The 72,089-nt window shown below is 35.2% G+C and overlaps 3 protein-coding genes, 1 long non-coding RNA gene and 1 pseudogene across 4 annotated transcripts; 2 read left to right on the top strand and 3 right to left on the bottom strand.

The window, feature by feature from the left end:
- Nucleotides 1-10,159: 10,159 nt before the first annotated feature.
- Nucleotides 10,160-10,735, top strand: LOC132628967 (uncharacterized). The gene has a single exon (XM_060344720.1). It carries the CDS (start codon nt 10,160-10,162, stop codon nt 10,733-10,735), a length of 576 nt encoding a protein of 191 aa, XP_060200703.1.
- Nucleotides 10,736-22,986: 12,251 nt separating this feature from the next.
- On the top strand, nt 22,987-24,959 carry LOC132628968 (uncharacterized). The gene is made up of 4 exons (XM_060344721.1): nt 22,987-23,199; nt 23,609-23,838; nt 23,920-24,404; nt 24,502-24,959. The coding sequence occupies exons 1-4, from the start codon at nt 22,987-22,989 to the stop codon at nt 24,957-24,959; spliced, it is 1,386 nt and encodes a 461-aa protein (XP_060200704.1).
- Nucleotides 24,960-40,942: 15,983 nt separating this feature from the next.
- On the bottom strand, nt 40,943-50,612 carry LOC132627451 (sugar transport protein 5-like; annotated as a pseudogene).
- LOC132627452 (uncharacterized) lies at nt 45,641-47,790 on the bottom strand. Its single transcript, XR_009577874.1, has 2 exons — nt 47,113-47,790; nt 45,641-46,057 (listed from the first exon to the last, which is right to left on the bottom strand). It is a non-coding gene; the product is annotated as an uncharacterized LOC132627452 (long non-coding RNA).
- A 734-nt stretch (nt 50,613-51,346) lies between the features above and the next one.
- Nucleotides 51,347-56,276, bottom strand: LOC132628969 (probable leucine-rich repeat receptor-like protein kinase At1g35710). The gene is made up of 2 exons (XM_060344722.1): nt 52,016-56,276; nt 51,347-51,886 (listed from the first exon to the last, which is right to left on the bottom strand). The coding sequence occupies exons 1-2, from the start codon at nt 56,274-56,276 to the stop codon at nt 51,555-51,557; spliced, it is 4,593 nt and encodes a 1,530-aa protein (XP_060200705.1). The 3' UTR covers nt 51,347-51,554.
- Nucleotides 56,277-72,089: the final 15,813 nt, after the last annotated feature.

Consider the following 72,089-nt stretch of genomic DNA (forward strand, 5'->3'; position numbering starts at 1 on the left):
CTCATCGCTGTCAGATCTATATATTTTCATTTTACTTTATCGTTGATCGAATACCAAGACGTCGTATTAAATTAAATCACATATTCTTAGCACCGCGTACAAATTTAACTGTTATCCATTTTAGGGGTAAACAACTATATTAAAAGCATAAACTCCCTAACTTGAAAGTTAAGTTACTTAAATATCTCTATACTTAACCTAAACATAAGAGAACAAAAAAACAAAAGAAAATTAAGCCGAAAGGTTCCCCCCTATTGGCTTTGTCTTCTTTCCTTTTGTTTTAGAACCCCTACAAATAAAGAAAACTCAATACAAACACCTCTTCCTAATAGTTGTCAATAAATTAATGAAACTATGCATGTCTCTCTCAAGAGACACAAAAAAGCAAAAGTAGTTACGAAATCTACCAAGCCAAGAATATGGCAGTATGTTTAACAATGCTTTCCACTTATTCAAATCCATTTTGATTTGGTTCTTTTTTCGAACCAAATCACTTTGTCTCGATTTTTAAAATTATATCAATATTTTTTCCTTTCTGATAAAACCAATGTTATTTTTGGGGTTTGTGACTCAAATTTTGATAAGGGCCTAATAAGAATTTGTGGTTTACTGACATTGTTGATTTGCCGTGCTACTTGTTGGTTCTGTTGATATGAAATTTTATTTTTCTGTTGTTATACTTCATCTTGCTTAGTTAGACAAGGATTTGAACTCAAATCCAAGATAAAATGATTAGAAAGCTTATACAACTTAAACGAGTCTAAATAGACTAAGTTAGTAGAACATTACAACTTTCTTCTTTGTCTTTCGAACTCTATTACTACTATGGCTCATTTGTTTTCATAATCTTTCTCGACTAAGGTATGTTTTCTCCTTTAATATTTCGCTGATATTTAATTTTTAATAATTGCGCTTTTCAAGACCAAAAGTTTTTGCAAAACATAGTTCATCGTATGATGTGGCTTAATTGGTTTTTATGTTTTATTTATTACGAAATATTCTTCTGCATTAGTTTGATAATTTGTTTTTGGTTTGGTTTTATTCAATGTCATTAAGTACAAAAACGTGCAGTATTCTATCAGTACATCCAATTATTCAAAATCATGTTATTCTATTGACACATCTTATTAAGGACTACCTCGATAGTTTTACTACATATTATTTTTGTGTTCAATTCTTCTTCAATTTCGAAAAAAGATTTAAGATTGTCAGATGAAATTAAAGACTCACCGGCATTTATAGATCCAAACATTGAAATCCTACCAACATGGAAATTATAGGTAGATAGTGATCCTTTTATATTCCTTATAATTAAAAATAATATGGGTGTCCAGTTATTCCGTCAAACCTATCTTGCTAATTGTTTTTGGCTCGTATGTAAAAAGCTTATCATAATTCATAATTATCTTCTGTTTGGTCTATTGATTTGAGATTCGCCCTGCAGTGATTTAAGTTACAGTCCTCAATTTGTTATGCTATCTATTTTAACTTATTATTTTCAATTTAGTTTCTTTAAATTGTTGATGACAAATGTCATTTATTCACTCTGTATTAAAAAGAGTAAGCAAGCACATGCAATGCTTGCAAATTATATATACAACATATTATTTTAAAATTAACTTACAGCTTAATACTCCTTTTTTAAGCAGGTAGTACCAATAGGCTATTTGTTTCTTTGAATTTTGGTCTTTATTTTCCTTTCAATTATGGACTTTTATAAGTTAAAATCGGTATGTCTAAATATGCACTTTCAAAATTTGGTACACATTATTTCAGTCATTGTTTTCCATATATTGGAAAACATATATCTCATCTATTGGAAGACCTTTTCTTTGGTAGAATAATATAAGATGTTCTACGTCTTATAAGTTATAGATCTTATTAATTAAAGAACACTTTCACCTATGAGTTAGTTTTTTCTGGTGAAAGTAATTATTAGATTTAACTATCCAAAAAATGACACCAATACTTAATATCAAAAAGAATATCTGACCATTATAACATGTAATTGTTTTCCACCATGTATCGTATTGTCATATTCATTTTGTCATTTATGTTTCTTCTGTTCTCTTGCTTTCTCTTTTCTGACAAATTTTGAGAATCAATGTTGGATTGTATTTACCACAACATGTTGAATTATATCTACCATAACATGTACATTTACACGATCAGTTTCATGTTGCACTTTCAAGACATATACCAATGTCGACAACATAAGTCGTTCAAGTCTTAGCAGAGCATCGAATCAAATGAAAAGAACAGATACACCAAGAAATCGTCTATAAGAAAGTATTAGATGAGATACGCTTCGTTACATGTTTTTACCTAAAAATTCACATGTATCTAATTAAACTTTGATTTTTCATCTTCGTTGGTTCAGACGATAAATAATCATCTTAACACTGACAAATAAATCACTATCCGATGATCCATATAGATCGTCCACTAAAACTTGTTTATTCTTTCATGTATAATTATTCACTCAATATTTTGTTTTAAGAATATTGATATTATTTTAAATATATGTACTAAATGACTCGATATACACGTGCCACACACGTGTCAAAAAAACTAGTTAAGTATATAAGTATATACATGGATAATATAAAGATATCTTTATATTATATCAGTAAAGTTTAATTTGTAATAATAGGTAAATTATCATCTTACAAAATAACTAATTAATTCTTTTCAAGAAATTTATCTATAATTATTTAATAACTAACATGATTGTGTGGAGAATTTTTTACATTGTTAATAAATAAAACTTAAACTTAATTAAAATGTACAATTTTTTTTTTATATTAATATAAAGTTCTTATCTATGACTCTTCATACGCTTAGGGTTTTTTTTTTTTAATAGTTTTCCATTCGGTGTTCGGTATCCGTATTGGAGCCTGACTAATCTGTATTCACGCCGCGTAGGGCCCACTCGGGGAAAGCGCTCCCTACCAAGAATTTTTTCATACCCAGGGTTCAAACCCGATCCGCTGCACCATATCCTTTGGTAAAGAAACAAGTTATACATGAACTAGGGTATTTGTCCGCACTTCGCGCGGTTATAAGAAAACATTAAACGCATATTCTGTAATAATCAAAATCAGTGCCACTACTTGGTAAATTTCAATAAGCAGTGTAAAAGAGAGAAGTACAAATTAAATTATGATACCAAAATTGCCAATTAAGCAAAATTGCCAAATCAATTTAAATCTGCCGATAGAAGGGAGGAAAACATAAAAACAATTGATATGAAAAGGTCCAATAAACTGGCCATCTAATTACCGTAGCTTCATATTAAATACAATGAATTTTAGAGCAATAATAATGGTTCAACCAACATCATTTAGTTTAATAAAGATATATATGTGGCAAATCAGGGTGAGGAAAGTACTTCAATTATATCGCAAACATAGTTATGCATGAAAATCAAAAGTTAGAGAGATCTTTCTTTTTCTTGAGTTTCCTCTCCGATATCCGATCCCTGTATTGGGGCTCATCTAATATTTGTATTCGCGCTGCGTACGTAAGATCCATTAAAATTAAAGAGATCTTATGTTTGAACTCTCATCCTTATACGTGTATTTATTGAAGGGAGCATATGCACAAGAATAGGGGATTAGGCAGTTGAGTTTGATCCTAATCATACATTGAATAAACGAGATTACAAGGAAGAAGATGAACTTGGTTGTATACAGACAAAAGAGGAACAAGATACTGTATATCAAACTTGATATATTACGTATTGAGTATACCCAAGTTTATTGGGCCAATAAGTTACAACTCGTGAATTAGGCCTGACCAGATGATGAAAGGCACATATATTCAACAGGCAACCAAAATTCAGCCCAACACATTGGTTTCATCTCAACCATCCAAAGTTGACAATATGATATAGGTGATGTTCGGCCAAAAATGCATATATTTAGCCATTGTTGTCTCACATTTTAATATTTGTAATTATCTTTTGAGTATAAATTATATTGCTTCGTGCTTAATATTATATTTTTATTGTGTAGGAATAAAGAATTACAAAATTGAAGTCATTTGGAGCAAAAATTGGAAAAAGAAGACGTGAAGTTTTATAATTGGAAAAAGAATTGCATGGAATAAAGTGATACAAAATTGAAGAGATTTGGATTAAAATTGAATAAAATGCGGAATAAAAGAGAAAAGGAAAAAAGTGCACGTTGAAGAATGGAAGACGACTAGGGAGAAATAATGATTTACCATATGATGATGGGCCCATGAAGTAATGATTACCTGCATTAAATGAAGGTAAGGAAAAGAGAAGCAAAAGAATTGAAAAGACGTATTTGGCAGAATTGTTCAGTGACCGTGAGCAAACAGTGGACGCATCTGAATTTGTTTCGGACCAAAAAAGAATAATTCCCAATTCATTTTGAATTCAGTTATTTTATTTGGGCTTTTTTCTACACCTATAAATATTTCATAAGCCACAATTCTTAGACATCTTTGGCAGAAAACACAAGTTTGGATGCTAGGGTTCCTAAGTATATTTTCTTTCTTTTATTTGAACCTTGTTTATGGAAATTTCTTGGTAGCAATTGAGATTGAAACTCTTGTTGTGCTTATTTATTGATCGACATTATTTTTAATCAAGTAAGTTATTGCTATTTTAATTATTCTTGTTCTTCAACGTTTCTCAAGGGAGTAGCTAACTCTAGGACTCACCCATTTACTTTGTTTGAAACTCGAAAGAGGAAGAACGGGGTTGGGATAGATTAATTAACATGAATTTGGGGCGTTAACCTTCATCTAATTGAAATTGACCTAGGAATAGGCATTACCACTTGTAGCCATAGTCGGGTGTTCTTAATGCTCCTAATTGCTTTAGGGATATTCAATTAGGTAGTCTAGTTAATCTTCGGGAGAAGTTAATTTAGAGTCATTATCTGAGGCTAATTAACATAATATTACCATTATCTGTAATTCGTGAAATATATTGGATCATTACTTGAGAAGTAGTTTCCTTTATTCTATTCTTGTAGCTATTAATTAATTTACTTGTTTTCTAGATTAGATTTAATATTTTCGTATTTTGTCAAAACCATATCTAAAAACCACCATTGATGCGTTCGGCCTAGTTGTTGTTGGTGATAATTCCTAATCTGCTTAAACGCCTACATATTTTTCTCTGCGGGATTCGACCCCAACCTTGTTGGGTTACTATATTTGACAGCGTCCGCGTTATGCCATTAACAGTGTAATTTAAGCGTATCAAATTTTGGCGCCGTTGCCGGAGAACAATTGGCGTATTTTGGCTAATTTAGGAAATAAGCTAACTTGCTTTGAACCGAACCTGTGAATATTTGTATAGTTGTTTTCTGTGTTTTATTTTATTTTTTGAAAAAAAAAATGGCATCTTTCCATCAAACTTGTTTAGTAGTGATTTTTATTGTGAGCATGGCCAAATTGGTGAGTTCAAACTCATATGGAGTGCTTGCTAGGTGAGGGTAACGAAAATAAAAAAGCTTTAGAAGAATATTTGGAAACTAGTCTCCAACTTGATTTGATGACAGAAGAAGAAAATCCGCCATGGGCATTCGATCCAGATCAGAATCAATATGAACTCCCCAATGCTCAATCCGGAAAGGTAATCCCTTTGTTGAGGGTCAATCATGAAGATGAGTTTATTGGGAATGCCAAAGAAAAATATAAATTGGAGTCAATCATTGTTCTGAAAAATATAGTTGTTGTTGACTCCAATCCAGGGGAAAAAGAGGATGTCGAAATTCAAGAAGTTCACACGCCATATATCTTGCAATTTGAAAACTCAAGAAGGCAGAACGACATTCCTTACTTGAAAGCCAAGAAGTGTAAGATGAAAAATATTATGCTTGGCTTGTTCATCTACTTACCATTCCCGCCGCTCGTGGTCACAAACTTGAATCAAAGTTGGGTGCCCAATTCATAAGCTTCAAATGGTGAGAAAAGCGATTAGGGGAAGTCTGAGTACCCGAAGTTGAAAGCTGAGGAGCATGTTTGGGCTTAAGTGTGGGGTCGTCCCCACAATTAATGTTGAGGATTATACTGCTAGCTAGGCCCTAGAGGGTCCCAGGGAGTACTTCTCACCCTTGTTTTAATTATTTCTCTACTATACATGCATTGAGGACAATGTATATTTTTAAGTGTGGGGTGGAGTACTTCCGATTTTTGAGGTCAAGGATGATTATGCCATAAGATTTTTTTTCTTAGACTTATATATATAAAGAGAGAGATTTTTTTCTTTTTGTTCGTTCTCTTATTTTTCTTTTATAGCTTCTTTTTCTCTTTTAGTGGCATAGATCATCCACCCCTTGGGCTTTCTTATGCCCTCAGTTCTTTCCCGAGGGGGGTCTTTGAACTAGTTAATTTTTTTATATATATATTTTTTGGAGTAGTTTTTTTTTTTTTTTGAGGAGTAATAAAGGAGAGAGAAGAAAGACCCTTGTGACTTGTTTGATACTAGCATATTTGGGCCTGAGCTTGAGTAATACTTTCCTGTGAGTGCTTGAGTAATGAAAAAGATAGCAGACTTTCTGACACCTAGCTCATGATTGTGACTCTGTGTATAGCTTATTCTTATTTTGTAGTTTGTCATGATCCTATCTGTCCTAGATTAGAATTGTTCCATCTTGATTGAGACTTGTGCCATGTGTGGTGAGGATTTCTTGCATATATTCCATGTTTTGCATCATAGTCTAGAACTTGCCCTCGAAATAAAAAGTGTTGCTCTGCTTAGAAGATGATTATAGGCTTTCTTTGATATGTCTTGTAAATTTTAGCCTTTTCAGAAATTGTACCTCTAGTTAGCCCTTTGAACCTGTAGCCTTTCATTTGTTAGCCGTATTTTTGCCTTGATCCTTTTTGTTGAATCCCTGATTTTTGCACCCTGCTTCCTTGAGCACTGTAGCATAGACTGTGATATTAATTGATAAATCTGAAGAAAAGGGATGCTCAAGTGAAAAAATGGTTACCAATGATAGCTGCAAAATGATGAAAAGGTCCTCTTACAAAGAATGTGAAATGAAAGAATGTTAAAAAAAAATGTTGCTTGAGAAAAAAAAAATGAATCGTTCTTGATGTGATGAGAAATGGTTGTGAAATAATTGATGAAGAGAGGGTTGAAAAATAAAGTGAAAAGATGAAAATAATGGGTGATGAATTCTAAAATTGCAAAGTAAGTGCTTAGGGAAGTGTAAGTCACTATTATATAGTTTTCCTACCCATCCCCTAGCCAACATTATAGCCCGTTAAAGTCCTATTTGATTCTATTCAAGCACACTTAATTAGTAGAGATGTACATAATGGGCAAGCCTATGGTTCTTTGTGCATACATGTGAATTTCTTTTTTGAGTGCGAGAGTTGTGCTTTGATGTTAAGTCCTTAATTTACATTCGATTCTTTGATTTGAGTGTGTGGACTATTTGTTCTTGGGAAGGCACTTATTTCATAATAGATAGGTGATGTTATTAGATTTCTCTGACAGAGTAGGTGAGCGAGCTTAAATTTGATGAGTTAGAGTCCGTCTCTGAGATTAGAGACGTTTGTTGTTTGTTTGTTGATTTGTATTTCTTGCATGATGATCAGGAAGTATATATTTGATGGTTTGAGTTGCTATAGAGCCTAATTGTTGGTATCAATCAAAGTGGTGGTATTCTTAGGCTTGATTTATTAAGAGTGGTTTTAGTGCTTACTTGAGGACAAGCAAGAATTTAAGTATGGGGTGGTGATGTTCGGCCAAAAATGCATATATTTAGCCATTGTTGCCTCACATTTTAGTACTTTTAATTGCCTTTTGAGTATAAATTATATTGCTTCGTGCTTGATATTATATTTTTATTGTGTAGAAATAAAGAATTACAAAATTGAAGTCATTTGGAGCAAAAATTGGAAAAAGAAGTCGTGAAGTTTTATAATTGGAAAAAGAATTGCATGGAATAAAGTGGTACAAAATTGAAGAGATTTGGATCAAAATTGAATAAAATACGGAAGAAAAGAGAAAAGGAAAAAAGTGCATGTAGAAGAATGGAAGACGACTAAGGAGCAGTGATTTAAAAGGCGGAGGCGTAAGGCGAGGCGTTTTATGTCTGCCTCAGCGAGGCGTAAGCCCCGAGGCACGAGGCGTAAGCCTCATGGGACTTTAATTTTTAGTATTTTATAAAATGATATAATTATAATAAATACTTTTAAATTGGTTAAATAACGTAAAAAATTGAAGAAAACAATAAATAAGTGATATATATATATATATATATATATATATATATATATATATATATATATATATACACACACACACACATATACATACTCCACCCCCACAAAAAACTAATTAGAACAATCTATTATACGTACTTACAAGTATAAGTGACTGCTCGTTACTTTTTTGAGATAGTAGAAGACAAGATAAATAATTGGAAAAGAACATATATTAGGCATTCTAGCAATAAAAAAAGGTCTTGACTTTTAAATTTAATGTTTCAGTTCCTTTTTAAAATATTTGAGTAATTACATGTTGACTTTTGAAAATTTGGGCATTATACTAAGGACTTATTTAACAAATTTCGTTTTAGTTTGAAGAAGTTTTCTGGACTTACGCCCTAACAAAAAAAAACTCGCCCCAAACGCCTAGGCTTACGCCCCAACAAAAAAAAAAACTCGCCCCAAACGCCTGGGCGTACGCCCCAAATTGCTGGGCGTACGCCTTTGGGGACTTGCGCCCCGACCCATCGCCCCGAGGCATTTTTGGTACGCCCCGCCCAGGGGCTCGCCCCGAGGCTCGCCTCAAAAACGCCTTTTAAAACACTGCTAAGGAGAAATAAAGATTTACCATATGATGATGGGCCCATGAAGTAATGATTACCTGCATTAAATGAAGGTAAGGAAAAGAGAAGCAAAAGAATTGAAATTGCAAAGACGTACTTGGCAGAATTGTTCAGTGACCGTGAGCAAACAGTGGACGCATCCGAATTTATTTCTGAGCAAAAAAGAATAATTCGCAATTGGTTTTGGACTCAGTTATTTTATTTGAGCTTTTTTCTACACCTATAAATATTTCATAAGCCCCAATTCTTAGACATCTTTGGCAGAAAATACGAGTTTGAAGGCTAGGGTTCCTACGTATATTTTCTTTTTTTTATTTGAACCTTGTTTATGGGAATTTCTTGGTGACAATTGAGATTGAAACTTTTGTTGTGCTTATTTATTGATCGACACTATTTTTAATCAAGTAAGTTATTGTTATTTTAATTATTCTTGTTCTTCAACGTTTCTCAAGGGAGTAGCTAATCCTAGGACTCGCCCATTTACTTTGTTTGAAATTCGGAAGAGGACGAATGGGGTTGGGATAGAATAATTAACATGAATTTGGGGCATTACCCTCATCTAATCGAAATTGACCTAGGAATAGACATTACCACTTGTAGCCATAATCGGGAATTCTTAATACTCCTAATTGCTTTAGGGATATTCAATTAGGTAGTCTAGTTAATCTTCGGGAGAAATTAATTTAGAGTCATTATCTGAGGCTAATTAACATAATATTACCATTATCTGTAATTCGTGAAATATATTGGATCGTTACTTGAGAAGTAGTTTCCTTTATTCTATTCTTGTGGCCATTGATCAATTTACTTGTTTTCTAGATTAGATTTAATATTTTCGTATTTTATCAAAACCATATCTAAAAACCACCATTGATGCGTTCGGCTTAGTTGTTGTTGGTGATAATTCCTAATTTGCTTAAACGCCTACATATTGTTCTCTGTGGGATTCGACCCTAACCTTGTTGGGTTACTATATTTGACAACGTCCGCATTATGCCATTAAAAGGCGTAATTTGAGCGTATCAATAGGCCACACAATCAAAGAAGCTTGATCAACAAACACACTTAGACACTGATAGGAAGATTCTTTTCCAAAGTTTGTTATGGAACAACCAATAGAATTTAGACAAATATTGTATAGGTTTATTTATTATTCAACAGTGTTGTTTATATAGATAGGGCATTGGAATGAAACATCGTCAGAAAATTCTCACAAATATTGTTCTTCAATTTTGTCTTTCTACATGGTATTAGAGCAATTCTAAAAGCTCTAGATCTGTTCTTTCCTTTCTTCATTTCTCTTTTTCAATCTCCATTTTCACTTCAACCTCATGGCTGTCACATCTGAGACTTTACCAGCTGATGGAAGCTCTGCAACTGGTGGTTCTACACATTTGGATCAAACCAGTCCCTATTTTCTTCATGCTTCTGATTCACCTGGAATGACCCTTGTCTTAACACCTTTTGATAGAACTGGTTATGGTGCTTGGAGGAGGTATGTCCTCATAGCATTGTCAGCTAAAAACAAGTTGAGTTACATTGATGTTGTTTCAAGTGCTCCCTCTATAGATTCTCCTGAGTATAAGCTGTGGGCAAGGTGCAATGATATGGTCACTTCCTGGTTGCTGAATTCCCTCTCAAAAGAGATAGCAGGAAATGTCATTTACTCCAAATCTGCAAAAGACCTTTGGAAGGATCTTAAGGACATATTTGGACAACCAAATGGAGCTATGTTGTATCACCTGCAGAAACAACTTGCAGACTTAGTTCAAGGTTCATCAGATATTGCTGGTTACTATACTAAGATGAAGAAGATATGGGATGAACTGGACACTCTATACATTAAAACAACTTTTTCATGTGCTTGCAACTGTGGAGGAAAGGAAAAATTAAACAAGTCACTGTAAGATGAGAGGTTGGTACAGTTTCACATGGGTTTGAATGATGTGTATGGGCCAGGAAGAAGCAATATTCGTATGATAGCACCTCTACTCACTGTCAATCTTGCTTATTCTCTCTTGATGCAAGATGAGAAATAGAGAGACAGCTATATAAATGGTAACTTTTCTGGAAACTCTAGCTCCTTTATGGTCACACAACAATATCCCATGGGAAACAAGACATTTGCTGCTGATTCTAGGAACAAGAAAGGTAATCTTGTTTGTTCTAATTGCAAGAAGGTAGGACACACTGTAGACAAATGCTACAGGATCATAGGGTTTCCACCTGATTTTAAGTTCACTAAGAATACAAAGAATGTAAGGAGCAATGCAGCAGTCATAGGAGCAGGACAGACAAACTATGAATCAAACCAAGGTGGAAACAATGCAATCTCACAAGATCAGTTCATGCAAATGATGCAAATGTTCTAGAACATGTAGGGTGTTGGACAAGATGCTTCTTTCTCAGATGTTCAAGCTAATGTTGTTCAGTGTGCTGGTAACATATTCAGGAATCCTATAGCATATTTTTCACTCATTAACACCAATTCTTGGATTATTGATTCAAGGGCTTCTGAACACATGTCATTTGACCCCAAGTTTTTCACCACTCTTACACCTTTAAGTTCACCTTTGTTTATCAGATTACTTAATTCCTTTAGAGTTAAGGCCACACATTTAGGGATTGTGACGCTTTTTTCTGATCTTGTTTTAAAAAATGTTTTACTTGTTCCATTTTCAGGATAAATTTGACTTTTGTGCAGAAATTTTGCAAGCAATTTTCTTGCATTCTAAGTTTCTCTGGTACTCTATGTTTTCTACAGGTCCTTTCAGTGAAGACCCCTCTAGCTCTTGGTGAAGCAAGAGATGGAATCTATCTATTACAACATCTTATCAATCAATCCAAGAGTTTCTTTAAGTCTAGTGTTTCTTTTGATCAATGTATTTCTGTTTCAAGTGTTTTTCCTATTCCTGTAAGTTCTCAGCCTAATGCACATTTGTGGGACATTATGTTGGGACATATGCCTTTTACATCAATGAAAAAGTTCAGTTTCATTTCTAACTCTCATTGTCTTGATTCTACTTGTACAATCTGTCCCTTAATAAGGCAATCCAAATTGCCATTCCCAATCAGTTCCATTAAGACAAAAGGAATATTTGACCTAATACACATTGACACTTGGGAACCCTATAAGGCTGCCATTTATAATGGGTATAAATATTTTTTTACCATAGTGGATAACTTTAGTAGAGCAACCTGGACCTATCTATTGAGCACTAAAAGAAATGCTTTCACTATGCTAAAATATTTCATGGCTATGATTGAAAGACAGTTTGGGGATAAAATTAAGTGTATTAGATTTGATAATTCTTTGGAATTAGGTGGGCGAGTGACTATCTCTGAATTTTTTGCTTCTCAGGGAATTGTACATCAAACTTCTTGTGTGGCAACCCCTCAATAGAATGGGATTGTTGAGAGGAAGCACAGACACTTGCTTGAAACCTCAAGAGCTCTTTTGCATTAATCTAATCTTCCTATTTGTTATTGGGGAGAATGTGTTCTTACTGCTACATTTCTAATTAACAGGTTTCCATCTTCTGTTTTGAAAGGAAAAACACCCCATCAGATTCTATTTGGAAAACCACCTAATTATTCCTTCCTCAAATGTTTTGGATGCTTGTGTTTTTCATCCACTCCTTCACAAAACAGATTGAAATTTGAACCTAGAGCAGTAGCTTGTGTTTTCTTGAGGTATCCACCAGGTAAGAAGGGATATAAGGCGATGGACTTGAAATCCAAGAGAATATTTGTGTCTAGGGATGTTCAATTTCATGAACACTGTTTCCCCTTTTCTAACAAATCACCACTTTCAGTTGTTCACTAACCAACTACCAGCTTTCCTACATCTATTCCTCGTGATTTCACACCTAACAACCTTTCTTCACCTCCTGAACATGATCATATTCCTGATCTCCAAGCAGATATTCCAGCACCTAATCCTGATGTGATACCACAAGATAATCAACCTGAAATCATACCAGAACCTAATCCTGATGCTCTCCCTGATCCTCACAACCCAGCTCCTGCTTCCACAAGACCAGAAAGGGTTCACAAGAGGCCTGTATAATTGGATGATGTTATTTGCAATTCAGTTTACTTAACTAATTTTAGTTTTACTTGTTATGATGTTCCTTTATTACCTCCTATTTTTTCATTTACTGCATTATCTACTTCAAACCAACACTTTCTTACTTCCATCTCTTCTATTAATGAACCCTCAAGTTTTGCTCAAGAAAACTTGCACTCTGGATGGAAAAAAGCTATGGAAACTGAGGTTGAGGCATTACAGTCTAATCACACATTGGAGTTGATGGATTTGCCACCTGGTAAAAAGGCTTTACCTTACAAGTGGGTGTTTAAAGTTAAACAAAAGTCAGATAGATCTATTGAGAGGTTAAAATCAAGATTAGTGGTTAGAGGTGACATTTAAAGAGCAGGAATTGATTTCAATGAAACTTATTCTCCTGTTGTGAAAATGACAACAATCAAATGTATTCTAGCAGTTGCAGTGAAGAAAGGTTGGAGGCTTTCCCAACTTGATATAAACAATGCCTTCTTGCATGGAGATTTTATAGAAGAAGTTTACATGAGATTACCTCTTGGCATGACTCCTACTAATCCTAATCAAGTTTGCAAGCTTAAGAAATCACTCTATGGGCTAAGACAGGCCTCTGGACAATGGTATGCAAGGCTTGCATCAGCCTTGCATTTCAAAGACTATTCCTCTTCTTTAAATGACTAATCACTATTTTTTAAGCATGCATGGACTTCTATCTCTATTGTAGCTATTTATGTTGATGACATCATACTCACAGGAATGATGAACTTGAATTAACTAAGCTTAAAGATTTTCTACTGCAGAATTTCAGATTAAGGACTTGGGTGACTTACATTTTTTTCTTGGCCTTGAAATTTTTAGAGAAGATCATGGACTTATGGTCAGCCAAAGAAATTTCACACTCGAACTCCTTTCTGAATTTAATTGTGAGCACTTGAAGCCTGTGTCGTCTCCATTGGATCCTTCGTGTAAATTATCTGCAGAAGATGGTGAATTATAGGCAGATGCTATAATCTATAGGCGATTAATTAGAAAGCTAAATTATCTAACTCACACGAGACCTGGCCTTAGTTTTGCAGTTCAACATCTATCCTAATTCATGCAAAGCCCTAAATTTCCTCACTTTTTAGCTGCTTTGCGATATCTGCTACTCGATCCTGGTCAAGGACTGTTCATGAGACCAGACTCTTCACTTTCTCTTCTAGCTTTTTGTGATGCTGACTGGGTGTCGTGTATTGATTCTCGTAGATTTATCAGTGGATTCTATATCAGCCTAGGAGGATCTCCTGTTTTGTGGAAATCGAAGAAAAAAGTATATGTGTCCCTCTCCTCTGCTGAAGCAGAGTATCGATCCATGAGGAGGGTGGTGTCTGAAATAACTTGGTTGAATCGCCTCCTTGCCGATCTGTCTGTTCCACCGCCTTTACCCATACTTCTTCACTCGGACAGCCAAGCCGCCCTTCACATCGCAAGAAATCCCGTATTCCACGAACGAACTAAGCATGTCGAACTAGATTGCCATTTTGTCCGACAACAATTTCTTTCCGGTCTAATTTCCTCAATTTTGTTCCTTCGTCTTCGCAATTAGCAGATATTTTTACTAAGTCCCTTTTTGGCCCTAGCCACGATTCCATCCTTTCCAAGTTGGGGGTTTCTTCTGGACCCTCCAACTTGAAGGGGGGGTGTTGAGTTTGATCCTAATCATACAGTGAATAAACGAGATTACAAGGAAGAAGATGAAAGAGGAACATGATACTGTATATCAAACTTGATATATCATATATTGAGTATAGCCAAGTTTATTGGGCCAATAAGTTACAACTCGTGGATTGGGCCTGACCAGATGATGGAAGGCACATATATTCAAGTAAAACTTACACAAATAACTACCTTTTGACAGCTTCTAACAAGTTATAGCTACAAGTTGAAGATTTACAATTCATAGCTGCTTTTGGCTGTATTTCAGTTGTATCTCGCGTTTTTTAAATACAGTGAAATACAGTGAAATATAGCGAAATACAGCGCGGCTGTTGAATAAAAAAAGGCTATATTTATGGCAATAAAAATCTTTTTCAAATTATATGGTAATTTGTATTATTGGTTCCATGATTCACGCAAACCTCTTGAGGTTCCATCACAGCTAACGTCTCTCTATCACAATTACTCTATTCAAAAGTTTTTTGCTGGTTTTTGTTGTATTCGCTTGTATTTCACGTTTTTGAAATACACGAAAATACAAAATTTGGCAGAGTAAAAATAGGCTGTATTTATGGAACATATTCTCTTATTTCATTTTAAATGGTAAGTCAAATTAAATCAACCATGTATCACGCATAACGGCTGAAGTTCCATAACAACCCACATTTCTCTCTCCAAATTACTCCATTCCAGACTTTTAGAAATACTTCCAAATACAGAAAAATATACACTGGAATACAATCAAATATGGTTGATTGTTTAAGAAATATAAAATTGTAGTATGCGTATATACAATGGAATACAATGAAATGTATCAGAAACTATTTCGTAAATTAGAAATACATTGAAATATAGCGAAATATACTGAAACAGTGCACTGAAATATACTGAAACAGTACATTGAAATACGCTAAAAAATGACGAATATACATTTTCTCCTTCGAAATACAAAGCGAATGCAAAAAAATAAACTATAACAAAAAAAAAAAATACAACCTCAACAACCACAAACCCTACTGAACCACCACAACTCTACCTTGATACTTCTAAAAGCTACGAGTTTTTATGTGCATTGCAATGTCCTTTTTCTAACATGCTGCTTGGATAATTACTTATCACTAGCTTCACATCACATGCCAACAAAGAGGTTTCAATCAGATAGAGGAATAAAGAAAAAATTCAATCAAGAAAGGGGAATTAAAAAAAAAGAAGTATTTGGGGAATTTGATGTTTGAAGTTCCTTAAGGAGAACGCTAAGGCCACGAAGAAGCCTCTTAAGAAACTGTTCAAGTTGCTGTTGTGGAATTGAAAACTTCGGAACGCATCATTACACTAACTAGAAGCTTAAGGTTTCAGATATGAAGAACTAGAAGCTTAAGGTGTTTTTAGAGTTTGGAGATGGAGATGGTAGTAATAGTGGTGGTGGTGTTGACGGCGGCGTGGGTGGTGTAGATAGAGAAGGGATGGAGGGGTATGTGAGGGGAAGGAGAATAGAGGCTGGAGATAGAAAAAGGAAGGGAGAGAGGCGGCAATGAGGGGAAGGGAAAAGAGGAGAGAGAATGTTTTTTAGGGTTTGGAGAAGATGATAAATCTTAAATGTGTAGTAAGGGAGAATAAAGAGGTACATGTATTTCAAAAGTTACTGGACCAGTTATGAAATGTAATTTTAAAAAATAAAGCTACAAAAATTAAATAAAAAATAAGGTAGTTATTATTCATAAATAAGTCTTAGAGGTAGCTATGACAGGTAAATATTCCTATATTCAACGGGCAACCAAAATTCAGCCCAACACATTGGTTTCATCTCAACCATCCAAAGTTGACAAAATCATATAGGCAACATGATCAAATAAGCTTGATCAACAAGCACATCTAGACTGTGATAGGAAGATTCTTTTCCAAAGTTTGTTATGGGACAACCAATAGAAATTAGACAAATATTATATAGGTTTATTTATTATTCTTTTCTTTATTATTCAACAGTGTTGTATATATAGATAGGGCATTGGAATGAAACATCATCAAAAAATTCTCACAAATATTGCTCTTCAATTTTGTCTTTCTACAGGCAGAGATAGTGAACGCTGATGTGGAGGTTATACTTTTGCAATGGAAAATAAAAAAATTAAAACACATAATGCAAATTGAAGTGTAAAATATAGCATGGTACCATTAAGTCTTGCTGTGGTGTTTAGCGACTCCTGTCCGATAGAGATTGTCAGAGAGTGACAAATTAAAGCATTGTGTTTCCGAAAAAACTCTGTGCTTAAATAGTGTGGAAGTTGTAGAAAAAGTACCAAGAGCAGGATAAATTTTTACCCCTAGATACTCAATATGCAGAATAGTGAAAGGGTTTGGCAACATTAATACAGTGATTATTGCAACATTAATTTGGTGATTAGTAAGAACAAATTGTTGTCAAAGCAAATGTGCAGGGAGTACGTGATATTATGCTAAATTAAATTAGTCCACTATTGTTGCTAAACTGATGCTGTTTGGGTTTCTTATGAAAAGGTTACTGACAACTTCAATATCCATTTAATCGGAACTTTATGTGTTTTAAGTAAAGGAATTTTATTAAATAAAAATAAGTAGAATGAACGAGAAAAAGCAAAAAAAAAAAAAAAAGAAAAAAAAAAAAAAAAGAAAGAGAAAAAGATAAATAAAATCTTTGACCATAGAGAGGTGCTACATCACTCTCTTTTTACCTAGCTTTATAATAATATATATAGATTAATGTATAAATTATTTCTAGTGCCTAGAGGCCAGCATATTGGAAGGTACCATTTTTTTTAGAATGGTGAAAAGGTTACATACCCTATTATTTACTATGAGCCATACTCATGAAGTGTTTGATTCTTTGCTCTAAGAATGATGTATACAGGGTAAATTTTAAGAATATTAGTTATTTTTTAAAATTAATAAAACTGAAACGGGGATGAGGATGAGTTTCAGAAAAAATAAAAGGTAGTTTTATCTGTTGCTATTTAAATCCATATTTCATGTTATATTAGACCGGTTAATTAATTAGTGGCGCATGTGGATAAGCATGCATATAATTAGAATATGGTGGATACAACCTCTTCCTAAGTCTTATTCAAAATAATACAACAATTAGTGTATTAAATTATATCAAGATTAATTCTACAGAATTCAAAAAGACAAATCAAACTCGGAATAAAACAATACCAAACTTTATATCATGAGTATTTCATGCAGTCCATCAAACCAAATGGGTCAAATTATAAAGGTTTGAAATTCCCGGTCTCTTTCTCATGTGGGGTTGTTTCTTTACCGTCCCAACATGCTTGAAAGAAACAGTTCTCTTATGAAGTGGAATAAGATAACTTGCTACCACATAAAATATATCACTCCATGATAATTTGCTACCACATACAATATATCACTCCATGATCGTCATTGGAAAAAAAAAAATTATTGAGAAGTCTTTGTGTTCAAACTTCACAAGTGTTGCTAATCACAAACAGTAAGCTGCGCAATTAGGGTAATGATCTCCTAAAGTCATGTTTTTTTTTTTTTTTTTTAAAATATGATCACCCAACTTTTCCTATATAAGTTCAAAGTACCTAATTAATATTTGACCAACAAAATATGACATGCCAATTAATCCGTGACAAATTTTGTTAATTATTTTAGTTCTACAGTACTCCCTCCGTTCATTTTTACTTGTCCGCTATTCCTAAATTAGATTTTCATTTTTACTTGTCATTTTTCACATATCAAGATAAGATAAATTCTTTTTTTCTGTTTTACCCTTAACATTAATTACTCATTCCAAATCATTTTTCAAAACCAATACCATTATATACTAATTAATATGGGCATTATGGTAAAATATACACTTTATTTATTATTTATTAAACATCGCGAAAAGTTAAAAGTGAACAAGGAAAAGTGAACGGAGGGAGTAGATAGTCAGAAGTTTTTATCGAATTTTATGCACGCGTGTTTTCCTTTAAATGTAGTTGCCCTTTAGATAATTAGGACACTTCCCTTTGAAGATGAAAAAAAGAATATTATTATCCACGGTTCTAGAAGTTGACAATAGTTGCTTAATAGCTGTTTAGAGACTCTAAACGTAAAGAATGTAACACCATCCGTAATTTAATTACCAACTCTAATCAACTCTATCTAGTTTTCCTTTGGATTTGAACGACGCTATTACGTTGTACCTGACCTAGCTGTCATTTTTTTTTTTTTAAATTGTTTTTTATTACATAGGGAGTAGGGGAGGGAGAAAATGGGGGAGAGAATTACAACATGGGGATTCGAACCCTCACCAACAAGGTGAAAAATCACATAGCCAACCAACTGAGCTACTAGATTCATACTATTTTTTTTTTTAATTATAAGGAAATTGCAGGTAGTTCTACTCGGTAAGTGTTAACATGATAAGCAACTCGATATAACAAGTTAAATTTTACAGATAGTGTAGATATGATAGTTAGTACATATAATTTAAATCCTTTTTTATATATTTCGAAAAATCATTTTCATCTAATTCATTTTTGAGGTCAAGTAAATATAAAAGAAAAGATCTAGCAAGACAGCACACTCCAAGGACATGAACTATTTTTTTTTTTCACAATAACGTTTTTATTGAATTTGCAATCGAAACAATGGATAAATCAATTGAATTCTCAACGGCAATGAGATTTGCCGAATTTTCCCAGGGAAAACAAAAATTATTTTGAGATCTTGGAACTTGTTTGTGGGTTCAATATTACTACTCTAAGTTTGTAACTATACAATCTCTAAAAGTGATCCACAGATAGGTTAAAATTTCCTCTAATCTTTTAAAAGTAAGTCGGAAAAAAAAAATCATGTTCTAAAAAGGAAACTTTGTTTTGTTTATCGCCGAAAAAGGATACTTCGGGGGAAAATGTTAAAAATCACGCACGTTCTTCTTTCTATAAAGTTTTGAATAATATCTTAGCCTACACCATACACATGTATGGCGTGCTATAAATTGAAAAAATGTACTTATTTTAATAGACCAATTGATCGGATAAAATTTCGCATTAAATAATTATGTTAGTAATAAATTAAAGCAGCCGCTATCTCATTCTTCTTAAACTATAAACAGAGCTCTGCTTTCTGTTCTTTCCTACAAACTAAAATCTCAAAAAGGAAAAAGAAATGGCGGCTCTCACTAAATCATTATCTTATTTCAATCATCTTATCAACATTTTGTTCTTCTCATATCTTCCTCAAGCATTAAGGTTTCTAATGCTTGTGATTTTTGTTACAATCAGTTTATACGCACAGAGACAAGAAAAACACAAGTGCAGGAAAATCATAAACAAAAAAAGCAATAAGTTCGTGTACAAAAAAAGGAAATTACTTGGTTTTGCTGCTACTGAACCACTTGATTGTTCCATTTGTTTATCGGATTTTGAGCACGGAGATAAAGGGAGGAAAATTGAAAAGTGCAATCATATGTTCCATGAAAATTGTTTAGATAAATGGCTAATGCACGGCAAGGGACAAGCCACTTGTCCTCTTTGCCGGAGCGTAATTATACCGGAAAATATGGTGGAAGTTCACCGGAAAGTTAGAGATGAAGGACTTACATTTAATATATTTGAGGAAGAACTTGCTCTGGTATTGCTCTCTGGTTTGACTAGTGGATGTTCTAGTCAAAGGTGTTTCTAAATTCGGTAATATTGTTTGTAGTGTCTAGAGAGTCTCTTTAATTTTTTGAAGTTTTAAGTTCTATACACTATTAATGTAAATAATTCCATTTACTATTAAGTCTATATTATAAGCTTCCTTAAAATGTGAAATGTAAAATCTTGAAAGTAAGATATGTTTAGATATTATACAACAGCTGACATAATTAGCTATATATTACTTAAATTTTAACTATTTTCATGCCCCTTAATACTTAAGTACTGGAAATCATCTCCTAATCCATGGAAATGCCCCTCCAGAGACTAGGTCAACTGGCAACCATTCAGTCAACCCCTAAACAAAATTTGGAAGGGGCAGAGGAATTTTAATAAAGGAGAAAATGAAAGCAATAATGACAAAAAATCAAAAATTAATATTGACCACAGAAACTGATGAATATCTATACTCAGAAGTAGACAAAGAAATATGGACGGAAGACCGGAAATTAAAAGAAAAAAGGTACTGTCAAATAAAAGTTAAATTTCACCGGTGATACTTTACTGTATCTTTTAAAGTTTTACTAGTGGTAACTAATTTCAATAATTAGTATTCGATAGTAGTATCTAATTTCATGGGTGGTATCTATCTTTTATTTTAAATTTAAGTTAAGAAAAAAAAAACGAAGCGTTCTTTCAAGACCCAGTTTGTTACATGATAATTTGTCTGAACATTATGTTTTATTCAAAATCTTAACTTCGTTCCTTTGGCATTATAATTATGTTGTTGTATACAAAATTTTAATCAGTGTAGCTCTCATCCTTTCTCAATAGATTCTTTGTTCTTAAGGAAGTTCTAAGAAAAATCTCAAGGAATTGCTAGCTGCATATTTTGAAGGATTTGTTGTATCATTAAGGTTTATTGTCAAACCCAACAACAATCGTTTATAGTGAAATTAATTACAATATTAAAAATAGTATGCTATTTTCCTCAAAGCTTAAAGTAATTACCCCATTGTTTTAACAATTTAATGATATTAATTCAAGATGAAGTTCAGCCTGTAAACTATCCACTACAGTTGTTGGAGGGTGAACAAGTTGTAGTGAAGCTTCATTAGCAGTTAGCACGACTTGATTCCATTCAAAGTTGTGTCAATTTTCTGCCAAAAAATTCTGTTCCCGATAGGCGATAGATGTGTTGGATGGAAGGACTATTCAGCATTATGATCAATTGCCTGTAATCATTAAGCATATGTGAGTAAAGGTGATTATATGATTCCAGCATTTGTATGAACAGAAGTGAATCAGTTTCAATATGGATAGTTGGAAAATGATGTTGTTGAGCTATAGTCGGCCCACATAGCAGAGCATATAATTCAACAATAGAAACAGGTGCCTGAGGAATATTAACTGCAAATCCAGTACCAAATTGCCATTGTTGTCATGAAATACACCCCCTATGCCATTGTTTTTTTTTTTTTTTTTTGGTAGAAGAAACAACCCATTCCACATTTAATTTGATAACATTGGCAGCAGATGGATGGAATTTGATGCGAAAAGATTATTTAGGAACAATTACAACTTTAGAAGTTACGAGGTAGAAGCATTCCATGGCGTGGTTAAGGACACATTCGATGTCGACCAAGTTGTTTTTTTGTTCAAAGATATTTTTGTTATGAGTACACCAGATATGCCACATATAGAAAGGCATAAAGATATTGTTAGGGATAGAAGCTGTTGGTATGGGAGATGTATGATTTATAAGAAGTTCGAACCAATTGACAGGACTGTTACAGGAGGTGTTGGATGAATGTTTAAAGTTCCAGAATTGTTGGAGAGATAAACTTTTGTGCATTGAAGGAGAATATGTTGCATAGTTTCTTCATGTTGTCTTGGGCAATATTTTCAGAAAGGTGAAATAGGGATCTTTGTACGGGAGAGATATGATGTTGTTGGAAGTCTGTTCTAACACCCAGTAGATATAAAGTGTTTGCTTCGGTAGGGTGTTAATCTTCCATAGCTAAGTAGTTAGAGGGAGCTGTTATAACAAGAGTTAGAGGGAGCTGTTGTTTTTGTCAAAACTTTATATATTGATTGAACGGAAAACATGCCTTTGGGATCTAGCCCACAGATGTTTTCACGAGTAACAGTAAAAGTAGGGAAATAGCATGAAAATATATCTCACCCTTGATGTGTGGAGTGAGTTAAAAAGAAATGTGATAGAAGTACAGTTATTGTTACTTCTAGTTGATGCTAAAGACAATTGAGATAATTGTCCGTGTTCAAGAGGTCATTCAATTATACTTCAAATAGTCAGAGTAGGTTTTAACCAAGATCATTACCATTTTCAGGTATCCAACGTATTCCTAATTGACAAAATTTCCAACCCAAGAGAATATTATTCCATGTTGGAGACCCCTTCTTATGATTCTTTTATTTGTTGAGGAGGATGAAGCATCAAAAGGAGTTTGGAGAGTGAAACAAACACTAAGCAGTGTTGCCTAACAATTTTTCAAGCGTAAAGACTGGATTCTTGAACCACCACTAGCCTTATCACTAGTATAGGGAAGCTTCTCTCTCAGTGCACGTTAACTAACGTGCGCCGGCCACGGGAAAGAGAGCTCGCCTCCCATCCCTAAAGGCAATCGAAGCTCAGGAAACATCGCAAACTCATCGTGGTAGGAAAGAGAAAGTTTTCCTAGTGGTTAGTACATCTGTAGCTTCAACTAACAACGAATCTAAAGTAACAGAAACTGGAAACTCAGTGAAGATGACGCCCTTGCAACAATCGGGGAAGGAATTAGTCCATGGAGGTGCAAACCAAACTAATTCGGCTACTAAAGTAACTACGATAGCAATTGAGAAGGAACAGGTAACCCAAGCCCAGGAACAATGGAGTGCATTGAATCTAGAATCTCCCGCTAATACAGGAAACCAACATACTGCTATTGGTCAGAAATCATGGGCAGATGAGGTTGAAGAGGTAAGCAATGTATAATCAAAGGATTCTATTTGGGATAAATATGATATTTCTAAAATTGCAAATGCGGGATTCAAATTGGAGTACGTTTCCCCAACTAAACATGGTGAGATTCCGATTGTTGATATTGAATTAGAAGATTATACATTTGAAATAGCTTATTGGCGGAACGCAGTAGTTTGCTATGTTTTGGGTGCCCATCCCCCATTTACTGTAATTTAGGGAAACATCCAGAGGTTATGGGCTAAGCGTGGGATAAATAAGATTGCAATGTAAAAAAATGGTATAATACCTGTAGATTGCAATGTAAAAAAATGGTATAATACTTGTGCGATTTGATAATACAGTGGGGAAGAATGAGGTAATTCAGGGTGGGATTTATCATTTTGACAATAAACCATTCATTGTGAAGGTCTGGAATGAGGACATGGAATTCACCAGAGAAGAACTACATTTCGTTCCTATCTTGGTGAAATTTCCAGGTTTGGACTTCAAATATTGGAGTGCAACAGGATTGAGTAAAATTGGGAGTTTGGTAGGTAAACCTCTAATGGCTGATCATAATATAGAAAAGAAGATTGGATTAAACTTTGCGAGGCTCCTGATAGAAGTGGATTTGGATACTGAACTTCCTGAAGTTGTGTTATTCAGAAATGAAAGGGGTAACATAATTGAGCAAAAGGTGTTATATGACTGAAAACCAACTATATGCTCCTTTTGCAGGAAGTATGGGAATACAGATGAAGTGTGTAGGAAGAAGAACCCACCTAAGAAAGGAGAGGAGGTTCAACAGGTACCAGGAACACAACAACCTCCAGCTGAGAAGCCTGTACAAGCTCAGGAAGGGGTGATTGCTCAGGAAGTAGGGACTGTTCCACCAGCTCAGACAAAGCTGGCAGGTGCTAAGTCTGGGACAGTGCAACAAGGTGGTGTCCCTAAGTCTCACGGAGTGGTAAATGCACTAGAACAACAAATGTTACAAACAGTGAATCAAGCTCAGAAGGCCAAAGCTGCTACTGGGGTGCAACAGAAGGGGAATGTGCAGATTGGTTGGGTTACTCCAATGAAGGATGGGAAAATGAATCCTGTGTTGAGTCAGCACCTTCAAAAGAATCAGAAATCTATGGATATCCCTAGTACTAGTACGATAGGTGGAACTGAGGTGGTTAGAAACATGGGGAGTCAATCCATTCCTATTATTGGGAATGGTTAAGTTTATCATTTGGAATGTAAGGGGCCTTAATGTACCCAATAAACAAAAGGAGGTGAGACTTCTTTGCAATAATGAGAGAGTGGGCTTAGTAGGCCTGCTAGAAATAAAAATTAAAAAAGATGAGTTTGATAACATTGCATCAAGTTTGTTTGGAGGATGGAATCACATCAACAACTTGGAAGATCACTATAATGGTAGAGTATGGATTACTTGGAGACCTGATTACTTCAATTTCACTCTCATAAGTAAAACTGCTCAAGCCATTACTTGTGAAGTATTGTATGTCCCAGTGCAGTTAAAATTTGTGGTTACCTTTGTGTATGCTTTTAAGACAAAGGAAGAAAGAAAAGGATTATGGGAGTATCTAGCAGAATATGGCTCCAGTTGTCAATTACCTTGGATGATCTCAGGGGATTTCAACTTTGTATTAAGCATGGAGGACAGGTTAGGTGGTAATCCTGTGGCATGGGCTGAAGTGGTAGACTTTCAAAATTGGGTGGATGAATGTGGTCTTATTGAGCTGCCTCAACAGGGCAACAAATACACGTAGAATGACCGGAGTAGTGGGCAGAGAATTTACTCCAAGATTGATAGAGCTTTTATTAACAGTATTTGGCTAGATTTCATGCCTGCTTTTCTAGTTAAAGTGCTCCCAGAGGGGATTAGTGACCACCGGCCCCTCAAGATCAACTCAGTGGAAGAAGGAGCTAGACCAAGGAAGGTTTTTAAATATTGCAATACTTAGTCACAACATCCTTCTTTCCTGAATAAAGTTCAGCAGCTCAATTGGTAAGAGGTGTCTCCTTAGGGAGAACAAAATGGCTTGAGGTCACGGGTTCGATACCAGCCGTTGCAGCGTATATCGAATTGTCTGTGGTCCTTGATCATACAATACCTGAGTATGTCATGATTAGTCAGCAGGGCGCAGATGCCACAGTAGTCAGTCATGGGGTCAGATACCCACAGGTCCACAACATGGTCAGCGCCCAGCTGTGGGTCCTCTCATTATTCTTTTTCAACTCCATTCTTTTTTTTCTTCCACGTTGAATTTCTCAAATTGCTACTACTGAAACCGCTTATTTTAATGGAACCGTGTGGATCCATTTGGGATTTCAAGAGAGAAAAGGGTTTTGGAAATTTCCACTATAAAGAAGTGGTCATCTTCTTGTTTTCTTCTTGCTTCTCTGGTTTCCACAATATAGTCCGTCCGTTCACTTTTTCCGCTTTGCGCAGCATTTATAAAATACGGAAAAGGGCCAAATATACCATGTATTATCCAAAGAGGGCCAAATATACCCTTCGTTATACTTTAGGTCTAAATATACCTCTACCATTATACTATTGGTTCAAACATACCCCTCATCCGTTAAAATTGTCCAAGTTGGGCATTCAATCCTACGTGGCATTGCCATTTAATGAGGCGGATGCCACATGGCATGCCATCTCAGCACCCTAACCCATTTTACCCCTCCTCTTAAATTTCCTTCTCCACCACCATTGCTGACTGCCTCTCTCCGAAGTGGAATCTCCAGCCATATTTCCGATGACGGTAGATCTACCACCACATTTTTGCCGGAATGCTAATTTTTCGTTTCCAGCGACTGCTCCACGGTGTAAACAACTTAAATGAGTTTGGAAGGGGTCAATTCACAGTCGTGTCTTTGCTTGGGTTTGACGCTGGAGGAATTAGATAGAGAGAGGGAAGCGGCAGAGGTAGTGACTATGGCGGCTTCCGCCGTAGCGATAGAGTAGTTAATGCACGGATCATCCAACGATTTCTTCTTATTGCTGCTTTTTCCCATAGTCCATGCTATGTAAGGTGCCTCTCCTGTTGTTCATCCAAGCTCTTCAAATCAATTTGATCAGCTCTCACAAACCCATCACTCCCTTTTGGCCCTTCTCCATTTTGTTTTCTACTTACTGCATTCAAAATTGATGGATTTTTGGGCAGTGTATTATATTGGTAATGGACTAGATAGTGCGTATTGATTGGGTGTTTGGCATTTATTGTCTTACTACTTTTAGTCGGTAATAATGGTGACAATGGTGATGGAGGGGAAGAAAATTTTAATGGTGGAAGAATAAATAGAGGGGAGGAGTAAAATGGATTAGGGTACATGCCACCTCATCAAATGACAATGCCACCTAGGATTGAATGTCCAACTTGGACAACTTTAACGGAAGAAGGGTATATTTGAACCAATAATATAACGGTAGGGGTATATTCGGACCCAAAGTATAACGAGGGGTATATTTGGCCTTTTCCGATAGTACGACGGTATATTTGGCCCTTTTCCGTATAAAATACTATATAAAGTGCATAAAATACCTAAAAGTTTTTAAATAAATACTAGTGTTTTAGGCTTTTTATTTTATTTTAAAATAAGTGATGTAGTAGGATTTCAAGAAAAAATTGATCTTGCTCTTCGAAAATTATCCTTATATACATAATTAAATAATCAAGAATCATTAGTAATTTTATTTTCTAGGCATTTAATTAGGGGTAAACTATACAAACATTTCTAATTTCTATGAGTGAACACTTTCTTAAAGGGTATGCAGAAACTAAAAAAAAAAAAAAAAAACTCTTATGAAATGGAAAGAGTAGTGTATATTAAAACAGACAAAAAAAATTATCCTTTCTTGATAAGCTAAAAGTGACAAGTAAAATATGAAAATTTATTTTTAAAATACTGGACAAGTAAACATGAACGGAGGAAGTACTAAACTACTCCTTTATTACTCCCTCCAGTCCAAAATATTTGAGGTTTTAAGTTTGGGCACATGAATTAATGAATTCATTAACTTCAAATATTAAGAGATGTTTTGACATACCCTTAATTATGAAATTCTTTTCTTCTTAGTTGACGTAATCAATAGTGGGATAAGGGAAATATCATGGGCAAATTACGAAATAGAAACTAAATATTTTTTTGATTTTGTGAAACGTTAATTATTTTAGATCAACTTTTAAAGACTAAGACTTCGATTATTTTGGACCGGAGGGAGTAATGAACAAAATTTGAAAGCTTCTTTTGTACGGAAACGAGATAATACATCAAATATTCTTGCACCATGTAGTTTTAAGAAACAAAGGAAATAGGAACGTATAGTTTATGAGTTTTGGACAAAAAGATCAAAATATAGTCCTTAATTGTATAGGGTTGAATTATTTTGGTTCTTATTATATACCCTTTAATAAAGAATTAGTCTTTTATGTATGCATAAACTTGACACTTTTAATCCTAAACCCTAAAACTAATGGGAATTGTTAACTTTAATCGAAATATTTCACATTCATCACATGATCAGGGGTTGCATTGAGTGTTTACACCAAACTTTATAAATTTACTATAGTTAAGTGATTTAATATGATGTGAATGCATCTTAATTAACCATGATTAAGTATTAAAGTTTATGTACAAACACATGCTATGTATCTATTGGATTGGTCAAGACATCGAGTGCGAGAAAATTTTTACCCACGACCTGGATGGGGGACAAGTGTATTTGATGTATTATTCGAATGTTAATGGGTGAAGCTAATCAAGTTCTCAAGCTTGAATGTTAACTGCACTTCACTACTATTGTCAAGTTATTGCATAATACAGGAAGAGAATTAGTAGAAATATTACTGAAAGCTGTTTCAAGTTAATAGCAAAAAATTTAGTAGAACTAATAGTTTCTAATAGCTTAGGTCAACTTTAGACCAAAAAATACGGTAAATTAGTCTGATAGATATATTGAACGATTAGCAAAATGCATAATAATCTATTAAAGAGGGGACATCCATATGAGTAGTTGGGCTTGTATTATAACTTATAACTTGTATTTTTAAAATTAGGCAATTGCCTCAATTCATATTCCCAATTATAAGCAGAACTTAGAAATAAAGCTGTCAAAATGGATCGACTCAGCTCAACCTGCATGAGTTACAAATTTTACTTACTCATCCTAATATCCTGTGATTTAAGGGGCCTCCAACACTCGCAAATCCGGTCTTGAATGGCAATTAAAAGGTCATATATGTAATTAAATACACATATTATTCGATTTGTATGGAGAGAAACTATGATTTTTCCTCACTGGTCTAATTATTTCAAACGAGTTCATTCTTGTAAGTAATATGGTACCACCGGTTTTCTACGACTTTGTATTTTATAACTCTTAAATGAACATGTTAGCAATCTTGTACCTTATAATTATATACTCCTATATAATAAGAAAACAGAAAGGATTACCATGCCTGTTCACTAATTGGTTTCACACTATTATATTTGTGCTCAATAATTGATAACAAAAATATAAGGAACTTGACTTGCCTTGTCGTACAGTTTTGCTCACTTTGTGTTTCCTTTCTACTCCCTCCGTTCACTTTTACTTGTCCACTTTTAATTGTGCACGTCATTTAAGAATTAATAAATGGAATATGTTTTTTTACTATAATACACATATTAATTGGTGTATAATTGTATTGAAGCTGGGAAAAATGATTTGAAATGAGTAATAAATGCTAAGGGTAAAACAAGAAAAACAATTTTTTTTTCTTGATATGCAAAAGTGAATAAGTAAAAATAAAAAATTATTTTTAAAATATTGGACAAGTAAAAGTGAATGGAGAGAATATTTAACTAACTTTAATTGTTCAGAAAAGCCGAAAAGTTTTATGATGAATCAGGCACAATCAACAATAGTTGTGCGAGGGCATTCTCTATTTTTCACAAGTGTTTTTGTGGCCCCGCCTTGTCAGCAGTCCCTCTTCCCCTCATTTCTTCAAGAGAAAAAACATCATTTAACTCCTGAACTTGACACGAAAACTCACTTTAACAACTAAACTTAAGTTGTATTTATATACCCCCCTTAACAACTTTCATTTTAATTATTTTCCATCCCAAACGCTGACGTGACAAAAATAAAAAAATAAAAAAAATTAAGAGAGTAAACAACACAAAAAGTGGACCTGCTGATATATATATATATTATTATACAATTTAAAAATAAAATAAAAATAATATACAATTAAAAAAAAATTAAAAAAAAAAAAAAAGATGAGCCCCATAATTTCAACCTCCTTCTTCATCCTCTCCTTCTTCCCCATTCTTCACAACCCTTGCCCCCCCTCCCCCGTTGCCACGCCCCACAGCCCCGCCTCACCACGTTATTCTTCACCCCACAGCCCCGCCCCCACCACCTTCTTCTTCTTTTTCACCCCACAGCCCCACCCCACAAATCCCTTTTTCTCTCTATATTCTCATCAATCTTTTCTTTTCATTTTCACCATTTTTTGGTTTCTTGATTTTGATTTTTGTTTTCTTGCAAAAATAAAGTTATGGAATAATGGTTATGGAAGAAATGAGTTTGCTAATAATAATCATAATGGCTAACAATAACAACCAAAACAACCAATTTGGACGAATTTGAGTGTAAGTGGGACTAATTTGAGAAGGGGTTGGATGAAATTTGTTGGGGGAGATGATGGCGGTGGTTGTGGGTGTGGGTTAAAGATGGTGGTGGTGATTTTTTTTTAAGGGCAGTTCGTCCAAACTAATAATGGCCCACAATAACAACCAAAACAATCAATTTGGACGAATTTGAGTGTAAGTGGGACTAATTTGAGAAGGAATTGGATGAAATTTGGTGGGGAGATGATGGTGGTGGTGGTGGTGGGTGTGGGTTAAAGATGATGGTGATGATTTTTTTTAAGGGCAGTTGTCCAATTTGGACTGATAATAATAATATTTTTTTTTGCGATGGCGGCAGCAGTGGCGTAGTGGTTGCTAAAGTAGGGTGAGGATGAGGAGAAAGAAGAAGAAAGAGAAAAGGGAGAAGAAGAAGAAGAAAGAGAAAGAGAAAGAGAAAGAGAAAAAATAATAAAAGAAAAACAAAAAAAATGAAGTGTTGGTAATTTTTGACATGACAACAATGTGGCAATGACGTGGCGCAAGTGTAATACACCGCACCTTGTGAGAGTGGTATTATTTTTTTAGGATGAAAAATAATTGAAATGAAAGTTGTTAAGGGGGGTATATAAATACAACTTAAGTTTAGTTGTTAAAGTGAGTTTTCGTGCTAAGTTCAGGGGTTAAATGATGTCTTTTCTCTTTCTTCAACTTCCCCTTCGTTCCACTTTTGCAATTCTCTATCTGATTCTTTTCTTTCTTTCTCCATCTTTCTCTCTCTCCATCTTTCACTTATATTTTTACGGCTCTGTTTGTTGATTCTATCTTCCATTGCAGGAAAAAAAAAAAAAAGGATGGAGGGTGTGTTTGGTATGCTGGAAATGTTTTCCTAGAAAATTATCTCTTGAAAATAAGTTATTTTCTTGTGTTTGGTTGGATGTGGAAAACATTTTCTAGCGTTTGGTTTGACGGAAATATCAATGTAACCACCTAATCACACGCACCTCCAATCCCCGAACTCATTATCTCTCACCTCCTACCTTCCCCCCACCCCCCACCCCGACGACCCCCCAATTCCAACCTTCCCTACTACCCCCACCCCGCATTTTGAAAAAAATGTAACTTTCACATAGTGGTTATTTTTATAAGATAACCAAATATGTACATACCTTTGCAAGTGTCCTTTTTCTAAGACAATAAAAAAAATGACTACTTGCACTTTAAAAGACAACCCAAAAAAGTGACTATGTTCGTAAACTAGTCATTTTTAAAAGTGACACAAAAATGGCTATTTTTATAAATTGGCCTTTTTTTGAAAAGTGACATAAAATGGATATTTTTTGCAAAAAAAATGCATTTCTTGCAAAACAACCGAAAATGCAAATTTGCAAAAGTAGCAACTTTTTTTGTCATTTTTCAAAAAATGGACACTTTACAAAAGTAGCCATTTTTGGATCACTTTTAAAAAATGGCTACTTACCAAAGTGGTCACTATCTTAGAAGGGCACATTGCAAAAATGGTATTTTAATACTTTCACAAAGAGGCTATTTTAAAAAATGGCTATTTTGCAAAGTAGTTAATTTTTAAAAGTAACTACTTTCACAAAATGACTATTTATGAAAATTGGCTACTTTCAAAAAGTGAATATTTTTAAAAAGTATCTACTTTCACAAAGTGGCTATTTTCTAAAAGTGACTAATTTTACAAAGTGACTATTTTCTTAAGTGACTACGTTTGCAAAATAACTATTTTTGAAAACTAGCTACTTCTCGCAAGTAATATTTTAAAAAAGCGACTACTTTTGTAAAGTTGTTATTTTTGAAAGTAACTTTCACACAAAGTGCCTAGTTTTGCAAAGTTAAGAGATAGGGTGGTGGTGGTAGGGTTGGGGGTAGGTGGTTATAGGGATGGGGATGGAGGTAATGAGAGGTGGTGGGGGTAGGAGGGCGTGGTTAAGTGGTGGGGGGTAATAGGGGTGGTTAGGTGGTGAGGTAGAGTGGGGGTAGTTTGGGTAGTGTATGGGGTGGGGAGTGGGGGTTCAGGGGTGGCAGGGTATGGGAAGGTCGAGGGGTAGGGGTGGGTTGGGTGGGTGGTGAGAAGACAATGAATTTGCAATGTTATTTGTGAAACTTGTTTTCTCTACTTTCATTAAGGAAGTCATTTTCCTCATTTTCAATGAACTTGTTTTTCTAGAGAAAATATTTTTCAAGACATTTTGACCAACCAAACATGGGAAAATTGGAAAACCCCATACCAAACTCACTCTAAATCTCAGTTTCCCGCACCAAAATCTAAATTCCAAACTCAAAGTTTGAAGAACAATGATTATTATGTACTTTAAAACCCAATACGGAAAAGGGTCAAAAATGCCCTTAATGTATTGGAAATGGTTCAAAATTGCCCTTTCCATCCACCTATTGGTTCATAAATGCCCTTTCCATCCACCTATTGGTTCATAAATGCCCTTAACGTTTGATTTTAGTCTAAAATTGCCCTTCCTTTTAACGGAAGATAATGTGGAATATATGAGCTTTTTCATTAAATACGTGACAAAATTGGTCCACATGTAATTAGACCCAGGCAATTCACAACCCAACCCATTAAGCCAAATCCGGTTTTAAAAAAAATAAAATCCAACACTTCATCCTCTTCATTGTATACCTTGCCAAACCCAATTTAATTTCTCCGGCGATTGGGATCATTGGTACTCACCCGAAGCTACTTTTTTCATTCCCAAATTTTAATCTTAATGTGCTTTTCTTTATCGGAGTATAGATTTGCCTCATTCAAATAAATAAGATATACACTTATTGGCTTTATGGAATTACTTTAGCAATAATATCTAATATCTATTTGGATTCTTTAAAATGCTTATGTTTGAGAATCGTATTTTTGTTCACTAAGGAAAAAGTTCCTTAAATATTTTTCGTTCTGTCCTCAATTGTGCTTATTATATGCCGATTTTCCGCTGCTGTTGCTGCTCTTTCTCAGCCTTCCACTTTAACTTGGTAACCACATGCTCGACGCTTAAACTCTAAACTCTTGTGTTTTTTAATTGGCTATAGCTTTCAGGTAGAAAGAGAATAGTTGGAAATTCAAATTAGAAATACCTATTGCCAGCAAGTGACTTACAATGACCAAAGAGAAGACCAAAAGTATGAAGTTTTATGGTCTGAAGAACTCTAAAATAGCAGTCAATGGTGAATGAAGAGGATGAAGTGTTGGTTTTTTTTTTTTAAACGAGGTTTGGGTTAATCGGTTGGGTTGTGAATGGATGGGGTCTAATTACATGTAGACCAATAAATTATTGCCACGTATTTAATGAAAAAGCTCATATAGTCCACATCATCTTCCATTAAAAGTAAGGGCAATTTTATAATAAAATCAAACGTTAAGGACATTTATGAACCAATAGGTGGATGGAAAAGGCATTTATGAACCAATAGGTGGATGGAAGATAATTTTGAACCATTTCCTATACGTTAAGGACTTTTTTGACCCTTTTCCGGACCCAATATCAGTAGCAATTCCAATTCAACAATGGGAATACTTTCAAATACATTCACCAATACAAAATCAGCTACTACAACAACGACAACATACCCAATGAAATCCCACAGTATGAGGTCTGGGGAGGGTAAAATGTACGCAGACCTTACCCCCATCCCAGAAGATAGAGAGGCTGTTTCTGAAAGACCCCCGGCTCAAGAGAAAAATGACGAGAAAAGGTCAGATAAGCACAAATAGTTCAAAGCAATATGAAAATGAAACTAACGAAAGCGAAAAAACCATGATAAAGCAGTATGAGAAAAAGAAGCAGTAGCTACCACAGATAAATATGATAATTGTGGTACAAGGAACAACATATAGTTGCACGAATCAAAGGACAAGAAAATGAAGATCAAAATTGTGATTACTAGTACGACGGGATGCATGGGACTACCTACTAGCCTTCTATCTTAATCTGAGTCCTCCATAGCCTTCTATCTAAGGTCAGGTCTTCGGTAAGCTGGAACTGCGCCATATCATGTCTTAGCACCTCTCCCCAATACTTCTTCGGCCTACCTCTACATCTTCTGAAACCGTCCATTACTAACTTCTCACATCTCCGCACTGGACATCCGTGCCTCTTCTCTTCACATGGACAAACCATCTCAGCGGCGCTTCCCGCATCTTCTCCTCCAGTGATGCCACTCCCACCTTATCTCAGATATCTTCATTCTTAATCCTATCTCGCCTGGTGTGCCCACACATCCATCGTAACATTCTCATTTTCGCAACTTTCATCTTCTGGACGTGCGAGTTCTTGACTGACCAGCACTCCGCCCCGCACAACAAAGTCGGTCTCACTACCACTTTGTAGAACTTGCTTTTAAGTTTTGGTGGCACCTTCTTATCACACAACACTCCTGAAGCGAGCCTCCATTTCATCCACCCTGCACCAATACGATGTGTGACATCATCGTCAATATCCCCATCTCCTTGTATAATAGTCCCAAGATACTTGAAACTTTCTTTCTACAAAATCAGCTACTACTATTTTTCGGAATGTTTAGGACACAAGTTGTTTCTCCAATGGCATGAAAATGAGGAGGAGAAATTGTAACGTAATCAACCACTAGTTGATAATTGACTTACCCCCTGTTTGGATGGTTGTTTCCCGTGGTTCATTAATGTATCGTTTTCTATGAAACCATGTTTGTTTCCATTGTTCTTAAAATTGTGTTGTATGGTGTTGTATAATCCCGTGGTTATATAACCATGAAAAGTTCAAAATTTGTAACCACGGATTTGGTGATTTTTGCGTGGTTACGTATTTTATTTCTCCATTATACCCTACCCACCTCCATCACACCCAAACCCACTCCACCCCCAACCCCATCTCTACCACCCTACCACCATTACAACCCCACCTACCCTACCCCTAACTCCACACCCACCCCACCACCACTCACCCCCGCTTACCCCCACCCCGACACCCACACTACCACCCACTACCCACCACCCCACCACTCCCACCTCTACCCCCCCCCCCCCCAACCAACCCCCCCACATCCCACCAACCCCCCAACCCACAACCCCCATCCCCACCCACCACCTACTTAGTTTTTAAAGTCCTATTTTACTCTTTATTTTAGTTTTATTAATATATATAAACTAGTTTGTAATTAATAGTCAAGGGTATTTTAGTAAACTTACATGTTTTTATACAATATCGTACCATCAAACCAAACAATAAAAATGTTACTAAATCACAATAAACGATACAGTCTATCCAAATGGTGTATTTATTAATATAGTACAATATAATACAATACAATATCATACTGTACATTAATGAACCACAGGAAACAGCCATCCAAACAGGGGCTTAGAGTAAGATTTTTTATTTACATTTGATAAGTTTTAAAAAAGACCTATAAGTTTGAATAATGCTAATAACGGCCTGCCTCACTTAATTCACATTCAACAATTTTCGAGATGCAAAATAAAGGGCAAAGAAAATGGAGTTGATTTCCAAAGTTAAAAACATTGGCGGTCAGTTCAAATGACCTATAAGTTTGAATAATGGGACAAGTGCACAAATTGCCCCTTGGAGGACCATTGTTTAAGAAATAGACTGAGTTTATAAAGTATATCAGGGCTCGTTTGGTACAAGGGATGAGAATAAATAATTTCGGGATTATATTTGAGATGAGTTTATTTCAGGTTTGGTTGGGATAAAATCACGATATAACTAATCCCGAAATCAATTATCCTACGATTGTAATGTTATTTTATTTCTATGTGTGTGATTGGGTTGTTGGGGGGGGGGGGGGGGTGCAGGAGTGGAATAACTAATCTCAGAATAAACTATTCCGTGATAACTTGTTTCCAACCAAATGACCCTGAAAATTTAACTACTTTAAATCGAATTCAAACATGTGAGACTAAAATTGAAAATTAAACTTATCTGTAAGTTTGAAATTTTAAACATACAATACCTAAATGCAATGAGTTAAGGGTGAAACGAATTGTTCTTTGACCGTAATTTCTTCATATGTCTTTTAAATATTTTAAGTTATTAATTATGGTGACTTACAATGCTTTTTGTGTAGCTTTCAAATATGTAAATTTTAATTCGAAAAATTTAAAGATTCTATGTTCAAACACATGATCAAATGTAAAAAGTTTGACTCTCGAAAAATGAAAAGTGTCAAACAAATTGGGACAAAGGGAGTATTTTTTTTTTTTAGTTTCCTACATTGAACTATTAGATGTGAGAGTTTTCTACCTAAACTATCAACCAACTAGTTAGCAAAACACATGTCAACTATCAGTTGTTCACTTTTCCTACTTGATAGTTTAGGGTTGAGATAGGAAAAATGAATAATTGATAGTTAAGGTGTGTTTTGCTAACTAGTTAGTGATAGTTTAGGTAGGAAACTATCACACATGATGGTTCATATAGAAATTTTTTTAAAAAAAAATTGGTTGTGTTTCTGACCTTTATCTCAAATGCAATTTCTTTTCACTCATAAAATTTTAATTTTTTTTCTTCAAATAAAATACATATCCAAATATAATTTTCAATTCAAAATTCCCCTCCCACACCCCCCCCCCCCCCCCCCCCCAAAATTAATGACCAATCGCGTCTTCAATAAAGTGGCTGAAAAAACGGAGAAGGTTTGACTTTTGAACTCATTTTCTTTTATGAAGTGGCAGGCTTTTTGTCATTGGATTATGTGTTCGACTGATTGAATGTTAATATATTATGTTATCAAAGTAGACCTCAGCTGACACGAGTATTGAATGAGGCCGGATGAAATGATGAATAACTTCTGGTTGAAGCTGAACAGAAATATGTAATTGAAGTTTAGCTTCATATAATATTTGGCTGTTACTCCAAACTGCTGGTAAGATCTGAATCTATATTGCAACAAGAGTTACCAGATAATCTTTAGTACTCGATATATCGTGGCAGAAAAGCATTTCCAGCAGTAATAATCCTTTCTTCAACTCAGATCACATCAAAATAAAGTTTGTTATGTACTACGAGATGTGTTATAAACTCTGTATATGCTGCTATCTTTGTGGAATATCCATAGAAGAAACTAAAACATCAACATGCTTCACAGTTTGTTGAATCCGGCCACCAGCAGCCATAAGAAAGCCACAACAAAGAGACACTAACAGTAACTTCACACAAATGTTATCATCCTAAAAGTTTCTATCAAAAGAAAATTAATACCTGCTCTCATTCACATCACATGAGAAGGTTATTTTAAATTCAAACCTAAACAAGGTACAATCATATGGTAGCCAAAAGTCATCCTTAAAATTGCAGCATCCAACTAGTAACCTAATGGAGGGTTACATACAACAGCTACAGATTATTTGCTTAAACAAAACAGTAGGGACCTGTTTCTTCCAAGTAAACAAAACAGAGAACCATGTCCAAGAATCTTGATGCTGTTGACAAAAGGTCGAAAAATAAAGCATTTCAAGAGCCTAATTATTATGAGAAAACGTGTGGTTTAATTTGTAGGTTTGGCAATCCTGACAGTTCGAGGAAAACAAAAGTTGCCAGGAATTCCAAGCACATATGCTACGTCTAGACTCTAGAGTGCAACAAACAAAGGCTATTAAGGAACCAAGCAACCATCATAACATTTGCAATGCCACAAGTTTAAAATTACATCTGCAGTAAATCAAAAGCTAAAATAAAAGCTATTTCTACTGTGTCAAAACAAAAAAAATCTTCCTGTCTGATCATGCTAACTCTTGGTAATCACATAATTTGTTGATGATCTTGATGATAAGTTTATGTATTTTATGTTTTGATGATTTGACAAACGGCTGAAACAACCGAGAGGGACCTAGTCTACTATTTGTTCTCTACACACTTTGTGCAGTACACAGCAACAGCTATAAAGCTGCGGTGCTAACTGCACACAAGTACAGCAGAGCTACTGCTGCGCCTTTATCTTAAGTCAAACGTGTGAGTGGTTTCCATCCTACCCATATGCTCCTAATATATAAACAACTTATTCCAACTCATTGGGCATCACTTGGAAAAACCTAGAATCATTCTAAATGTGGAGCCGTCACAACATTCTCCAAGTGTTCAAAACAAAGTTGACTACAAACTGAAGGACCAGATCCCGACAACTGAAGATTCAAATGTCCTCTAGTTTGTCTTAGGCTTTGTTCATGTTCTATAAATTGTAAACCTACTCTTCGTTAAGAAGCTATTTGTAGGTACTTTAAATTCTTAGTAGTTGTTAGGCAGTTTACCTTTCAAACTATTGAGTGGTACACTTCGCTAGAGTTAGACAAGGCGTATTAGTTGGTTTGACTAGAGTTAGTCAAACGGTTTTGTGTGCTTGGCTAAGGGTAGTCATAGCGTGTAGCTTACAATAGGTATATTGTAATGGTGAGGGATTTATGGAAGTTAAATTCCTAGATTGCAAGAGGTTGTAATATGAAGTTTGCTCGGTTAGTGGAGTTGAAATCCTACTGGGGTAGGTCGTGATTTTTAATCCCTTGAGCAAGGAGTTTTCCACGGTAAAGTTCTGTGTTCTTTACTTACTGCATTGCATAAGATAACTGGTAGACAATTAGGTCTCTTCATAATCTGTTTGGTAGACGCATAGCTTTTAACAAGTGGTATCAGAGTAGGTTCTTTCTAAAATGTTTTTCAAATGACTACACTATCAAACCCAGAGGAAGAACACTTAACTACAAAACCAACAAGAACCGATGAATCTAATATGGAATACTTCACTCGAAAGTTTCAAAGACTGGTCAAAAGGTCCAATCGCCCTAGCAAAAAGATTCCTTCTCACAAGCCAGCAATCCATGATTATGAGTCAATCTTTGCTCTCATGGCCAAGACAGATGCAGATGAAGACAGTGAGCAAGATAAGGCTAAAACAAATGAAGGAATTCGTAGATGGTACATGGACAGTGGATGTTCAAAGCACATGACCGGTAAAAAAGATGACTTCCTTTCACTCAAAGCCTTTTAATGTGGAAGTATGTCCTTTGGAAATGACAAAAAGGGGTACAATCTTAGAGTGGGTAATTTTGGAAGGACACTCTCTCATGCTATTGAAAATGTATACTATGTCAATGGCCTGAAAAATAGCCTGCTGAGTGTGTCCCAAATCTGTGACAAAGGAAATGAAGTAAAGTTTTTGTCATGCTCTTGCACTGTCGCAAATCTTTCTACAGGCAAAGTGGTGCTGATTGCTAAGAGATTCAAGAATGTATATGTTGCAGATTTTGGTCCTCAAAGTGAGAACGATCTCACATGTTTGAGCGCAACGGAAGATGACCCTGATCTTTGGCACAAAAGACTGGGGCATGCGAGCTATTCTCTACTTCACAAGCTTGCTGTGAAGGACCTGGTACGTAGATTACCAAAATAAAAATTCAAGGATCACAAGACTTGTGATTCTTACATAAAAGGGAAACAAGTGAGATCCTCTTTCAAACCAAAGAAGGAAGTTAGCACTTTGAGGCCATAGACCAATGAGAATTCTAAGTAGAGGAGGAAAGAAATACATCTTTGTGATTGTGGATGACTATTCCAGATATACATAGGCCCCATTTTTGAAATGCAAGGATGAAACATTTGTTGTGCTTATGCCTTCGTAAAACAGATTCAAGTAAAGCTTGGTGTACTGTTGTGAGCATAAGGTCTGGTACTGAATTTGAAAGTGCAAAATTTGACGAATTCTGTGCTGAAAATGGTATTAGTCATAACTTCTCCGCCCCTAGGACACCTCAACAAAATGGTGTTGTGGAGCAGAAAAACAGAACACTTGAAGATATGGCTAGAACGATACTGATAGCGAGTGGGGTGTCTAAAATTTTCTGGGTGGAAGCTGTCAGCACAACCTGTCACCTAATAAACAGATGCATGATCAGGTCTCTGCTCGAAAAAACTCCTTATGAGCTGTTAAATGGAAGAAAGCCCAAACTGACATACTTGCGAGCCTTCGGCTGCAAATGTTTTGTCCTAAACAATGGAAGGGAAGCACTGGGAAAATTTGACGCTAAAATTGGTGACGGTTTCTTTCTAGGTTACTCATCTCACAGTAAGGCATACAAGGTCTACAATAAAAGGACGCAATGTGTCGAGGAAAGTGTGCATGTGATCTTTGATGAATCAAACTCCCAAGAAAGCGTCAAGGATGCAAATGATGATGATGAAGATGGTAATGAGGCCATTGAGATATCAAACGGAAAAATGGAGTTGATGAATCAAATCAAACAAGTTGATGAAGCCGATGCTGATAGCCCCTCAAAAGGTGCAGAAGAACTTGATTCTCAAATCACTACTCTTGAAGCAGAACATATAGTGGCAGATGCTGTCTCAGGAACTCTTGAAACTGATCATGAGAGTAGAAGTCATGGGTCAATCAATGCAAATGATGGATCCAATACTTAGGAAGTTGGTCCTTGTACTTCTGCAATTCAAAGTTCCAAATGGAAGCACAAAGGATCTCATCCTCTTCACAATGTGATTACTCCCTTAGACTCAGGTATTCAAACTAGATCTTAGGCGAGAAATATGTTCACATTTTCTGCCTTTCTGTCCCAAATAGAGCCCGAGAATATCAAAGAAGCCTTAAAGGATGTTGATTGGATAGCTGCTATGCAAGAAGAGCTTCATCAATTTGAGAGAAATAAGGTGTGGCACCTGGTCCCCAGACCATCAGATAGAATAGTAATAAGGACCAGATGGATTTTTCGTAACAAACTTGATGAACTGGGCAATACTATCAGAAACAAGGCAATGCTAGTAGTTCAATGGTACAATCAAGAAGAAAGAATAGACTATGATGAAACGTTCGCTTCTATGGCTAGAATAGAGGAAATTAGGATTCTCATAGCATTTTCATCTCATATGGAATTCAAATGGACGTCAAAAGTGCCTTCTTGCACGAGTATCTGAAGGAGGAAGTCTTTGTCAAGCAACCTTCTGGCTTCAAAAATCATGAACATCCAGAGCATGTTTTCAAGCTGGATAAGGCATTATATGTTCTAAAGCAAGCTCCTCGAGCATCGTACGAAAGGTTGTCAAAGTTCCTTCTTGAAAATGGTTTTACCGGAGGAAAGATCAACAACACTCTATTTCTGAAAAAAAAGGAAATAGCCTGTTAATTGTGCAAGTCTATGTAGATGATATCATTTTTGGTGCCACAAAAAACTCCATGTGTGAAGAATTTGCAAAGCTCATGGGAAGTGAGATCGAGATGAGCATGATGGGGGAGCTAAATTTCTTTCTTGGTCTACAAGTCAAACAAAACTCCAAGGGGACTATGATTAGTCAATAGAAGTACCTCAAACAATCCAAGTACAAAAAATGATCACCTGAATACATGGTCACCCGACTAAACTCGGTATATTATGTATATAATTTGTAAAATATATCTAATATTAACTAAAGGAACACATGCTCAAACTAGACCAAATGGAGTAGTGGCTAAGTGCTACCTTTAATCCCTTAAGGTTGTGGGATCGAACCCTACTAAATGCACTTTGCGTCTTTTTTTTTTAATTCTAAGGTGAACTCATCCTCTTGAAATTCTGGATTTGCCTCTGCCCTTATGTTAGAATTCCTCTTTTAAGATCACAAAAGCAACTACAAACAAAGTTTTATTTTCAGCTTAACTTCTTTGCTTTGTCATTAAGGCTGATCTTTAACATACCTACCCCAAAACTAGTGGTTCTCCCACACTTGATGCATGGAATTCAAAGCAACACCTTTAGTCTCAGACATGAACATCACAATAAAAATGGTCATAACAGCAAACCAACTAGCAAAGAACAAGAAAGCCCCATACTTGAAGTGACAAAGTATGGCCAAGAATGTTTGAGGCACAAATGTGGTGGCAAAGTTCACGACCACACTTGTGCTCTGCCCAGTTGATCAAATGTTCATGGGATATATTTCGCTTGGAATGAACCAACTTAAAGGACCCCATGACCAACCAAAACCAAAAGCATAGATACACACCAGGGCGAGTACTAAGGCAGCATATTGGTTGCTAATATGTTTGCTTCCATTTTCACCTATTGAAGCTGCTAGTGTAGAAGCAATTGCTACTTTCACCAACATTAATCCAATGATATAATTAGCATAAGGATCTGAGCTATATATACGGACAATATAAAGTTGTTTTGCATTATTAATCTAATTTAACCTGTTATAGCAAGCTAATTACTCTACGTTTGTGGTTGCAAGATCAGACTTGTTGTGAGAAGTCACTTGTTATTGCAAGTCAATTTAACTTGATAATGTAAGAGAATTATGCACTACACTAAATAAAAGTTAAACTCTTTGCGTACTTATATACTTGGACCCTTAATAAGACCTTAACGAATTGCACTTTAATTAATTCCGTGTGCTTCTATTTTTCAGGTCACCTTATTTGGCTTGTTGTAGAAAAAAAAGGTTAATTACAACCCAATACCTTTGGGTGATCTAGCTTACAAAATAGCCAGCAAATGTTTAGGTTTTACATACTTATACTTAAATATACATATTCTATATTACAATATACATATACTATAAGTATAATATACATATCGGTCTATAGGTTTTGTATATTTGGGCTACTGTCAGTAATTAAGTTTGTCCAAAGGGACATAAATGAAAGGATCCCTAGAAAAAATTTAAACATTGTCAATGTATAGAACTTAAACTCATCAACTAATTATTTAGGGCGAGATTTATCTTGGATTGTTTATGTGTATAACGAGTTGTGCCAGTTATTTATCTAGTTAAAGCATGCACCTGGAAGATGAGCATTTGTACGGAGCCTATATGAAGAGAAATCTCTGAACAAACCGATCAACAATACCAGTAGACACAAGGATTGAACTAGGATTGACTACTTCAAGAATCACAACACTCAGTAGAGCCGAGTTATTTCCTAAACCTACTGATCGAAAAAGCACATATGTATGCAATGATATTAATACCACTCATTTGCTGGAAAAATGGTATGGCAATGGACATGACCAAATGAGGCCGACATTGTCTCTTAAAGATTGTCACAAAAGGCTCTTCCTGAGAAGCTCTTGCAATTTCACAAGACTTAATAAGATTAGCTAACTCAGCTTTAATTTCAGTGTTGTTATTGGTTCCTCAAACTTTTTCCAGAGATTGCTTTGCCTGCTCCAATTTTCCTCGCTCAACTAGGCTGCTAGGTGTGTTGGAAATGAGAAGTGCACCTGTGCCCAAGGTGTGGTCATAAAATGAGATAAAAATTATGGAAGCTCGTGATTCAAATCTAGTCAAATATATAAAATGCAGGGCTGGCTCAAGGGCAAGGAAATTGAAGCATTTGCTTTAGGACTCAAAAGTAAAGGTCCCATACTAAAGGATAGGTGACTATTTTTCGTATGACTAAGCTTTAATGGGCAGAAATACACAATATATGTGCCAGAGGGATGTAGCAAGAAAATAGTAGAGGTGTTCGCAAATTAACCCTGACACCACCATTATTTTTTTTTTTAACAAAAGAATGAGAAGTGCACCTATGGTCATTGTTGCGGCTGGAACTATTGCTAGGCCGACGGAAAGGCGCCATCCCCAGCTGAGCTTAGAGGTGCCATAGTTTATGCAATTTGCAGCAACAACACCAAGGCCTATGAAGAATTGGAAGCCTGTGCTGAATGCACTACGCCATTTTGAAGGTGCCATTTTTGATAGGTATCTGAGCTCAGATGTCCGCTCGTCTGGCAAGTTGGCAGCAAGCACTTCCTCCCCTCTTTGTGTGGAAAAGCTTCTGAAAGCCTATTAGTTAGTATTAGTAAAAACAAGAGTAGCCTTCAAATACATGCACAAATATTATGATGGAATACCGTAATCTATAGATAATATAAAGCTAGGCATAGACAAGGTGACATGACACCTCTCTATGGCCACCATTCCTATTTATCCTTTTTCTCATTTTTTTGACATTTCTCCTATTTTTCATGCTATTAAAATAAATGCAAAATTCATCTCTTAAAACAATTCTTAACCGGCTTTACTCACATTTTGCAATTACTCAATATTAACTATCATAATTACGGCAGTTACCCAATAAAATAAAAGTTTGAAAGACATTCTTCAAAACATTTTTCCCATCTTCCTCTTATTTACATGAACCCATAGATGTAGTTAAAAGTTATGTTTGATCTTCTGCAAATATAGTGAACTGATAGTCTCTTCTCTCCCCAAATGAAAGAACCTATTCTTAACCAATGTATTTGTTGGCAAAAAATTCTTAAGAAAGTGACACAAAAATATCGGCGAAATCTCCATCATTGAGATGCCAGTGGGAGCGGCCGAATGCGGAGGTGGATGCGAGACTCGTCCAACGGAAGTAGCAGGTGCGGATAACATTGTAAGATTGAGAGCAACGACTTCTATGTCATTCTACATTTTACGTGAGAATTATGAGCACAAGGTAGACCTGGAACATACCATTCCTTTTGTATATATAACATTCAAGATGATTGTTAAATGATAATAATGCTTATCACCGAATTCGTAGTTATCAGAGTTACTGAGTCCACAACTAAATATTTATAATCCAAATAGAGGGTCTAGAAAGTTATTGGGTTCATCCGAACACGTAATTAATACTTTCCCTCCGCAAGTCCACCGTTGGTAAAATTGTTTTTTGTTTTGTTTCTTCATTTTAGTTTAGTTTTCAGTGAACAACACCTTATTTATAGTGCTATACTCCATTTTAACTGAGTCAAGTGGAGTACAACATGTTGGTGATTCCTAATTATTTAACTTAAGGAGTCGTCACCTAATTAATTTAACAGTGAATTAGAACACCTAATTATTAACTAAATATTGCTAAACTAAACTCCAATTTTAAAGGTCTTACTAACCTAACAAATTCTAGGTAAGGGTTCTAAATATCCGTTAAAAATAAACCCTCAGGGGTTGGCCTGGTGGTAATTGGCTTGAGCCTTGGGGTTTGCTCCCTTTCAAGGTCTCAAGTTCGAAACCCACTGGGTGCAAACAATTTCTGAGGGCCATCGGACTGAGGTAAAACCCTGAATTACCCGTGGTGCACTTGCGAGAAACTCCTTGCCGAGGGCCTGTGCACCCCCGGGATTAGTCGGGGCTCAAAGAGACCCGGACACCCGGTGCTTAATCAAAAAAAATATATATATATATATCCGTTAAAAATACAGTTACCGACCAAACTTAGGTTATGAAATTGTGACAAAATAGTGCTTAATATTGTATAAGTAATATAAAAAAAGTATTCCTACTAAGTATATAGGTCATTAAAGTAGAAAACCTTGCAACTAATAACATGATGAACTTTTAGACTTAAACAAAGCGCTGAAAACTTTCAGGAAGTAGTAAACCATAAAAAAGCTTTTCAAAATCACGTTTGTATGCCATATTTATTTTCGTCCTTTTATTTTCAAAGAAAAAGGACTCAGCCGATCACAACATTATGCATGGAATTAAATTCTTAAAGTAACTATTTTAAAGAAGTTTAGTAGATCTGGATTTGAGTTGGAAATATATCATATGAACTGTTAAAGGATCTTGAAATCTGCACTTGTCTCAAAACAGGGTAGAGAAGATGCAATCTTTAGAATAAAATGATCCAGTGATGCCAAAAATACTCCATTTGATTAGCTTCTTAAAATTCCAAGTTTGATCTTAATTATCAAAAGCGACCTTTATATCAGAATACGAAAAGCTGTTTTGTTAAAAATAAAAATTCTGTTGGCACTTGTTCGACAATGAACATATAAAAAATTTCACCATAACAAAAGCATCTTTTATTAACTTAAAGGAAGCTATTTAAATTCTGGAAAACCAATTTGTAATCAGTCCAAGAACCAAATCATGTTTGCTTCTTTGCAATACACCAGTGATAAAAAAAAAGTTACTATCTATATAAAGATCGGCTACCAATATGAAAAGAGGAAAAAAAAAATAAGCTACTGGTTTTCCCACATAACAACTACCCTTTTTAAGTTAATACTAGCACTGGTCCTATAATTATATTAAGAGAATCAAGAACAAGCTAGAAACATTAAAAAAAAAAAACAAGTTTGTCACAGAACCCAATAAAGGCAAAACTAGAACATAAGTAAATAAGTGACAGAGGCTTCATCGCCCATCATTCTGCTTGGAGGTATAGTGGGAGTGAAAGGGGCAAAGAAGGTGTAAATGCAGGTCTTCGGCTTAGCGGCAGCCATATTGAGTCTCAATACGAGACTCTTTGTTGCATCGGATGCATTACATGTAAAAAAGAAAGAGTGAAGATTAGCGAGACAGCTTATGCAAAATATATTCACAATACATTTTTGGATAAGAACTGATAAAAGAATTCATGAAAGAAATGCTACAGGAAATGAATTACATCTAATAAAGAAAAGTGTTCAATTTTTTATCCAAGTTCCATCTTAAATGATTTGTAACCTTAATCAAAGTATTGAAAAGACACATGCATTCTACATCACAGTGAGGTAATGAAACCATATTAATACACTTAAAGGGATATATTAGCACATGAACTTTGAATCTCAACATGGCAACTTGAATAGTATACATGATCAGTAAGAGAGAAAAAATCATACACCACTTCAGTCATTTCTACGCGGCGAAATCTGAATCATGATTACCTTCGATTAGGGAGAACTTATAATATTTAGTAAACCATTATTAGCTAACAAATCTATTAGTTATAAACTTGGAAGGCACATTTTGAATATTTTTCATGTAAGAGGGATGTCTCTTTTAATTCAAATGACACGCTGCTAAAGAACACCAAGCAAGCTCAGCGATTTTATATTTTAATAAACAGAACTGGAATGTAATTTTCTCACAAAAATTCTAAAAACACAGGGGCATAAGCATGACTCACTATATACAAACACATTTTCCAGAAGCAATAAGTATTCTTTAAATAAGTAAAGAAAAGGTACTAATGTATATCCTAATATGGACAACAACTAAACACATACAGAAGAGCATTTTTAACTGGAAAGAAAAGAAATTTCTCGTGCTTTTATATAACAGTGAAAAATAAATAAAATCTTAAAGCCATGTTTTCAAGTAAAAAGGAAGTATAAGGTAAGACTATTAATCCTAAGAAAAAGCACCAGCCACCATCAAAAGACAAAACGAACCTCCTATTTTAATACATCCGGCATATGAGAAACAACATGAAATGAAAAGCACTTGAAACACATAAGAAAAAAAGAATCATGAACACATATTAAGGATCTGAGTGAAAATGAAAAAAGAGAAAAAAGAAAGGAATAGCACTGACCTTTCTCGAGTGCAGTGAACTAGAGCTTTTAGGTCCCGGATCCACACTCAAAAGATGACGAGCCCTAACACTCTTAGATTAACCAAAAGTTTCAAACAGAAAGGTGAAATATAATAGTTTAGAGTGATATGCGGCTGTTTTTCATTTAAAGTGAGATGTAGCGGTTGTTCAACCCACTCAAATGAATGCCAAAGGGTGATATTTATAGCTGCGAGCTAGGGTTCTTCTTCTACATTTTTTGGGCGGGATTTTAGGCATAATTTGGGGTTTCAAAATGGACTAATTGGCGTAGGTTTGCAGCAACATTGAAGAGAAAGGAAAAGGGGACAGAGGTCTTGATGCCGAAAATGGCGAAAAACAAGAGAAATCAAATTGTATAGCTTTTGCCTTGCTTGGTTCTATTGCAGAAAAGAGGAAAGAAATTTGAATCCTTTTGTCAGCCATCTCTGAATCGTCCTTTTTATCTTCACAGAGGTTTACTCGTAATGTACATACAATATCTGATTTTCGATGTAGAGGTCAAACTTTATCAAAAAATGGAGAAGGAAACAAAATATTTTCTGCCATAGCAGAGAGAGGGGCGCGGCTATGAGGCTCAAAAAAATGAAAACCTAGAATATCTTAGGGCATCAAGGGTGTAATGGGCATTTCGCTTGGGTTGAGTGAGGGTAAAATAGATCATTCCATAAAAATTAGGAACCTAGGGTTTAATACTTAAATTCACCAGCCAACCAGAGAGAGACACGTGGAAGGCGTGTGTTGGACCTGGTAGGTGTGTGAGCAGCGTATGGAGCATGTGGGAGGGGCGGGGGGGCGTGTGTTTGTGACCGTTTGGCACTTATGTGGTGCTAACGGGGCACTCGCCTGGCGTCCACATGGCAAGGAGGGTATGTAAATGGACTGTGTGGACTGAGCTCTTCTTTGGGTTATTATTGGTCAAATTAAGGATCAGATTTTATATGAATTGACTAGTATCAAGTCTTTTATCTTGGACTTAAGATTCTTTCTTCCTTATATTTATTTGAGCTCCTAAATTAAGATTAAAGACACTCTTTATTTAATTATAAATTAACATGTATCAAAATATTACTTAATAAAAAAATATTTATTAGTACTCAATAAAAAATAAAATTATATGATATCGTAATAGTTGCGCGATAATATTTATAAAATTTAAAAGTAAGTAAATGCTATTGTCTAATTGTATACAATAAATGCAATGTGTAAGATGCTAAAAATGATCATGACGATTATAATATTAAGTGATGGCAATATAATGAAAATAATAATAATAATAATAATAATAATAATAATAATAATAATAATAATAATAATAACGGTAATAATAATGATAATAGCCAATGATTATAGTTGGATAATTAAGAACAACGATATTAATAGAAAGCTAGTAATTGTGATAAATATAAATAACTGTTCTTAAGTTGTCAAAAATATTAGAAGCGCAAATAAATATTTTGGAAGAAAGGCGGGACAAAATTGGGTGTTAACATATAGTACTCCAAAAGAATGTTCATAAGTTGTTGCTCTGTTAATGTTATTAAAGCATCGGCTTTCATTAGGCAAAATAATGTTTATACGTCACAAATATGAATGTTAAAGGAACTCTTCATTTCTATGCTAGATGCAAAGGGGCTTGCAGAGATGGTGATGAAAGAATCTTTGCATAAGGTTGAAATCGAGCTTAAGGTGGCCTTTTAGCGACTTAAATAACGGGTAACCATGATACCTTTTTATGTTCACGACTCTTCTTAAGTAGTATTTGTTTTTTCTCCCTTACATAGATGTCGGAACAATATACCAACATTATGATGTTTCTTTTCGTGATTTTTGTAGGCACCTACCATGGATCAGAGGAGGTTGAAAAGTGACATTATCACTCATGAGACACTCCGGGAAATTTACTTATACGATTTAAATTGGTGTTTTGATATTCAACCTAGAATGTTTCTTACAATTTTCCATCAAATAATTTTATACATAATGTTATAATATTAATACTTAGTCATATTTTAATGACCGCGCGAAGCGCGGACAAGTACACTAGTTAAATTTACTTCCAAACTATGTCTCCTTTGTTCCTTTACTGCTTTACATGATGATCAAACATACAGATGGTAAATACTTTTTTTATTAAAATATAAAGCATGCATGTTCTTGAATCTCTTCATTTTAATGTAAATCCTTACATTGAAGTTTCATTTTTATCAATAAGTTAATTTGAATCAAAATAATGCTTTTAACTAAATAATGACTGGCGATGTAAACAATTTTCACACTATATCAGATTATTTATTTTACTTACCAAAATAAGATTACTAGACTATGTTTTGCTACCTGGTTAGTAAAGCCGACACCAAAGCTTGGCAAAATGCGACCACAGATGAGCATAGAAATGTTTTGAGCAGCACCATTGATAAGAGCACCAGCAAAGAAAGGGCAACCTCCTACTATCATTATGTTTCTCCGTCCTATGGCTGCCATGAGACGACCAGCTACGAGAGGCGCAACCAAGCCAGCTATATAGAGTGATGAAGTGAAGACTTTAAAACCTCACTGTCGTATACACAATACATGTTTACTTCAGCACCAGCAGATGCTGCCTTCTTCAGTATTGATGGGAAGAATTCAAGGAATGGCTTCATTGTTTTCACTCCTCCTGATGTACAAATTAAGTCTCTGTGTACAGCATAGACATTATGATCACGTCTTGAAATGGTTAGTGTTTATTTCACGTATGTGAAATAGTTTTGTAACTTTAATGTTATAGTAGGTAAAGTTTTGTAAAGATATGACACTTGAGCCTAATTAAACCCCAAAAGCTAGCTCATAGGGGCAGGATTGCTCAAGTCCATATAAGCAGATCACCAGTCCATTCCCCAACCAATGTGTTACTCTAGCAAGTTCAAGTGATCATACATGAAATTAACCCTCACGATGTCCTTTTTGTTCATTTATTTATTTCTAATTTGTACACCAGTCTGAAGTACACAAACGAATGGGACGATGTCTAGCCATTGGCTTTGATAATATCCTAGAAATTTTCTTTCCAAAATAATTAGTACTGTATATCTTCTTTCCTTGAACATGAAAGATTGCATAATATAAGTCACTTCTCCCTGTTAATAGGCAATTTTCTATGACTCTTACAAATTCACAATTTTGGATTCACTGGCTCGAAAAGAAATGCTCAGAAAGTTCCATTTTAAACTGCTTATCGGAAAACAAAATGAGTTTTTGAGTGCACATACATTCTACGATTACCAGTTGTTTCAACACCAGAAAACTGGAACTTGATCAGTCTAATAAAATGGACAATGAAAAAGAAAAGAAGTATATTTATCTGAAATTCCAATATCAAATTCGAAAATGAGGCCGCTTGATGCAGTAACAATGCTAGTAATGACAACCGCAAATGTTATCTTCCTATTAAAGCGGTTATCGCTAACTGGTCCATCAACAGCCATGCCGTCAATTTCCATTTTTCCTTCTCAGTTCTCAACTACTTGAAGAGATCTAAAACAAAGTATTCTACTTCCAATATGGGTCTATATATAGAGTGGCTTCACATAAATGAACATAAAGTTATCCACTAAAGTAGGCACGGAATTTCCAATTAATGGCATATTGAAACAGAACATGTGCCTCCTCAATAAATAAAAAGTCACAAGTTTAGACGTTTTAAACTTTGTTATAAATGGAAGTGATTAAGGAATTTTACCTCTTCAACTTCCTCTTCTATGTAGCAATGCATGAGAAGGGTAGGTAAAAGGAGTAAAGGCTTAATTAATACTTCAATTCTTAGTGGTTCTTACAGTTGGAATAGTTGGGACGAATGATGTAAGGTTAATTATCCAATTTCTGAAATTATTAAAAAAATGATAAATTTTAGCTGTGTTAAATCCGAAAGAAATTTAATAGTACGTTGTTGAATAACAGAAGATGCCCAAGTGGAAAAAGTTCAAACTTGTTGTGGAAATAGATGTCTACTTATAATCAAACTATTCTCTTTATATCCTTTTTTTTTCTTTCTAAAATTGGGTACTTAGTTTTATTGTATTCAAAACAGTATTTAATTTGGAGAACTCAGCTAACTCAGAAAAATAATGGCAGCACGAATTTGATGTCCATTTTTTCTAAAATTGATTCTCTCGTAACTTGGCTTGAAGCAATTATTCCATCCCATAACATCAGTTTTTAGCAAATATGAAGCCTGTTTTCATTACTTTTTTGGCACAAGGAGCAAGTTACCTTGGACATTATACACTGTAATACAATAAAACAGATAAGCACCCTCACACTACAACAATACTAATGCCCATAATAATTTTGGCATGGACCGTCTCATCAAAATAACTTACTTCACAACCACTTGGTTTCAAAGTTTATTCATTTTCATACAAGGACACCTCACATCTCAGGGATTATATAGCTCGCCTTACATGAGTAGGTGGACGTGGATGCATTGATGATAACCTATTAGAGATGAAGTGCATTGTTGGCCTTGATTTTGGAGTTTCAAGCAAACAAGAACTTGCTAGCTTGATGATAAAAAACAAAACCTCTTTCACTCTATCTTCAGGATACGGAAGGCGTTCGTCTAGCAAATCGCTCAGCTGCACATGATCTCTAGTTGACGAGTTTGCTAGCACAGTAATGTAATCCCCAAGATGCTTTCCTTTGATTGTCTCCAATGCTAATACTCCAAAGCTATAGACATCACACATTTGTGTAACCTTCATTGTATATGCAAGCTCTGAAACAATACAATTTCCAAAAGTTATACTAACAATTTAACGTGTAAATGAGATAAACAGTGTAGAGAGCATTTGGCTATAGTTCATGAAGTTTTAAAACAAGGATAATAAATCAAATTAGACCTTACCAGGTGCAACGTAGCCATATGTGCCTGCAAGTGTAGTGCAATTGGATGAGTTTGGCTTGAGAAGCTTAGCTATGCCAAAATCTGAAACACGAGCTTCATACTCAGAATCAAGCAAAATGTTGTTGCTTGATATGTCTCGATGAACAATCGATGGTGAACAATCTTCGTGCAAGTAAGATAAAGCATAAGCAACACCTTTGATGATATTCACCCTTTTAAGCCAATCCAATTTCTTGGACTTAACTTCATTGCTCAAAATGCTAGACAAACTCCCCCTCTCCACATACTCGTAAACCAACAACGAGTTTTGTGCATTTGAACAATAGTCGTAGAGGTTCACGATGTTCCGGTGCTTAATCCCAATCAATGCCCTTACTTCATTCATAAAACTTTTGGGATGTGTATTCTCAAATGAAGAAAGAAGTCTCTTCACAGCTATATTCCCTAATGATGGAAGGTTTACCTTGTAAACGCTTCCATGCCCTCCTTGCCCGATGCAAAATGCTGCATCAAACTCCTCTGTGGCATTTAAGATATCTCTGTATAATTCCTTTCCATCTAACATGGATATCGAAATCCAACCATCATCACGTCTTTCAATGTCTTTAACCTTCCTTCTTTTATCATACATAAAGAGAACACCAATGAAAGCATAGAGTAGTACTAGTGCTCCCATAAGAGGAAGTACAATGATGAAAATGAGTTTACATTCCTTTGCCATTGAGTGCTTTTTCATCACAGAAGATGGCCTTTCGCAGGGCTGGAGTTCTGTTACATTTCCGCAAAGACCTTTATTGCCCTCCAATGAGGCATTGATAAAAGCTTTATTATTAGGGATTGGACCTTCCAACTCATTGTATGACAACACGACTACCTGCAAACCAATCAAACTTTCAAGTTCTTCAGGAATGCGGCCAGAGAGGCCATTGTGGGAAAGATTTAAGCTTACCAAGTTCTTCAAATTGGCTAGATAAGAGGGTATTTCTCCAACAAGATGATTATGACTCAAATCAAGTGCACTAAGCTGAGTTATCCTCCCTATCTCTATTGGAATTTTCTGCCCAAATTTGTTGTTGCTCAGGTTCAGCTGAAACAAGTGCACGTAATCTCCTACAAAATTTGGGATCGACCCATTCAATCTATTGCCTGATAGATCAAGGGACTCTAATTTTGTCAGCAACCCAAGTTCCCCAGGTATATTGCCAGAAATGTTGTTATTTTGCACAAAAAGCTTAACTAGAGAGGTTAATTTTCCAATTTCCTTAGGAATCTGCCCAACCAAATGATTCGATGAAAGATCGAGTCCTAGAAGCCCTTTGACATTCCCAATCTCAGGTGGTATGCTGCCACTGATGTTATTTCTTGCTACCTGCAAATTAAACAAATTCTTACATTTTCCCCAATTGTTGCCGAGTTCACCATGAAAATCATTGTCACTCAAATCAATGAACTGAAGCTCGGGATAGATGCCAAAAGCTTCTGATAAATTCCCATTGAAACTATTGTTATTGAACCGAACCCTTTTGAGACTTGAGCACTTCCTCAAGCTAGTTGGTATTGGCCCTGTAAGCTTGTTGCTAAACACCACGAAGATCTCAAGTGTCCCACTACGGCAAAGATGCTCTGGCAGATGGCCTGAAAGTTGATTATCTGATAAATCCAGCTTAGTGAGTTTTTTCAGATTCTCCAACTCACTAGGAATGGGACCAGAAAGGTGGTTAGAATAAAGATACAAAAATTTGAGCTCAGTTAAGCCACCTAGAGTAATTGGAATTGAACCACTAAGTTGATTACTGTATAATGCCAAATCAGTGAGGTTTCTCAGATTCCCCAGCTCACTAGGAATGGGACCAGAAAGTTGATTAGAATTAAGATTAAAAAATTTGAGCTCAGTTAAGCCACCTAGAGTAATTGAAATTGAACCACCAAGTTGATTATCTGATAAATCCAGCTTAGTGAGTTTTTTCAGATTCTCCAACTCACTAGGAATGGGACCAGAAAGGTGGTTAGAATAAAGATACAAAAATTTGAGCTCAGTTAAGCCACTTAGAGTAATTGGAATTGAACCACTAAGTTGATTACTGTATAATGCCAAATCAGTGAGGTTTCTCAGATTCCCCAGCTCACTAGGAATGGGACCAGAAAGTTGATTAGAATTAAGATTAAAAAATTTGAGCTCAGTTAAGCCACCTAGAGTAATTGGAATTGAACCACCAAGTTGATTATCTGATAAATCCAGCTTAGTGAGTTTTTTCAGATTCTCCAACTCACTAGGAATGGGACCAGAAAGGTGGTTAGAATAAAGATACAAAGATTTGAGCTCAGTTAAGCCACCTAGAGTAATTGGAATTGAACCACTAAGTTGATTAATGTATAATACCAAATCAGTGAGGTTTTTCAGATTACCCAACTCACTAGGAATGGGACCAGAAAGGTGGTTAGAATAAAGGGACAAATATTTGAGCTCAGTTAAGCCACCTAGAGTAATTGGAATTGAACCACCAAGTTGATTATTTGATAAATCCAGCTTAGTGAGTTTTTTCAGATTCTCCAATTTACTAGGAATGGGACCAGAAAGGTGGTTAGAATAAAGATACAAACATTTGAGCTCAGTTAAGCCACCTAGAGTAATTGGAATTGAACCACTAAGTTGATTACTGTATAATGCCAAATCAGTGAGGTTTTTCAGATTACCCAACTCACTAGGAATGGGACCAGAAAGGTTGTTAGAATAAAGATACAAAAATTTGAGCTCAGTTAAGCCACCTAGAGTAATTGGAATTGAACCACTAAGTTGATTACTGTATAATGCCAAATCAGTGAGGTTTCTCAGATTCCCCAGCTCACTAGGAATGGGACCAGAAAGGTGGTTAGAATAAAGAGACAAAAGTTTGAGCTCAGTTAAGCCACCTAGAGTAATTGAAATTGAACCACCAAGTTGATTATCTGATAAATCCAGCTTAGTGAGTTTTTTCAGATTCTCCAACTCACTAGGAATGGGACCAGAAAGGTGGTTAGAATAAAGATACAAAAGTTTGAGCTCAGTTAAGCCACCTAGAGTAATTGAAATTGAACCACCAAGTTGATTATCTGATAAATCCAGCTTAGTGAGTTTTTTCAGATTCTCCAACTCACTAGGAATGGGACCAGAAAGGTGGTTAGAATAAAGATACAAAAATTTGAGCTCAGTTAAGCCACATAGAGTAATTGGAATTGAACCACTAAGTTGATTACTGTATAATGCCAAATCAGTAAGGTTTTTCAGATTACCCAACTCACTAGGAATGAGACCAGAAAGGTGGTTAGAATAAAGAGACAAAAGTTTGAGCTGAGTTAAGCCACCTAGAGTAATTGGAATTGAACCACTAAGTTGATTACTGTATAATGCCAAATCAGTGAGGTTTCTCAGATTCCCCAGCTCACTAGGAATGGGACCAGAAAGTTGATTAGAATTAAGATTCAAAAATTTGAGCTCAGTTAAGCCACCTAGAGTAATTGAAATTGAACCACCAAGTTGATTATCTGATAAATCCAGCTTAGTGAGTTTTTTCAGATTCTCCAACTCACTAGGAATGGGACCAGAAAGGTGGTTAGAATAAAGATACAAAAATTTGAGCTCAGTTAAGCCACCTAGAGTAATTGGAATTGAACCACTAAGTTGATTACTGTATAATGCCAAATCAGTGAGGTTTTTCAGATTACCCAACTCACTAGGAATGGGACCAGAAAGGTGGTTAGAATAAAGAGACAAAAGTTTGAGCTGAGTTAAGCCACCTAGAGTAATTGGAATTGAACCACCAAGTTTATTATCTGATAAATCCAGCTTAGTGAGTTTTTTCAGATTCTCCAACTCACTAGGAATGGGACCAGAAAGATTGTTCACTGACAATTCAAGATAGACAAGATTAGTGAGCTTTCCAATTTCTGGTGGGGTGATGCCAGAGAACTGGTTCATGTTAAGATTAACAGATTCAAGAAAACGGAGAGATGAAAATGGAAAATCATGGAGTGTACCATTCACATTAGCATTTGTAATATTCAACATGTTTACCCTACCATTTAAGCATTTAACTCCATACCAAACCCTGCATGCATCAGTACTTAATGTCCAAGAAGCCAACAAGGAATTATTCTGGTTTAGGAAAGTTGCTTTCCATTTAAGGAGAGCAGTTGCTTCCTCAATAGAAGCAAAAGTAACAATGAAGAGATATAAGAGAATGGAAAACTGAAGGAAAGAAAATACTCTTGGAACCATCATCATGGCTAAAAGAATTCAGTTGATTGTTTTGGTTATTTCTGAACTTGTGCAGGGCAGAGTTTTATATCGTAGAGAATCATTACAAGACTTGTGAGTCAATGGAATTTATTTCCAGCTTGTAAAATACGGGTAGAATTAGAACGACTTGGAAGTCAATAAGTCAATGTCTCAATGTCCATGGAAGTATACACCAACGAATTAAAAGGTTGTTTGCAGATAACGTTTCAACAGTGGCCTAAGGTTAAAGTTGTGAAAATATATTTGGGAAATCTTCTCCAGAATTATTCAAAGCTAATGGACAAGCCTGTCAATAGTTGTATCATTTCCGTAGGCCCATGCAGTGTGGAATAGTTCCAATTTTTGCTCAGATGGCCCACCCAAGAAGAAGAAAGTTCTCACACACTTCCCTTCCATTTACTCTCCAATTATTTCTTCTTTAACAGTAATGTATTTCTAGAAGGAAAAAAACAAGTGTGTAATTGAGAAAGCCAAAGCACTTGTTTGAATTGGGTTTTAGGTAAAGATCTACGTCTACCTTAATTGGTACTTATCATAGATGTCTTCTAATTTAATCAAATACTCCCTCAGTTTTCCCTCAATATAATTTTACTGAGTGTCAAATTTGAGAGTGTTATTTTAATAATAAACTTGAAGTTATGAAACTAACATACTAACAAGAAAAGCTACTTCGTAATGTATGGTTAACTTCGACCAATTATAGGTGTATTTTTCTATTTATATGTCAAGTTAAGGAATACGCGTTATTGTTCGGAAATAATTCTCACTTTCTTAAAAGTGGTGAAAATTGATCTTCTTATGTAATTTCTTTTTAACACAACACAATTATTGGAAGGGAATAATTATATTGTTGCAAATTATATGCCTTATTGAACTAGAAAACATTTTAAGCTAAAGAAAACAAGAATGCCGTTGAAAATCAAGACGGGTGATGGAATTGGAATAATGTGCAACACAAATTCTGGTTAACTGAGTACCAATCACAAATAATCGGCTACTCTGGAAAAATTTGGTTCGTACTTATCTGTGATTAGGCGCGAAGGCTGCTTTAGTAAGTAAAATAAAGCAAGAATCAAAGGTGTCACAATTGAGAGAAGCCATTGCACCTACATTCGATTCTAAAGTCCTTTATTATTCTTAAACAACTGTTCGTTCAGTTGCAAGATAAAGATCAAACTCTCCAAAATTAGATTGAGTGCCAGCTTTATAAGCTAAGCAAGCCGGGCTCTATACTAGGGCATGAAAACCTTAAAGAGCCTCTTAACTCTGAGACAATCACTTTATATACTAATCAATCATCATTAAAAGATACAAGCGCATATCTAAACACATTATACATTTATTGGTTTATTATACACACCTGATGTGAAAAATTCTTAGGGATAAATTTTAAACAGGGAAATCGTTCAACTGGCAAGTTATTATCGTCGGATCACAATTTTGTTTCAAAAAAAGACTAAAGAATGAATAATAAATGTCCCTACTATATGGCCCGCAAAGCTAACAAAAGCTATTGGCATGACTGTCCATTGGTTCGTCTATACAGAATGAAATTGCAAGATTGTTCTTTTTGTTGCGACATGGAACTTTGGCAACAGGCACGATAAAGTAATTTGCAAGAACTATCTTCAACATGCGTGGACATGGAATGACTGCATAGATCGGCAAAATAATTTTGTTTTTGAACTTCTCATCACAGCCTCATTAAACTTAAAAAAAAAAAAGAGCATAATGAGCCAACCCTGCAAAGTATTGTGTAACAAGGAAAAACCAAATGCTCCCTAAGCAATATCTTTTTACCTTTCCAACAATTCCCATCATAAGTAAATTACAACAAGGTATACCATCACAATATTCCATGCAAGTATACTTTGAAGTAGAAAAAAAATTAAGAAATCAAATAATGCCAAAAAGAAAATCCACATAACCGTAATTATAAATCAAAAGTAGAAATCTTAATATCATAACACCAATCTGTAATACCAGAATGCAGAGGCAATATCAAAAGAAGTTTTGGGATGGATTAAATGCAACCAAAGGAGTTAAACCTTATAAATAAGACGGGGCAATCAGTTCTAGCAAGCAAAATATAGATGAAAGGATCATTCATTTGGGAATGTCCTGATACGCAGCATCAACCAAATCCAGATTACAACCATGGCCTCCTCCCTTGCTTCTTAATCCTGCAAAAGAAAAATAATACTTTTTCATCAAGTTTATACTATAACAAAACACCGTATGATAGCCACAACTTACATTAGCATCAGAATGCGGCATGGGGCTACAAGAACCAGCACGTCTACCTCATGGTGAGATACTCTTTGGAGTAGGAGACCGGCTCATGTGATTATGTCCATCTGGAATAGCATCTCTCCATGGGGTTTGCTAGACCTTGTAAATTTTTGTGTCGTCGTAAGCAAACTAACATGAGTCCAGAGAGGCTACGATACCTCTATAAGGTTAAGAAAGATTTTTAATAAAGTTTAGACAAGCATTTAAAGGTTTCGGGATCAAGCGAATTAAAGAAATTGGGTTTGTTAAAAATTTGGAAAAACTTGACAAAATTTTGGACAGGATTTTTGGTCCAAATTCAAAGAGGCATATCTCCTAGAATATGAGGAGTTACAGAATCCATAACGTGCAAATTGAAGTTCGGAGAGTCTTCTTTCCAATGCAACTGACAGATCGCATTTATGTGAAGTATGGGATAAAGTACGGCCTGTGCAAAAATCTACGTCCCGTACATTTTGGATGTACTTTAGCAAAAATTTCTAGAAAGTTGAAAAATTTGAAAAAAAAACTTACCCGTACTTTAAAGTACGGGATGAACAGTAACCCGTACTTTGCCCGAAATTTCCAGAATTTGAAGTCGGCGGATTTTTTTTCGAAGCCTATAAATAGAGGTTCCACGATCTAGGCTTCATTTCCCCCCCCCCCCCCCCCCCCCCCCCCAAATTAAATCCCTAAAGTCTCTCTAAGCTCCCTACACCCCAAATCAAATCGAGAAAGGATCAAACTCCTAAATCCTCAACTAGTTCATAAAAAGGTAATTGTTCTTGCTTCTACCTGGAGTTGTGGTGAACTTGGTCTTGAGACAAGTTGTGTGAGTTGAAGTTCTTCGAATACAAGGTATATTCTTCGTCTTATTGCTTATGTTGAGTTGAATTAGAGGCTTAGTAAGTCTTAAAGTTAAGAGAATGGTGATAGAGAAGTCATGAGGTATTAAGTTGAAATTGATGACTATGGGTTGATTTTTAAAGAGAATTGTGGATTGATTTAAGTTTAATTTGAATATACTCTCTTGTCTATGGTATTGTTGATGCTGTTGTTGTGTTGGGGCGTTGTTTTGAGATTTGGAGCAAGAAAGTGGTATAGGGGAAATGTTGCCCGAATTTTGTTAGCTTATTTATTATTCTAGTTTGACCTTATAAGTGTTTCAAAGGCTTAACCCTAGTACGAATCATCTTGACTGTAGATTTACGAGCTCGAGAGGATAGGCGTTAAGTAGTTAAGGAGACAACGAAGTATGTTAAGGCAAATCCTTTCTTTCTAAAGGCATGATTCCTTATTGTGAACCCATACATGATATCTATAATGTCCTATTTCCTAAAATTTCTAGAAACTCATAATTCTCAAGGTTCTTATGGTATTGTTGATAAAAGTTCCCTATGATGATGATGATAATGATGATGATGATGATTCCATTTCTAAAGATACCAAAGCTTATAGTTCTTGATGTTCTCGTGATATTATTGAGCTGGTTTCATGATTATTGATTTTCTTCATTGTTGTTGATCTCATCTTATAATAATTGTTCTTTCAAGCTGAGATATAGCGATGATAATGATTCCATAATCGAAATCGGAGGTTTACCGACCTTACGTCACTCCGATAGAGTAGTAATGTTTCATTTGGGCTCTTATGCATGCTTTATATATGTATGTATTTTCTCACACCACGCAGCTATATAGTCGGCGGGGTAGGCACGTAGTTGTGCACACTACTGCAGTGGGCAGATTATGATGTTACCCCGAACGCGGGATGTCGCGGACGCGAGATGATATAATATATGGATTGGGCTGCACGTTCCGCAGCAATATATATATATATATATATATATATATATATATATATATATATATATATATATATATATATATATATATATATATATATATATATATATATATATAAGAGATAACCTGTACATCTGGATGCCTTTTAAGGCTGATGTCATGCATGCTTAGTTTAAAAAAAAACATTTTTCATATATACAGGTTATCTCTCTTATCTCATGTTACTTTCCATATCTTTAATATGTTGTTATTCATACCATACATACTCGATACATTATTCGTACTAACGTCCTTTTGCCTGTGGATGCTGTGTTCATGCCTACAAGTGGGCAGCGAGACGGATCAGATCCTTAGGTGCTTCATCAGCGACTTCTCAGGAGCGCTCCATTTGCTTCGGAGCTGCAGTCTAGCGGTATTGTTCTTTTGTGTACCTATTTTGGACACGGCGAGGTCCTGTCCCATCTTTATGATTTCATGTACTCTATGTAGAGGCTCGTAGACAGATGTATATAGTTAGATGTTCTATAACCTCATCGGTTCATATTTTTGGCAGCCTTGTCGGCTTGTGCATATGGGCATAGTTGAGGATGATTATATAAATGTGCCCTTATCTTTTGGGACTCATGCTCTTACAAATTATGATAGTTATGAGTTATCTTTGTGGTCCACCTAAATATGATTATGAGATGTATGAGAAGAGGTGATTGGGAGGTTAGCTCCGGGTGCCCGTCATGGCCCTCTGGTTGGGTCGTGACAGGGTTGTTCTACGTGGAGAAGAGCTTCTTTGAGGAATGGGGCTACCGCTAGTGAGGGAGGGGCTACAGCGAGCAGGGGAGGGCTTTGGCGAGCAGGGGAGGTACTTAAATATAAAATGAAATGTTAGACAAAGCTTATGAAAATAGTTTTCCATGGGGAAGAGAGAGATAAGAAGCAAAATATTAACCAAAAGAATTTCTACCTTCCATGAGACCGACTTCGGCTGCCTCTCTCCTCATCATATTTACCTCTCCCACGACCTTTGTGGTAATCGGGGTTGCGGACGGTAATCTTTGTCTCTCCTACGGTACGGATCACGGTCATACCTCCCCCTACTGTGTGGCTAAAATGGTCCAAAGATACTCTTAACATGATGTGATATTGTCCGCTTTGGGCACTCCGCCATCTTCATACTCGTCCCGCCAAACCATTAGCTCTTATACCAGTTGTTGGGCTAAAACGGTCCAAACATACTCTTAACATGATGTGATATTGTCCGCTTTGGGCCAAGCCCGCACGGTTTTCCCCAAAAGGCCTCACATCATTAAGAATATTCAACACCTTATAAGTAGCTCGTTTTTTTTATCTACCAATATGGTACTTTATTCGCACACCCAACACCTACTTGTACTTCGGCTTCTCCTTTTAGAATCCCCGTTCCTATAATGATCCCGATGCCCAAAATAAATTTTAAAAAAAGTGAAGTTCAGATTGTGGATACAACTCTTCAACATCTCTTAGTTCAACGTAAAATGTCAATCATTTAACTCAAGTACAACACAAAAGGGGAAGCAAGATTATGAGACCATGTTCACCTTGTTTTGGAGAGAAAACTCTCTTGGGCATAAGAATATCAACGAAGGGAGGACAAGGAAGAATTAAGAGACTATTCATTTTAACACCAGTATCCATTCTAGCACTAAAATATGCTTATCCACAGAAGCTCAAATTTAATTATGCCTTGATGGGATCACTACATTCCACATCCATAATAGGTTTGAAGTTATAGGTTGTTCTGTACACAATCTCAAGCCCAAGATAGTTCACTTAAAATTCAGAACACATTCTTTGAAAATTCAAATGAAAAAGAAATAGAAAAATACAACCACTCAGGTTTATGATTTAAGCTAAGCATCACCATTTAATTCCTTACTCCAGATCATCTACATTTCATTAAGACGGAAAGAACAGGGCATTTCAAGAAAACCAATTTAACAACATTTTTTACATGTTTTGATTGCAAAAGGTCATGAGATCCGAAATAGCATCTGTCAAATAGGTAGTAGAATTTTCTACCAGTAAATCCTGCACATTTGAATTACAGAAGAAGATTTCAACTAACTTTTTTAATATCATAATCTGTTAGAAATCAAAAATTGTAAAACTGAATATAGGAAATATTTGCGGAAAGTACAATATTATGAGAAATTGGGGGAAAACTACATCTCTGAATGACTTAAGCTACGTTTAATTCCACAGAGGGGAAAGCTCACGAAACTTGTACGTTCACTTCCATAAGGATGTCTACTCCTACTTGATTAGTACTGACAAGTAAAACCATAGATAAACCTTTCCTTATTTCAGTCCAATTCTGAAAGGGGAAAAATCAGTTGCTTGTTTTGGTTATTGATGAGCATGCCCATCAAACCAAAAAAAAAAAAAATCAATTAGTGATTTGGTTTGATATTAAGAAAAAAACCCAATCATAATTGATTTATACATAAAAGTATTTATTGTAATTTAATTTATAAATATTTCTTTGTTTTTTTTATAGTTTCTGTCTTTTAACATATTATATCAATTTTGGACTTAGAATTTTGAATGGTCTAATAAATTTTATAGCTCAGTCATAGATGGAGGTAATAAATGTTATACAAGGAGAATCCAATAATAGATCCTTCCTCATCTGAAATGGATAATCTCCAAAGTAAAGAGTAATACTGAATGAAGCTCCGGATGGGAAGTTATTTATCAATAGGTTATGGGCCTTATTCTCAAGATTGAAAGTAGGGTAGTGAAATTACCTAATTAAGCCCCCTAAATATTGGATGAAGATTAACACTGATTCGAAGAAGGATTGCAAGTGGAAGAGTCAATGGCATTTAGTTCTCAGCTTGTAAATTATAGGTAGAACTTCAATGATTTCCTAGTCAATGAATAAATGTCTCGCTGTCCAAGGAAGTATATACCAATGAATTAAAAGGATGTTTGGAGATAAAGCTTCAATAGTGACCTAAGGTTAAAGTTGTGAAACATATTTGGGAGATCTTCTCTAGAATTATTCTAAGCTAATGGACAAGCCTGTCAATACTTGTAGTATCATTTTTGTAGGCCCATGTAGTGTGGAATTGTTGGCAATGTTTGCTCAGATGGCCCAAGAAGAAGAAAAGTCTCACACACTTCCCTTCCATTTACTCTCCATTTATATTTTCTTGTTCTTTTGTATTGAAAAGAAGTGTGAAATTGGGAAAGCCAAAACACTTGAGCTGGGTTTTAGGTAAAGAAGTTAGAGATCTTTGTGTACATTGCTAGTATTTATTATAGATGTCTTGTAATTATATCAATTACTAGTACATTGATTTTATTTATTTACTCCCTCGGTTTTCCCTCTATATAATTTTACTGAGTGTTAAAGTTGAGATTGTTATTATTTTATTACAATAAACTTGGACTTATGAGACTAACATACTACCAATTTGCTGCTTCGGAATGTATGGCCAACTTCGACCAATTATAGGTATATTGTACTATTTATACTTCAAGTCAAGGAATGGATAATAATGGGCAGAAGGAGTTTCAGAAATAACTTTCACTTTCTTAAAAAGCAGTGGAAATGATCCATCCTTTTTATGTAATTTCTTTTTTACATAATATAATTATTGAAAGGGAATAATTATACTTTGATTATTATTTGAACCCATGACGAGTTGTATTTATTGTTATCCACTCGCAAATTTTGAGGTCCTAGGGGTCATTTCCCCGAACCTCAAGGGATATTAACTGGAAATTGCCCTATTATATAGCCTATCGAACTAGAGAACATTTCAAGCTAGAGAAAACAAGAGTGTCGTAGGAAAGGGGGGCTGGTGACGCAATTGGAGGGGCACATTTCTGTTTGTGTGAGTAGCTTGGAAGGGGGAAAATAATGTGCAGCACAAATTTTGGTTAATCTTGAGTACGTATTACAAATTGTCAGGTATTTTCGTAAATACTTATCGGTGTTTAGGCGCGAAAGGTTGTTTCACTAAGTAAGATAGAGTAAGAAGCAAGGTTCATAGCAGCTGCACGAAAGTTGTTGCACCCCCATCCGATTCTAAAGTCCAGTTGCTTGTTTTGGTTATTGATGAGCATGTGCAGGGTACAGAAGTATATTGTAGTGAATCATTACCTAAGTTGCTCGAATTCAGGTGCCGCTATCCGATATGCGTACGGATCGAAAGTCAGATTCGGTAAAATATAAATTATAAGATTCAGGGGTGTGAATCTAGGTATGGATACATATGCTGGGATTTGGCTACGAAATTCAAAATTGTAAAAACAAAGCTATAAAGAAATTCTAAATTTTGAGAGATATTCTATGAAAACTTACATATATATTGCAGAATTCAATCTTTCATTCTCTAAGATGGGCATTCCATTTCGTATGTCTTAAATTGGTTTTATCTTTTATTTTGAGGAATAATCTCAATCTTTCCCCAAATTTGTCCATGGACTCGGATCAAAGTATCCGAAGTTGGTTGAACGAATCCGAGACGTATCCCGCACACGCACCCCTCTCAGTCTCGTGTGGAGACGGGTTCGGCATAAAAAATGAAGAGTCCGCGCAACTTAGATCATTACAAGACTTGAGTCAATGGAATTTATTTCTCACCTTGTAAAATACGACGTAGAATTAGAATGATTTCAGAGTCAATATCTCACTGTCCATGGAAGTATATACTAACGAATTAAAAGGGTGTTTCAATTGTTGCCTAACCTTAAAGTTGTGGAAATATATTGGGATATTTTCTCCAGAGTTACTCGAAAGTCATTTCATTGACAAGCCTGTCAATAGTTGTATCATTTTCGCGGGCTTGTACTTTAGTGTGGAATAGTTCCAAGTTCCAACATGTCATACGGTGCCAAATTCTCTTCCAATTTTTGCTCAGATGGACCACCAAAGAAGAAGAAAAGTCTCACACACACTTCACGTTTCCCCTTTCCTTCCATTTGCTCTCCAATTATTTTCTTCTTCTTTAGCACTTATGTATTGATAGAAGGAAAAAAAAAGTGTACTTATCATAGATGTCTTGTAATTTTATCAAAGGCAACGATTTTATCTATGGAAAAGGCTCAAATATGCCATCGAAACTATCGGAAATGACTCATTTATGCGGCTCATTTATGCCACTCATCAATAGTTTCGCTCATTTATGCCATCAAACTATCAGAAATGGCTCATTATGCCACTTATCAATAATTTGACTCATATATGCCATCACTCGTTACCAAAATGACTCATCCATGTCATTTTTCATTAACGTTGATTTTATAATACCAGATATGACACGTGGCCTCCAATTAGAGGTATACGTCGTTAATTAAAACAACCCAATTTTAAATCCCACATTAATAAAATATCCAACCCATACACCCTACCTACCCACAACCATAATTTAGTTGGAGGCCACATGTGATATTTGGTATTGTAAAAATTGGCGTTAATGAAAAATGGCATGGATGAGTCATTTTGGTAACGGGCGATGACATAAATGAGCCAAACTACTAACAAGTGGCATAAATGAGCCATTTCCGCTAGTTCGATGGCATAAATGAGCCAAACTATTGACGAGTGGAATAAATGAGTCATTTCCGATAGTTCGATGACATATTTGAGCCTTTTCCGTTTTATCTATTTACTCCCTCGGTTTCCCCTTCATAAAATTTTATGGTGTGGCAAATTTGAGATTGTTGTGTACAATAAACTTGGAGTTATCAAACTGACATACTAACAAGTAAAGCTGCTTCGTAATGTATGGTTAACTTCCACCAATTATAGGTGTATAATAACTATTTATACGTCTAATCAAGGAATAGACAATATCTGTAGGAGCCCCAAAATAATTCTCACTTTCTTAATATGTAGTGGAAAATTGGTCCTTTTATGTAATTTTCTTTTTACATAATACAATTACTGAAAGGGAAGAATTATGCTTTTGCAAAAACTATATGCCCTATCGAACTAGGAAACATTTGAGGAATCGAGACGGATGCTGGAATTAGAGACCACTTTTGAGTAGCTTGGAAGGGGAAAATAATGTGCAACTATTTTGGTTAATCTTGACTATGTATCACAAATTATTGGCTACTCTAGAATAATTTGGTAAATACTTATTGTGTTTAGGCGAGAAAGGTTACTTTACTAAAAAAAATAAGGTAAGAAGCGAAGGCATGTCAGTTGCGCAGAAGTCATTGCGCCCACATCAAATCTAAAGTCCTTTCTCATTCTGAAACCACTTTTGGTTCAGTTGCCGAAAGATAGAGATTAGACTTCCAAATTAGATTGAGTGCTAGCTTAGTAAGCTAAGCAAGTCAGGACAAGCAATGGATTTCTCGGAGCACAATGCTTCATGATGTTAGATCTGCAATCTGCCCTGTATGAAAAGAAACCTCCAACCAAACAAATTGAATCAAGATTGACTAGTCCAAGAATCAAGCACCCAGTAGAGCTAAGTTATTTCCCAAACAAATTGATTTCTGATTATTTAATATATAATAATCGAATAAGTAATTTATAACTAACCAAATTACTAAAGAAATGTATTGGAGCACATTCAAAAATTAAAACTAAATAGCAAATAGAAAATTACAGGTCACAAGTTCAGTGTGACCCATGAGTCACGGGTTCGAACCGTGGAAGCAGCCACTGATGCTTGCATTAGGATAGACCGTCTACATCACACCCCTAAGGTGCAGCCCATCTGTGGTCCCTGCTAACGCGGGATGCTTTCTGCACCGTGCTGCCCTTTTAGCAAATAGAAAATTATTTCTTTAATCATTTTAAGTCTTATACCTCATGACATTAATTATTTCTTGAAGGCTAAAATGTTAGAATTTAATTAAGTTTAAAAAGGTAACATGTAAAGTGCCTTTTTAAAATTGTATAGTGAAAATGAAGGGACTCACATGCAAAGAGCTGAAGAAAGTAATTAAAGAATAAAGAAACTCCCACGAAACAGTTATTTTCATGTTATAATGATGATATGACTTCTGTAGTATAATAAAATATCAAATTATTAATGGGTGAAAATTATTTTCACAACCTTCCCCCCCCCCCCCCCCCCCCCAAACCCAACAAAAAAAAAACTCTCCCCTCAACTTTGAACAATAGCCATTCTTCCCCCTTAATCCTAATTAACATTTTTAAATTCCTATTTTACCCCTACATTATCAACTTGTCCTTTTTTCTTTTATTTCTTTAAAATCATGATATTTTTTTATCTTCTTAATCTATGTAATAAATTTCCTATGAGAAAATAAATATTATTTTCAAGACAAAAAAAGAAGAAGTTAGAAATTCTAATTGAGTATATAACTCAATATCATTCTATAATGAAATAAATGAGAAGAATAAAAAAAATTAATAATAATCAAAACTCTAATATCTATATTTATACAAGTAAAAATAACAGGTAATAATAACTTTAAAAATATATTTCAATGCAGGTAATACAAACTAATTAATAAAAATAGAGGTATATTTTGTAACAAATTCCCGAAAGTTTATCTATTTATATATGAATTTTAAATTATTATTTAAAAAATATTCCATTAATGACAACCAAAACTCGTTTATATATTGACAATATAATAGAGGATAAGAGATAAGTGAAACTTAAACATACAAACATATATATATATATATATATATATATATATATATATATATATATATATATATATATATATATATATATATATATGTATGTATGTATGGCCAAACCCATCGGCGACCTCCCGTGGTCGTCCAGATTTTTCACTTAGACACCTCAACTAAATGTTGTTTCATTTAGACACCTATCATCGGGTTATACTGTGTCATTTAGACATTTTTTGCTGAGTTGGCAAATTGTGTGATCTTCACACAAATCAGGTCGGTGAAGGGCTTAATTTTACAATTTTTTTTTATGTCTTCTTCTTCCTTCTCTTTGCTTCCAACGCTTCCTCCACCATAAAACATCACCTTGCCACCGCAATGCCACCACCGAATAAGTTTTTCGAGCATCATAGTGATAAATAGAGGGGGAGAGGGGCGTCATCACTTTAACGGAGAAAGCCGAAGCAACGTCAGAAAACAAACTCTGACCAACTCACTCGCTAAACTGTCAAGAACATCGGTTTCAGGCCTAACGATGGCGAACCGGCTGAAGACTATCATTTCCATTTCAAGCCAAACAATTTCAATTCCAGAGTCAAGCTCTATAACAAATTGTAACAATTGACAACAAGACTTCTGAAATTTTTTTGTACAAATCTTCAAATGAACATTAATGGAGTCTTCTAATTTTCGTATGGGCACTCTTCAATCTAAAGTGACAAAACCAGTATTCTAATCAAGAATTTCGGCACAAATACATGACTACTGTTCATTTCAATTAAAAATTATCCAACAAAATTGAATTCTAAATCTGGGTTTCTACACCAATCTTCAAAGTGTTTGAATGGTGATATCCAGCGAGATTCCGACAAAGATAGACTATTTCTTTCAATTTTTCCTGTTTTGTTCTTTTATATTCTTGTATCGTTTTCCATAATTAGTGTTGTTGTGGGTCTGGTGGATGGTGGTGGAACGTGCTCTAGCCGGAGGTTCTGGGAAGGAAGGTGGAAGGTGGGGTGGGGCAGGTGATGTTAGGGTTTAGAAAATAGGTATTTTTTTCGTTGCTAAAAAATAGTTTTTTTCCTTTATATTTATTTTAAAATTATTGTTTTGCACTCAAAAGCCACATGTCCTCTTTTAATTAGTCATATACCACGTCCTCGCAAGTGTATTACACACACTTTATAATTATAGCTAATTGTCAAAAAAGTGTCTAATTGGAACAAATTCATTAAAGCCTGAGTGCTCAATTGGTACAAGGTTTAGTTGAGGTGTCTAAGTAAGCCATGGTGCTCTCTTTTGTTCGGCAATATCTTTTTATGTTTCCTATTTTACCACACTTGTAACATTTGAGAGTCTTCTTATAGTTATTAGTAGACTCTCCTTCCTTTTCCGGCAAGTTGGAAACACTTTGGCATCGAGAGTGTGGCGTATCTCTGAATGTTTTTCCTTTGAAGTTCCTCTTGTCGGCTACAAGAGAATTTCCTTCCCTTTCTTTAAAACAGACACTAGCTATCTGTTTGGTTAGAAGGTGATGACAACAAATTCTCAAACTCCTCCAAGGATGGTTGTTGAGCCCATCCTTGAATTGATGTAACAATAAGAATATATTCTGACTTCAAACCACGAATGATAGTTCTTCTCATTCGTGCTTCGGAGATAGCCTCGTCTGTATTTAATAAAGTGATCTCTGAACATAAGTTCTTAATCCTCAAAAAGCACTCAGCAATAGAAAGATTACCTTGAGTGGTGTTCGCCAATTCATTCTCCAATATTTGTAGCCGGGCTTCATGCTTCTTATTGAACAAACGATCAAGGGTCCTCCAAATTTCATGAACTGATTTGCACCTTATAATATGATTAAACAAGTTGTGCGAGATGGACCTCTTTAGGATGAACTCCGCCTTCGCATTAATCTGCTTCCACTTCTTGTATGCGCTGCTATATTCCAGTCCGCCAGTAGGAGGACTTGTGTAACTACAATTAACAACATCCCACAAATCCTCTCCCACAAGGTATGACTCCATACATGTCTCCCATACTTTGTAATTGGACTGATTCAACAACTCCATCTCCAGTCCATTATCACAGCCGCTCAAATCCATTTAGAGAAACCAATTGAATCTACCACTAAACTAATCTTGAAATAAAATCCAGAAGCCAACCCGTGGCTATGGCTCTGATACCATGTAGAGAAATATAGCAGAAGAAACGTAAATCGAGGAAACCTTCTGCTAGCCCAAGGTCATTGACTAAAATCGGAAAATTCAACTAAAGAAGAGAAAGCTATGGAAAGGAAGTGTTTACTTGAATTGGCTTGTATTGAAAGTATTAGCTTACAATTAGGGTTGATTACAAATGTACAATACCATCTCTATTTATAGTTGTCTATGGATGATTCTAGATACATCTACAAGAAAATTTTAGCAACCTTTATCTTCTAGTAATATTCTAGAATATCTAGATATTTCTATAAGATAATTATCCAAGATGCTACATAGACCATTCTAGATATTCTTCTAAATATCTATAATATTTATTCTTCCAAAAGAATTAACTTTAATATTTCACAAGATGTACATTGCCTAATTTTAAATGAAAATGAAAGACCATTTCTGAGGTTTATTACCTTTTATTATTATTATTATTATTATTATTAGTAGTAGTAGTAGTATTAGTATTAGTATTAGTATTAGTATCAGTATTATTTTTTGTCTAACTGTTAGAATTTCTGGTAAAGTTGATAGCTTAATTGCATTTAAATAGTTGTAGCAGTAATTACTTTTCGTTTGAACTACTTCAAAATATTACTCATGAAATGGTACACGTTATTGATATATTTAAGTCCTCTTTGAACTTTGTATATGATCCCTAAGAATGGACAAAGGACCAATTGTACTACGCAAGGCCATTTCTAGACAAAGCCACAAACGACATATAACATAAAAATACTCCACTGACTTTGCCATTTAATGCATATATTTGAACATATTTTGTACTATATATAACCATGCCGAGGGTCTACCAGAAACAATCTCTCTACCTCCCAAGGTAGGGGTAAGGTCTGCCTACACTCTATCCTTCCCAGACCCCACTTTGTGGGATTTCACTGGGTGTGTTGTTGTTGTATATAACCATTTTATACTCATCTATTGAAATAATTAAATGAAGACAATTCATCTAAGCAAAACTTGACATCTTCATAATATTTTAGATTTATAGTATGATACACTGCATTAAACATGTAGCAGTTGCCTCATGTTCAATAATATACTCAACCTGGAAATGTTTCTAAAACTCCACTCCATATTTTATGATTTTATATGTACGGTTATGTTTGAATTCATCAGTATAGTCAACAGGTTAGATGAACAAATTAACCACCACATGCTAACTTCTCTTCAGAAAAGGGGTTATATTATTATAATCACTGCCCAATTTGTTAGTCACAGAATATATATGTATTTTGCTTCTGCTTGTAGATAGTACCTCGTGAGCCAATTTATATGGCAGCTCTCACTAGATGTTTCTCTCTTTTCTATAAAATGTATCCCATTCAGGGGCGGAGCCACCCTATACCAAGGGTGGTCATCCAAACACCCTTCGCCAGGAAATTATATCAAATACATAGGTGAAATTTTATAATATTTGGTTATATAGTGGACAATGAACACCCTTGTACGACTGCAGGCTGCTGCTCAGTGGATAAGGGTGTTTAATGATAGCATTGTGCAGCGGGTTCAATTCCAGCTGAAGCAATCGTTTATCTTTTTTAAAATTTTGAACAAACTTGTCTCACAAGCACTGCATTTCTTTGTAACAGTACAACTCACAGCAAACTTACGTTGCCAATAGGCCCTCCCTTTTTTAGTTTCTATTGTTTTAAGTATTCTTTCTAAATGTTTGTCTTATAAAAATAATACTCCCTCCGTTTCAATTTATGTAATACTCACTCCGTTTCAATTTATATGAACCTATTTGACTGGGCACGATATTTAAGAAAGAGGGAAGTCTTTTGAAACTTGTGGTTTAAAATAAGTCTTGAATATTTGTGTGGTTGTAAATCATTTATAAAGTGAATTTGTTTTCAAATTAGGAAAGAGGTCATTT

Source organism: Lycium barbarum, chromosome 2 (genome assembly GCF_019175385.1).
Source record: "Lycium barbarum isolate Lr01 chromosome 2, ASM1917538v2, whole genome shotgun sequence".
Lineage (NCBI taxonomy): Eukaryota > Viridiplantae > Streptophyta > Magnoliopsida > Solanales > Solanaceae > Lycium > Lycium barbarum.

Excerpts from the sequence above, each read along its gene's own strand:
- LOC132628967 (XM_060344720.1), top strand. The coding sequence starts at position 10,160 with ATGGCTGTCACATCTGAGACTTTACCAGCTGATGGAAGCTCTGCAACT.
- LOC132628968 (XM_060344721.1), top strand. The coding sequence starts at position 22,987 with ATGACGCCCTTGCAACAATCGGGGAAGGAATTAGTCCATGGAGGTGCA. Across the intron at positions 23,839-23,919 it reads ACTGAACTTCCTGAAGTTGT|GAAGTATGGGAATACAGATG; the intron begins GTTATTCAGAAA and ends CTCCTTTTGCAG. Across the intron at positions 24,405-24,501 it reads CATTCCTATTATTGGGAATG|GCCTGCTAGAAATAAAAATT; the intron begins GTTAAGTTTATC and ends TGGGCTTAGTAG.
- LOC132628969 (XM_060344722.1), bottom strand. The coding sequence starts at position 56,276 with ATGATGATGGTTCCAAGAGTATTTTCTTTCCTTCAGTTTTCCATTCTC. Across the intron at positions 51,887-52,015 it reads ATATGGCTACGTTGCACCTG|AGCTTGCATATACAATGAAG; the intron begins GTAAGGTCTAAT and ends GTATTGTTTCAG.